Source organism: Dendrobates tinctorius, unplaced genomic scaffold, assembly GCF_039654945.1.
Source record: "Dendrobates tinctorius isolate UK_male_01 unplaced genomic scaffold, ASM3965494v1 ptg000103l, whole genome shotgun sequence".
In the NCBI taxonomy this organism is placed as follows: Eukaryota; Metazoa; Chordata; class Amphibia; order Anura; family Dendrobatidae; genus Dendrobates; species Dendrobates tinctorius.
Genome location: NW_027361771.1, coordinates 34628355 through 34700443, shown reverse-complemented (window position 1 = coordinate 34700443; position 72089 = coordinate 34628355). Strand labels below are relative to the sequence as shown.

General features: G+C 43.8%; 1 protein-coding gene across 1 annotated transcript; it reads left to right on the top strand.

Moving 5' to 3' along the window:
- Positions 1-28996: 28996 nt before the first annotated feature.
- On the top strand, positions 28997-50344 carry LOC141100174 (uncharacterized). Its single transcript, XM_073588463.1, has 6 exons — positions 28997-29292; positions 44838-44998; positions 46180-46371; positions 46457-46663; positions 46748-46859; positions 48683-50344. Exons 2-6 carry the CDS (start codon positions 44846-44848, stop codon positions 49984-49986), a joined length of 1968 nt encoding a protein of 655 aa, XP_073444564.1. The 5' UTR covers positions 28997-29292; positions 44838-44845; the 3' UTR covers positions 49987-50344.
- The last annotated feature ends 21745 nt before the right edge of the window (positions 50345-72089 follow it).

Here is a 72089-nt window from a genome sequence, read left to right as displayed (position 1 = left end):
CCGGCGGGAGATCAGCAGCTAGAGCCGCAGATCTCCCGACGGTAGCGGTGGCATGCGTCGTTTGAATTCCGCGCCAATTCGCGACCGGACTGCGCCCAATCAGTGACGCAGGGTTTCCGTTACAAACAGACAGACAGACAGAATTAGACAATTATATAGTAGATTGCAGTGCATGTGTCATGCATTCGTTGTTTGCATATATTTTGGCCCTTACATACAGAGTGCTGCTGTTCTCTTTGTACATTGTGCAGTCACTGCAGCTGAGTGTTTTAAAGCCGAGCAGCTGCTGCACTGAGGGACCCTTGTCATGAGGAAATGAACTTAATTCCTCCCAGCAGCCTCCGACCGTCAATCATAGTGGTGGGGCAGGCTTCAGAACATAGTGAGTGGCTGGACCCCAAAACTGACTGACAGCCGGCTCAACGTAATACATTTATCCCTATAAGACCTGAAAGTTTGAATCACCCCCCTTTTGCCTCATTCAAAATAAAACAATAATGCAAAAAATAATACAAATATTTAGTGATAACTCAGAATAGCCCAATCTATCAAAATGTAAAAAGAATTAATCCGATCGATAAACAGCGTAATGAGAAAAAAAATCATAACGACAGAATTACTTTTTTTGGTAGCCGCAACATTAAAATAAAATGCAATAACAGGCGATCAAAACATGGTATCTACCCCAAAATGGTATCAATAAAAAACAGCTAGGTGAGCAAAGCATAAGTCTCAGCCAGCCCCAGGTAACGAAAAATGTTAACATTTCGGGCCTTGGAAAATGGCAACTTTTTTTGTGACAAATTTTGAATTTTTTTCCCCACTACTTAGGCTAGGTTCACATTTGTGGTTGAGTCCGCAGCATAGCATCCGCATTCCCAAACGCATGCAAACGCATTTTTACACTGTATTTTTTATCCACATCATCTTATGCATAACGTAAAAAAAACGCAGCGTTTATATGCGTGTGTATGCAGTTTTGTATGCATTTGCGATTTTTATGCGCAAGCGTTAGAAATGTCCAATTTCTTCCAGTAGCTTTTCCTTGACATCAGACACCCAGTAGGCGTGTCTCATGGGATTTCTATATATATATATATATATATATATATATATATATATATATACACACACTGCACTGAGGAAATCCTCGTCTTTGGCTGCTGTATCTACCTGCATGATGGATCTTGACCTGAACAGCTTCCTAGAAGATCTGGATTTACAATTGAAGTTGGCTGCGGCCTTTGCTTGTCAAGAACACAGAAGAAGAGAAAGACTGAGAAGACGTCGTCGCTATTGGCAACACCCCATCCTTAAATTCCGAGAGAGTCGTGGAGCCTACCACTCCTTGTACACCAAGCTGCAGCAAAACCTGGAGAAGTTTTTTGACTACACGAGGATGTCGCAGCTGAGCTTCCATGAGTTGCTGCTACGTGTCCAAGGAACCATCGCCAGGCAGGACACACTGCTCCAGTGAGCAATTCCTGCTGAGACACATGAGCCAGACGACCCTGGGAAGATTCTTCTCCACTGGACTGCTCCTACTCTTCATCACTGCCAGGTACCTGTAAAGAAATTGAATGATTTAACACATGTGGAGTATTGCCAGTCAATACATACCAATCAGTAAAGTGAATGTGATTACATAATCTTTGTCCGGTCCACCCTGGGAAGAAGTCTGTTTTTCACTTGAGGACATGGTTGAAGAGGAGACAGCAGCCAAGTGAAACACTACAGAAAATTGAAAAAAAAGAAGAAAGATTAAGCTTGTAAAGATCAAAAAACAATGTAGACCCCAAAAAAAAGAAAAACAATACTTACATTACAGGCAGTAGTCCAACACCACAGCAGTCAGCACAGGCCAGGGACAGATGGCAGCAACAGGAGGCAACCACAGCACCAGGAGGTGACCACAGGAAAACCGCTACACCAGAAGACACCCGCTGCACCAGAGAGAACCGGCCAGTCTACAAGGAACAGAAAAGGCATTCAGAGAGACAGACATTTCCAAAGCTTCTATACCTACATAGACAGTCTTGTCCTCACCACGACAGAAAGCTGCACGAGTAGCCAACCACTGTACCAGGCCAAGCGACACCTCTAAAATTAAACAGAAAAATAAATTAATAGAAAGTAAAAAAAAGCAGTGAGAGAGACAGACATTTTCTAAGGTTGTATACTTACATAGCCAGTGTTGTGGTTTCATCCAGAGTCCAGAGAGTTATGGACTTGCTGTGTCCACACTTCCTTTTATTGAGCTTTCAACTATCAGGTAGATGAATCACTTCATGGACCAACTCATTAAAAAAACGCATGCGTATAGATCGCATGTGCGTACGCTTGTCCTTACGTACGCATGCTTTCACATAGACAGTAATGCGTTTATTTGACGCACTCATCCGCATGTGCATGACTGCGCATATTTGCCGGATTTTTTACGCTTTCAAAAATCCAACATGATGCATTTGCCGGACCACGCTGCACACCGATAAACAACGCATGCGTACGCTGACGCATGCGAACTGATGCAAACGCATGCACCAGCGTACACCATGTTAAAGATAAGGAAACATGACGCAGCTGTTTTGGCCGCTATAAGATGTGGTCACCGCCTTTCAGGGCTATTCTACAATGCTGTAGATAAGCCCTCGGTCTGGCCTGAAAGATAAGAAAAATAAGTTTTATTATACTCACCCCGGAGGGGTTCTGGTGCGGTCCGGTCCGATGGGTGCCGCAGGTCCGGGTGCGGCACCTCACATCTTTTTGCGATGCTGCCCTCGTGCTTGCTTCTTTGCTCCTGGCATCGCACTTCTGCGCAGGCGTACTTCTCTGTTGAGGGCAGAGCAAAGAACTGCAGTGCGCAGGCGCAAGGAAAAGTGAGAGAGGCCCAGCGGCTGTGCACTGCAGTACTTTGTTCTGCCCTCAACAGAGAAGTACGCCTGCGCAGAAGTGTGATGCAAGGAGCGATGAAGCAAACAGGAGGACGGCGTTGCAAGAAGATGGGAGTCGCCGAACCCGGACCTGCGACACCCATCGGACCAGACTGCCCCCAGGTGAGTATAATAAAACTTATTTTTCTTATCTTGCAGGTCAGACCGGGGGCTTCTCTACAGCATTATAGAATTGCTGTCTATAAGCCCTGAAAGGCAGTGGCCGCATCTTATAGCAGCCAAAACAGGTGACAGGTGCACTTTAACCCTTTAGTGACAGCCAATTTTGAGATTGTTTTTTCATGACATATTGTATTTCATGTTAGTAGTAAAATTTCTGCTATATAACTTGCGATTATTTATGAAAGATAAAAAGAAATTTGGCAATTTTGGAAAATTTTTGCAATTTTCAAATGTTTAATTTTTGTACCCTTAAATCATAGAGTGGTGTCACCCAAAATAGTTAACAAGTAACATTTCACACATGTCAACTTTACATCAGCACAATTTTGGAAACAATTTTTTTTCTTGGGATGTTATAAGGGTTTGACCAGCGATTTCTCAAAACCATTTTTTTAAGGGACCACCTCATATTTGAAGTGAGTTTGGGGGGTCAATATAACAGAAAATACCCAAAAGTGACACTATTCTAAAAACTGCACCCCTCAAGGTTAGCAAAACCACATTCAAGAAGTTTATTAACCCTTCAGGTGCTTCACGAGAACTAAAGCAATATGGAAGGAAAAAATGAACATTTTTCTTTTTTCACAAAAAATTACTTTGGAACCAATTTTTCTTTTTATTTTACCAAGGTATCAGGAGGAAAAGCCACTGTTTGCGTGCATGGCAGGGCTCAGAAGGGAGAAAGAATCATGTGACTTTTTGAAAGCAAAATTGGCTGGAATCAATGGCGGGCGGCATGTTGCGTTTGGAGACCCCCCCTGATGTACCTGAACAGTGGAACCCCCCAATTCTAACTCCAACCCTAACTCTAACACCCCCCTAACCCTAATCCCAACTCTAACCATAACCAAAACCCTAACACCAACACCACCCTAACTCCAACACCATATCCCTAAAAGCCACTGTTCGGGTGCATGTCAGGGCTCAGAAGGGAGAAAGAATCATGTGATTTTTTTTGAACGCAAAATTGGCTGGAATCAATGGCGGGCGCCATGTCACGTTTGTAGACCGCCCCTGATTTACCTAAGCAGATCTCGGCGAGCGCACCGAGCATGCGCCTACCATTTTCTTCCTGGAAGATGCCAACGGCCGGGGGACATCACCAGGGGATGCAGGAGGGTCCAGAGACACCGGAGGTACCCATGGGTCTCGGGAGACCCAATTTCTCTTTCCTGTGATGTGATCACTCATCAAATCAAATGGGAAGAGTGACTTTTGTTTTTTTTGCTGTCGCCGTTATTCTGTGAATAACGGTGATTGCAACACTGTGGGCGGTAAAAACCGACCCGAATCATGTTCTCCGTGGTCTCAGCTACCCCCGATAGCCAAGACCCCGGAGAATTTCCAATGCTGGGGGGCGCTATACACTTATTCCTCAGCGCCGTTTAAAAGCGGTGCTGAGGAATAAGTACTCTTAACTGCTGCCGTTAAAAAGTGTATCGGCAGTCGTTAAGAGGTTAAATAAAACACAACCTATACATGTTTGGTATCTCTGCACTTGTAATGACCTGGAGAATCATATTGGCAGGTCAGTTTCAGCATTTGGTGAATATGGAACCGTTCCAACAGTGTCAGCACTGTCTCTCCAGGCGATTGCGTAACAGTGTGATATCATGCAAACCCTGTGGCCAATCACTGGACGCTTCAGTCTTCTCGACTTTGAATGTATTACATATTACATACCGTGGCTTGCATAAATATTCATCTCCTCTTGGTATTTTTCGTGTTTTGCTACTTCACAGTCTGGAATGTCACTTTTTTTAGGGTTTGCAACAGTTCATGTAAAGAACATGTCTAAAGCCTCCGTCTCACATAGCGAGATCGCTAGCGAGATTGCTAATGCGTCACCGATTTTGTGACGCAATAGCGATCTTGCCTGCGATCTCGCTACATGGATATCACTGATCGTGCAGGAATGTCCTGGGCCATTTTTTCGTCGTCGGCGTCCCGCTGGCCAGTGTGCATCGCTGTCTTTGATCGCTGGATCGCTGCTGCGTCGCTGAAGAGATCTGCCTGTTTGGCAGCTTACTAGCGATCATTTAGCGACGCACCAGCGATCCCTACCAGGTTGCATTGTTGTCGGGATCGCTGGCGCATCGCTAAGTGAAACGGGACCCTTAGGCTATGTGCACACGTAGTTGGAAGTGCTGCGGATTTTTCCAGGCGGATTTTGAAAAATCTGCAAGTAAATCCGCAGGTCAAAATACCTGTGGTTTACCTGCGGATTAGCCTGCGGTTTAGCCCTGCGGTTTCACACCTCAGAATGGTGAAGATGTGAAACCGCAGCGGAATCCGCACAAAGAATTGACATGCTGCGGATTGTAACCTGCAGCAAATCCGCGCGGAAAAATCCGCAGCATGTGCACAGCGTTTTTGGTTTTACCATTGCAAAGAATGGTACTGTACAATGCAGCAGAAACTGCTGCGGACCCGCAGGGCCAGAAACGCTGCGGATCCGCAACGTGTGCACATAGCCAAACATACTGTGAACCAGTGGGGGGCGGGGGGGGCGTTCCGCCCCAGGCGGCACATGTGTGGGGGCGGCGCGACGGCAGCAGCAGCAATTCCTCTCCTCTGTGGGAGAAGCGTGCCGCGGAGGCACAGTGCAGCAGCTGTAATGACATGACAGGTCAGGTACAACGCGAGCATAAGCGGCAGTTACTGCTGTGTCATCACCCGACAGCCCGGTCCTGTGAGCCAGAAACACGCTGCTGGGTGACTACTACCTCTCCATCCACGGGAAGGGAGAGGTTAATGCTGCTCACTCACACTGCGGTACAGATAACCTGGGTGTGTCCCGGGGGCGGCACCTACTGCTGGGGCGGGGCTTCTCATGGAGTGACGGGACACAGAGTCCAATCACGGACAGAGCAGCTGAGTGGGCGTGGCTGTAAATAAAAAATTTTGACTGCCCCGGGCGCCACAAACAGTTGCTACGCCAATGCTGTGAACATTTGAGAGGCAGAAAAAAGTTGTCGGATCACACAGTTGAATAATCAAAAACAATTCCTCTTTATCCTCTCTTAATCCTCTCCATGCAGATACTAGATCTGCATGGAGAGGATTAAGAGAGGTCACCAATTATAAAAGCCACCCCACTATAGTGAACCCCAGCAGAAGTCTGGCAGCAGAGTTAAATGAATTCTACTGCAGATTTGAGGCAAGCTCTACACACAGTGGCTATTTATCTCTAAGCTCCTCAGTCTGTTCATATAAAGATCATTCATTGTGCAACACCCAAGTAGTGATCTCCGAGGCAGAGGTGATACGCATCCTGAAGGGACTTAAGGTCAAAAAGGCACCTGGCCCTGATGGTGTATCTCCAATGTGTCTGAAAGTATGTGCTACCCAGCTTGCCCCTATACTGACAAATATATACAATGTGTCACTGAAAGAGTGCGTTGTACCTCAGTGTTGGAAAAGTTCCACAATTATCCCTGTCCCCAAGAAAGTGGGATCCTCTGAGTTGAACGACTATAGACCAGTAGCACTCACATCAGTAGCTATGAAAGTCTTCGAAAGAATTATGATGTCCCACCTGATAAAATTCACACAGAAGCTATGGGACCCGCTTCAGTTTGCCTATAAGGAGAATCGTTCGGCAAACGACACTGTCAATCTGGCACTGAAGTACATTTTGGATCATACAGATGAACTGCACTCATATGTCCGGATTCTTTTCATGGACTTTAGCTCAGCGTTCAATACCATTGATCCGAATTTACTTCATAAGAAAATGGTAGCTCTTGGAGTCCCTCTCAACTTATGCTTGTGGATTTATAACTTTCTGACAGCCAGGATACAGAGTGTAAAAGTTGGACCATTCACTTCGGACACCTTGGTCACAAACATCGGGGCACCTCAGGGGTGTGTTTTTTCCCCGTTACTGTTTTCTCTCTATACGAATGATTGCATCTCTTCAGCAGACTCAGTAAAAATCTTGAAATTTGCCGATGATATGACACTGATTGGTCTCATCAGGGGAAATGCTGAAGACTTGTATCGGAGTGAGGTGAAAAGAATATGTGACTGGTGTAAAGCCAATAATCTTGTACTCAACACTGAAAAAACTGCTGAGATGGTTGTGGATTTTAGGAAAGATCAACATGAGATACTTCCAATCTACATACATGACGAAGTGGTTCTTAGGGTCACAGAGACCAAATTCCTTGGTGTTTATCATCTCTCATGATCTTAAATGGGGGAAAAACGTGGATGCTGTTATAAGAAAAGCACAACAGAGGATGTTCTTCCTGCGTCAGCTGAAAAGATATGGTTTGTCTAAGAATCTGCTGATCTTATTCTTTAATGTTGTCATCAGATCTGTGATTTGTTCCTCTCTGATAGTCTGGTATGGGGGAGCCACTGCGCATGACAAACTCCGCTTACAAAGGACTTTCAGAACAGCAGAGAGAATTATAGGTTCCCCCCTGCCTAAAATCTAGGATCTTTATGATAAGAGTATTCGATCCCACGCATTGAAAATTTCATCCGATCCCTCTCACCCGGGACACTCCTCATTCCAACTACTCCCTTCAGGACGCCGCTTCAGAGTCCCCAAATGCAGCACCAACCGCCATATGAACAGCTTCTATCCACTCTCTGTTCAACAATTAAATCGTCATATGTAGACTATATACTGTATCTGTCTTGTTAGATGTTACTTGTTGTATCTGTTGTTATATATTATGTTGCCTCTTTGCCACAAAGAATTCCTTGTATAAATGTAATATGTACTTGGCGATAATAAATTTGATTGATTGATTGATTATTTCATACCATCATAAAAACTTGTAGATATATCCACAAATAGATAAAAACAGAGTCACATTCTTACGTGTTTCTGGCTATCAGCCCTTAGTCATAGAATCTGAACATTTGGTTGATCTTTTTATTGTGAAGCAAACTATAAATAGGACCAAATAGAATTGAAAACTTCAGTGTACATGACTAATGACCCCCATAAAGTCAGTACTTTGTAGAGCAGTGTTCTCCAACTCCAGTCCCCGAGAGCCACCAACAGGCTTGCAGTACCTGGATGAGGAGGATTTGCGGATAATCTGTGCTGCTGGTATCCCATATAATAAATCCAAGTCCAGATCAAAAGTACATATGGTCTTTCTTTATTTAGTCAACACATTTCAAAGTACTAAAGACTTCTTCATCTGGACAAAAAAAGCAGTATTTGCACAGGTAACAATTCCATCACCTGTGCAATACTAAGGAAATCCTGAAAACATTACCTGTCGGTGGCTCTTGAGGACTGGAGTTAGGGAACACTGCTGTAGAGCCTCCTTTTGACTCAATTACAGCTGCAAGTCGCTTTGGATAAGTTTGTATGAACTTTCCACATTTTGTCACTTGGATTTTTGTCCTATCCCTCAAGGCAAAACTGTTCCATCTCCTTCAAGTTAGATGGTTTCCTCTGGTGGACAGGAATCTCACGTCTGACCACAGATTCTAAATTGGATTAAGGTCAGGGTTTTGACTAGGCCACTCCAAAACATTTACACATTTCCCCATAAACCACTCAAGTGTTGCTTTAGCAGTATGCTTAGGGTCATTGTCTTGTTGGAAGGTGACCTTCCATCCCAGTCTCAAAGCACTGACAGACTGAATCATGTTTTGCTCAAGAATATCCCTGTATTTTGCACCATCCATCTTCCACTCAAATCAGACCATTTTCCCTGTCCCTGCTGCCGAAAAATATCCCCACAGCATAATGTTGCCACCACCATGTTTTAATGTGGGGATGGTGTTGTTTGGGTGAAGAGATTTGTTGGTGTCAGGACTCTAATGTCAGGACCCTGTCGGCGTCGGCAAACTGCCACGCCGAGCAGGGTTACTTACCCACACTATGGGAGAGCGCGGGGTCCAATACAGTAGTGAAGGTTCAAGCAGACAGGACCTGCGGCACTGAAAATAGTAAGGAGTCCCAGGACCTAGATCATGTGACTGCAGGGGGTGGGGCTTAGCATCCTACTGCTGCAGATGATATAATGCACCTACTGCAGGGAAACTGTAGAATAGGAGAGGAAAACGCAGGTCAGACAAGCGAGGGTTCGTACATGGAGAGGGCTGTGCGGTACCAGAGGGACGAGCAAAGAATAGTCAAGTCAAAGGGAGAGGGTCATCCACAGAGAGGTAGCACAGTACAAGAGGGACAGGCAGAACTCATAACAGGGACAGAACCGGGTCAAAACCAAACAAGCAAGCAAGATATCAGGCACAAAGCACACGTACGCATGAGGTCAACTAACTCAGCCGAGGGCAGGAGTATAACTAACACCGGACCTAGGTCAAGTGAGCATTAAATAGCTACCCTCTGCCAGAGAGAGGCAGAAACAACTAACCCCTGTCTGACCAGCCAGGACGGGCCAAAGACAAAGCCCATCCTGGATCATGACAGTTGGTTTGGCACCAGACATAACGTTTACTTTTGTGGCCAAAGAGTTGAATTCTGGTCTCACCTGACCAAAGCACTGCTGCGGTAGCCCCTTCCAAGGAGAGCTAATTTGGGTTCAGATGCAAATGATCTCTTCAATATCTCTGCCATTGATCCAAATTAAAATGACACAAAATAAATACATTGCATTGAAGGCAGCCAGTTCCTGTCAGTGTACAATTCTTGTCTGCCTTCAGCATTCAAGCAACAAGCATTTTATTATACCCCCAGAAGAAAAGGTAATGGTTATGTACAGTCGTGTCCAAAAGTATTGACACCCCTGCAATTCTGTCAGATAATACTCGGTTTCTTCCTGAAAATGATTGCAAACACAAATTCTTTGGTATTATTATCTTCATTTAATTTGTCTTAAATGAAAAAACACAAAAAGAATTGTCCTAAAGCCAAATTGGATATAATTCCACACCAAACATAAAAAAGAGGGTGGACAAAAGTATTGGCACTGTTCGAAAAATCATGTGATGCTTCTCTAATTTGTGTAATTAACAGCACCTGTAACTTACCTGTGGCACCTAACAGGTGTTGGCAATAACTAAATCACACTTGCAGCCAGTTGACATGGATTAAAGTTGACTCAACCTCTGTCCTGTGTCCTTGTGTGTACCACATTGAGCATGGAGAAAAGAAAGAAGACCAAAGAACTGTCTGAGGACTTGAGAAACCAAATTGTGAGGAAGCATGAGTAATCTCAAGGCTACAAGTCCATCTCCAAAGACCTGAATGTTCCTGTGTCTACCGTGCACAGTGTCATCAAGAAGTTTAAAGCCCATGGCACTGTGGCTAACGATCCCCACTCTCTGACTTTCATCCCCAGAAGAGTGTGGTCTCAATGAAAAAAAAAGCTTACAGCCCTCATTGAACACTTTGAATTCCCTTTTATCTACAGAAAAGGAATCTGGTAACTCAACCGGAGACTCAGGGGAAATTAATGTAACATTCCGAGCCCCTGATGATAAAACCCCCTGCACAGTGTCAGCGATCAACTGCTGAGACTGAGCCAGGGTGAGTTGTTCCCCCAGGAGTCTCTGAGACATCTGAGTCAGGTGCTTTACCTGCTCAGAAAGAGCGTGCATAAGATCCATCACACACACAGGAGAAAGGGAGCAGAGAAAAAAAATGGTAACGGTCAGTTATAATGTCAGGACTCTAATGTCAGGACCCTGTCGGCGTCGGCAAACTGCCACGCCGAGCAGGGTTACTTACCCACACTATGGGAGAGCGCAGGGTCCAATACAGTAGTGACGATTCAAGCAGACAGGACCTGCGGCACTGAAAATAGTAAGGAGTCCCAGGACCTAGATCATGTGACTGCAGGGGGCGGGGCTTAGCGTCCTACTGCTGCAGATGATATAATGCACCTACTGCAGGGAAACTGTAGAAGAGGAGAGGAAAACACAGGTCAGACAAGCGAGGGTTCGAACACGGAGAGGGCTGTGCGGTACCAGAGGGATGAGCAAAGAATAGTCAAGTCACAGGCAGAGGGTCATACACAGAGAGGTAGCGCAGTACAAGAGGGACAGGCAGAACTCGTAACAGGGACAGAACCGGGTCAAAACCAAACAAGCAAGCAAGATATCAGGCACAAGGCACACGTACGCACGAGGTCAACTAACTCAGCCGATGGCAGGAGTATAACTGACACCGGACCTAGGTCAAGTGAACATTAAATAGCTACCCTCTGCCAGAGAGAGGCAGAAACAATTAACCCCTGTCTGACCAGGACGGGCCAAAGACAAAGCCCATCCTGGATCATGACAGTTGGTTTGGCACCAGACATAACGTTTACTTTGGTGGCCAAAGAGTTGAATTCTGGTCTCACCTGACCAAAGCACTGCTGCGGTAGCCCCTTCCAAGGAGAGCTAATTTGGGTTCAGATGCAAACGATCTCTTCAATATCTCTGCCATTGATCCAAATTAAAATGACACAAAATAAATACATTGCATCGAAGGCAGCCAGTTCCTGTCAGTGTACAATTCTTGTCTGCCTTCAGCATTCAAGCAACAAGCATTTTATTACACCCCCAGAAGAAAAGGTAATGGTTATGTACTGTACATTACCTAGGAAAGAAAGTATTTTAATTTGGTATAACAAGGTCTTAAATTATGGATTCTGCAGAAGTCCTTAAATTTCTGTCCAGTTTTCGTCTGTAACAAAACTTAACACAAAAATATTAAATGATCAAAGATATATAAATTGACTGATAATTGAAGCAAAGTATAAATATTAACCGTAACAGCACCTTCCTCAATACATTTGGGGAGTCTCTGTGCTGCGTCTCTGATTAATGCCCTCCTTCCCCGGGCTGAGAGTTTTGGTGGGCGGCTCTCTCTTTGCAGGTTTGTTGTGGTACCATGTTCTTTCCATTTGATGATAATGGATTTGATGATTCTTCGGGGGATCATCAGAGATTGGGATATTGTTTTATAACCCAACCCCGACTTGTACTTCTCAACAACTTTGTGCCTGACTCGTTTGGAGATCTCCTTGATCTTTATGCTGTTTTGTCAGTGATGCTTCTTGCTTAATGATGTTGCAGCCTCTGTGGCCTTTCAGAAAAGGTGTGTATATACTGACAGACCATGTGACACTTAGAATGCACACAAGTGGATTTTCTGTCACTAAGCATGGGACTTATGTAGGTAATCTTTGCACCAGAAATTTTTAGGGGCGAATTCATATGCACATGCCAATTTTTAGCTATTTGATCCCATAAATTTAATTTATGACTATATTTTTCTCACTTCACCAACTTTCACTATTTAATGCTGATGCATCGCACACAAATGGGATTACAAAGATATTTAAACACAGGTTATAATGTAACAAAATAGGTCAAAAGCCAACGGGGTGAATACTTTCAGATGGCCCTGTCAGGAAAATATCAGTTATTTCCTAATATCCCAGGTACACATCCAGGGCTGAATTACTGCCCTCCCCCCATTGATTTGTAAAGAGCAAGCTTCACCAGCGATTCCCCCTCACAGCTGCAGCCCCTCTCTCTGCCTATGTGAAACACTATACACTCCCCCCTCCCTTCAGCTGCTGGTCACTTTTATTGCATCTGGCCAGTTAAATGCGTTTTTTTCCCGCCAGAATCTCCTTTGTCCATTCCAGGTTGAATTTTGCAGCCGGTACGCCCATCAGAAACAGGGGAAAACAGTTTCTGCACCCCAGTAACTCTCAGACAAGTCATATTTGGTCTCAAAAGAATGGTCACGTCGCAGGGGAAAATGTAGTGCCCCTGCCATCACCCTGTGAGGTCCCCAGCCAAAGATATGGATAGATAGGAGTTTTAATAACTTTTCAAAAGGGCCGTAGGTCCTCTAAGAACTGTTTCACACATCAGTTTTTAGTGTCAGTTAAAATCCGCTAAAATGGCAGAAAGCGGATCCGTTCCAGTACTGACCTCAACGTTTGCCACCGGACCGTTGTTTTAACGGATCCGGCGAAGGAAGAATCTTAAAGGAACCGCAGCCCGGGGAGGGAGGGAGAGAGAGAGAATTTTCAGCCGCCAGAACAGAGTTTAGGGTTAAATTTGCAGCCGAAGCAAGTCCTCCGGGCATGCGCAATGTAAAATGCGGATCCGGCCGCCTGAAAAAACGTTGCGTTGTCCGTCCAGGCATGTTGGCAGACACCAAAATTTTGGCGGATCCGCAAAAAAACGGATCCAACGGATGGCCATCCGTCAAGATCCGCCGGTAATGCAACTCAATGGGAAAAAAAACGGATCCACCAAGCAAAATGGCGGATCCTTTTTTTTGCAAATCGGCGGATCTTGACTGATGGTGACAAACGGATGTGTGAAACAGGCCTAACACAGCTCACCAAGTGAGGTCAGCAAGGGATGAGTTTTGTGCAAAAGCATAAAGTTGAGACGCTCAACTGGGGAGGTGTCAGATGCCTGGAGAGCCAGCTAAGATGCTGTGCTGATGAACCATTTTCCTTGGGAAGGTTCTCCTCCCCTTTATCGACACGTCATACCTGTGACTGAGAGAGTACGTTTTTTATTTTAATCCCTTTTATTTGTAACTGTCTGTTCATACTGTGTCTTGTCTCCTTTTTGTAATATCTTTTGTATTTTTGTAAACACTGCCTATATTTTCTGGAGTAAACTTATACATTTTCTAGTTTTGTTCTGTTTTTTCTATGATTGAACCGACACGTACTCCGCACCAAATCACACTACCTGTGGGTGGGTTCCTGACTCGAAATAGGCTTTAGGCCGGGGTCACACTGGCGATTAAATCGGACGAATGCAATGCGATAAAAAAATTCGCATTGCATTCGTCCCAATGTTACTCTATGGGGCAGCTCCCATCATGCGATTTTTGATCGGATCCGATCCTCGGACCGAGACAATCGCAGCATGCTGCGATTGTCACCGATTTTCGGATCGGATTCGACAATACAAGTCTATGGGGCGAGAAAAAATGGGACTAAAAACGGACTAGATGTGTGACCTGCGATAAAATCGCACCCGGTGTCCTTTAGCAAAAGCCAGCAATTCTCCCTATACAGTAAAATCACAGAGACCGGTTAAATAAAGAATGAATAGATCTAGACACAATATATATATATATATATATATATATATATATTATACATGTCATAGAGACACATTTATACATATATTTCGAATTCATACAGTTCATCATAGCTGAATAGCCGCAGAAACATTTGCCGGCTTTTGTATAATTATTCTCCTGCCCACAGGGCCGGTTTAAGGCAAAGTGGGGCCCTAGGCAAAGTTTAAAATGGGGCTCCAAATGCTACTGTAACATATTGCACATCACACAGAAGCATTTCGGTTGTAGTTACATGCGCTGAGTTCAGGCCGCTAAATGAGTGAGATCGACAATATTGAAGTCATTCAACGCTTGTTTCCCGGCCTCTTTCCCCCATCTGAGAGAGAATTATGGGGACAGAATCATCACTAATGGATCACCACACAGTATCATGTTATCAGCAGCACATCTACAGTTTACACCCCATAGTCCTCCATACAGTATAATACACTCCTCAGTCCTCCATATAGTATAATACACTACCCATAGTCCTCCATATATTAAAATACACTGCTCAGTCCTCCATATAGTATAATACACTCCTCATAGTCCTCCATATAGTTTAATGCACCGCCATAGTCATCCATGTAGTACAATTCACTTCCCATAGTATAATGCACCCCATAGTTATTCATATAATGTATTCACCATAGTACTCGATACAGTATAACGCAGCCCACATATAGTATAATGCAGCCACCCCATAGAGCATAATGCAGCCCCGCCATACAATATAATGTAATCCCCCCATAGAATATAATGCAGCCCCCCCAAAATAGTATAATGCAGCCCCTCCATAGAATATATGCAACCCCCTCAGAGTATAATGCAGCCCCTTATATAGTATAATGTAGCCCCTCCATAAAATACAATGTAGCCCTCCTCATATACAGTATAATGCAGCCCCTACAGAATATAATGTAGCCCCCTCATATTATAATGAAGCCCCCATACAATATAATGCAGCCCCCCATAGAATACAATGTAGCCTCCTCATATAGTATAATGTAGCCCCCTCAGAGTATGATGCAATCACCCCAATAGAATAAATATAATACAGCCCCCCATAGAATATAATGTAGCCCCCCATATTATATAACAGCCTCCCCCATAGAATATAATGAAAAATGTACCCCCCATGGTATATAACACAGCCGCATATTATATAGCCCAGCACCACATGGTATACAGCCCAGCATGGTATACAGCATGATATACAGCCCAGCATGGTATATAACATGATATACAGCCCAGCATGGTATATAGCCCAGCATGGTACACAGCCCAGCATGGTACACAGCCCAGCATGGTACACAGCGTGGTATATAGCCCAGCATGGTACACAGCGTGGTATATAGCCCAGCATGGTACACAGCGTGGTATAGAGCCCAGCATGGTACACAGCGTGGTATAGAGCCCAGCATGGTACACAGCGTGGTATAGAGCCCAGCATGGTATATAGCGTGGTATAGAGCCCAGCATGGTATATAGCGTGGTATACAGCCCAGCATGGTATATAGTGTGGTATAGAGCCCAGCATGGTATATAGCGTGGTATACAGCCCAGCATGGTATATAGCGTGGTATAGAGCCAAGCATGGTATATAGCGTGGTATACAGCGTGGTATACAGCCCAGCATGGTATATAGCGTGGTATACAGCATAGTATACAGCCCAGCATGGTATATAGCGTGGTATAGAAACCGGCATGGTATATAGCGTGGTATAGAGCCCAGCGTGGTATACAGCCCAGCTTGGTATATAGCCCCCCCCCCCCCCCGAGAGTGGCCCCACAGTCCAGTACTCACAGTGATTAAAAAAAACAAAACAAAACAAAACAAAAAAAAACAAACACACACACTCTTCACCTCTTCTCCTCGCTCCCGCGCTGGTCCCAGCTCCTGGCTCAGCCTGCACTGCCTGGCACACAGTGAGCGCGTGATGACATGACGTCATCGCGCACCCGCTGTCTTTAAGAGGCAGAGCGGGGAATGATGGGAGAGGGAGCGTCAGCTGATGCCCTCTCCTCCATCATTGCGGTGAACTATACCGGCGTCTATGATGCCGGTATAGTTCAATGCGGCGGCGGGAGTCGGCGCTGGGGGCAGGCGGGGCCCCCTGCCTCACAGGGGCCCCATAGCGGCTCCATGATGTTCCGCTAGCTGGGGGCCCCTGGGGGAGCGGGGGCCCTAGGCACCTGCCTGGTCTGCCTGCCCCTAGCGCCGGCCCTGCCTGCCCGACATGAAATGACACATGGTTTACATATAGTTAACCATTTCATTTCATGTTTTTTTTGTTATGTCTATCACTATTAATTAGATGAGTGTTTGTGGGTAAAATTTTGGACTTGTAGGGGTTAATTTAAGGGGTTAATTCGTTGTATGAAATTGCAGGGACTCCCTGCAGCCTCAGTGACGTCAGCAGGAGTCCCTGCAATTTCATACAACGAATTAACCCCTTAAATTAACCCCTACAAGTCCAAAATTTTACCCACAAACCCTCATCTAATTAATAGTGATAGACATAACAACCATTTCATTTCATGTTTTTTTTTAACTATATGTAAACCATGTGTCATTTCATGTCGGGCAGGAGAATAATTATACAAAAGCCGGCAAATGTTTCTGCGGCTATTCAGCTATGATGAACTGTATGAATTCGAAATATATGTATAAATGTGTCTCTATGACATGTATAAAATATATATATATATATATATATATATACAGTGCCTACAAGAAGTATTCAACCCCCTGCAGATTTAGCAGGTTTACACATTCGGAATTAACTTGGCATTGTGACATTTGGACTGTAGATCAGCCTGGAAGTGTGTAATGCACTGCAGCAAAAAAGAATGTTATTTCTTTGTTTAATTTTTTTTTAAATTGTGAAAATATTATTCAGAGGGTCATTTATTATTCAACCCCTCAAACCACCAGAATTGTTTGGTTCCCCTAAAGTATTAAGAAGTATTTCAGGCACAAAGAACAATGAGCTTCACATGTTTGGATTAATCTCTTTTTCCAGCCTTTTCTGACTATTTAAGACCCTCCCCAAACTTGTGAACAGCACTCATACATGGTCAACATGGGAAAGACAAAGGAGCATTCCAAGGCCATCAGAGACAAGATCGTGGAGGGTCACAAGGCTGGCAAGGGGTACAAAACCCTTTCCAAGGAGTTGGGCCTACCTGTCTCCACTGTTGGGAGCATCATCCGGAAGTGGAAGGCTTATGGAACTACTGTTAGCCTTCCACGGCCTGGACAGCCTTTGAAAGTTTCCTCCCGTGCCGAGGCCAGGCTTGTCCGAAGAGTCAAGGCTAACCCAAGGACAACAAGGAAGGAGCTCCGGGAAGATCTCATGGCAGTGGGGACATTGGTTTCAGTCAATACCATAAGTAACGTACTCCACCGCAATGGTCTCCATTCCAGACGAGCCCGTAAGGTACCTTTACTTTCAAAGCGTCATGTCAAGGCTTGTCTACAGTTTGCTCATGATCACTTGGAAGACTCTGAGACAGACTGGTTCAAGGTTCTCTGGTGTGATGAGACCAAGATCGAGATCTTTGGTGCCAACCACACACGTGACGTTTGGAGACTGGATGGCACTGCATACGACCCCACGAATACCATCCCTACAGTCAAGCATGGTGGTGGCAGCATCATGCTGTGGGGCTGTTTCTCAGCCAAGGGGCCTGGCCATCTGGTCCGCATCCATGGGAAGATGGATAGCACGGCCTACCTGGAGATTTTGGCCAAGAACCTCCGCTCTTCCATCAAGGATCTTAAGATGGGTCGTCATTTCATCTTCCAACAAGACAATGACCCAAAGCACACAGCCAACAAAACCAAGGCCTGGTTCAAGAGGCAAAAAATCAAGGTGTTGGAGTGGCCTAGTTCAGTCTCCTGACCTTATCCCAATTGAAAACTTGTGTAAGGAGCTCAAGATTAAAGTCCACATGAGACACCCAAAGAACCTAGATAACTTGGAGAAGATCTGCATGGAGGAGTGGGCCAAGATAACTCCAGAGACCTGTGCCGGCCTGATCAGGTCTTATAAAGACGATTATTAGCTGTAATTGCAAACAAGGGTTATTCCACAAAATATTAAACCTAGGGGTTGAATAATAATTGACCCACACTTGTATGTTTAAATTTTATTAAAATTTAACTGAGCAACATAACTTTTTGGTTTGTAAGATTTATGCATCTGTTAATAAATCCTGCTCTTGTGTGAAGTTTGAAGGCTCTAACTTATTTGCATCTTATCAAACCTGCTAAACCTGCAGGGGGTTGAATACTACTTGTAGGCACTGTATATATATACAGTTGTGGCCAAAAGTATTGACACCTCTGCAATTCTGTCAGATAATACTCAGTTTCTTTTTGAAAATGATTGCAAACACAAATTCTTTGGTATTATTATCTTCATTTAATTTGTCTTAAATGAAAAAACACAAAAGAGAATGAAGCAGAAATCAAAACATTGATCATTTCACACAAAACTCCAAAAATGGGCCAGACAAAAGTATTGGCACCCTCAGCCTAATACTTGGTTGCACAACCTTTAGCCAAAATAACTGCGACCAACCGCTTCCGGTAACCATCAATGAGTTTCTTACAATGCTCTGCTGGAATTTTAGACCATTCTTCTTTGGCAAACTGCTCCAGGTCCCTGATATTAGAAGGGTGCCTTCTCCAAACTGCCATTTTTAGATCTCTCCACAGGTGTTCTATGGGATTCAGGTCTGGACTCATTGCTGGCCACCTTAAAAGTCTCCAGTGCTTTCTCTCAAACCATTTTCTAGTGCTTTTTGAAGTGTGTTTTGGGTCATTGTCCTGCTGGAAGACCCATGACCTCTGAGGGAGACCCAGCTTTCTCACACTGGGCCCTACATTATGCTGCAAAATTTGTTGGTAGTTTTCTGACTTCATAATGCCATGCACACGGTCAAGCAGTCCAGTGCCAGAGGCAGCAAAGCAACCCCAAAACATCAGGGAACCTCCGCCACGTTTGACTGTAGGGACCGTGTTCTTTTCTTTGAATGCCTCTTTTTTTCTCCTGTAAACTCTATGTTGATGCCTTTGCCCAAAAAGCTCTACTTTTGTCTCATCTGACCAGAGAACATTCTTCCAAAACATTTTAGGCTTTTTCAGGTAAGTTTTGGCAAACTCCAGCCTGGCTTTTTTATGTCTCGGGGTAAGAAGTGGGGTCTTCCTGGGTCTCCTACCATACAGTCCCTTTTCATTCAGACGCCGACGGATAGTACGGGTTGACACTGTTGTACCCTCGAACTGCAGGGCAGCTTGAACTTGTTTGGATGTTAGTCGAGGTTCTTTATCCAACATCCGCAGAATCTTGCATTGAAATCTCTTGTCAATTTTTCTTTTCCGTCCACATCTAGGGAGGTTAGCCACAGTGCCATGGGCTTTAAACTTCTTGATGACACTGCGCATGGTAGACACAGGAACATTCTGGTCTTTGGAGATGGACTTGTAGTCTTGAGATTGCTCATGCTTCCTCACAATTCGGTTTCTCAAGTCCTCAGACAGTTCATTGGTCTTCTTTCTTTTCTCCATGCTCAATGTGGTACACACAAGGACACAGGACAGAGGTTGAGTCAACTTTAATCCATGTCAACTGGCTGCAAGTGTGATTTAGTTATTGCCAACACCGGTTAGGTGCCACAGGTAAGTTACAGGTGCTGTTAATTGCACAAATTAGAGAAGCATCACATGATTGTTCGAACAGTGCCAATACTTTTGTCCACCCTCTTTTTTATGTTTGGTGTGGAATTATATCCAATTTGGCTTTAGGACAATTCTTTTTGTGTTTTTTCATTTAAGACAAATTAAATGAAGATAATAATACCAAAGAATTTGTGTTTGCAATCATTTTCAGGAAGAAACTGAGTATTATCTGACAGAATTGCAGGGGTGTCAATACTTTTGGCCACGACTGTATATATATATATATATATATATATATATATATATATGTGTGTCTAGATCTATTCATTCTTTGTGTGGGGAAACCTGTCATTGGGCTCCATTATATGTCCATTTAGCTATCCTGCGAGAAAATCTCGCCAGACGGATGTCAAACGAATACTTACATGCGATTAAAATCGCATCAATTAAGAAAAATCGCATCAAAAACGGATCAGTGGTTAAGATACCTTTGTGCGATTTCGGACCGTTAAAATGGGACCGTTTTTTTTTAATGGTTGTGTGTGACTCCAGCCTTAGTATCAAATGAGGAACTGGTGGCAGCATAGCATCCTGGTGTTATTGGGGAACCCTGGCAGTGACGGATCGGAGGTTTATGTGTGTATTCCTTGCCTGTGACTGGTGATATACACACCGCCCTCACTGCAGAGTGCCAGATAGCCAGTACGTGAGAAGTCAGCCTTTCCGGCAACTACTAATCCTAGGTACAGTTCCCTGACTGACCTGAGGATAAGGAGGGCTCCAGAGAGTTGCAAATTCCTAACCGGAACTGAAAGTGGAACCAAAAGTTGTGGGGTGATATATCATGACAAATTGATTATATTCCCAGGAAGTAAATTCCTGACAGCCCCTATATAGAGGAAGAGAGAGCAGCAGCACTCACGTCCTCTGGATGTAAGTAAATTGTCCGAAGAAGGGGAGAGTGTAATGGTCGCTGATTGGTGGCAGGGTTCACATGATGTCACACTATTAAGAGATCGCTGGGAGAGACAGTGCTGACACTGCAGGAATGGCTCCAGTACTAAATGTGAGTATAAGTGTTGTTCTTTAAAAGGGGGGGGGGTTGTCCAAGTAGTGTGCAACCCCTTTAACAATGATTGTGGTTCTCCTATTGAAGAAGTCTGTCCGACTTTAAAACGCATAATGAAATAAACTGCATTTTTCTTCACCATCACTTGTCCTTGGAATTATTACAAGCATTTGAGAAGCAATTTCCTCTTTTTAAAAGTTTAGCAAAGCGCTTAGTACAGTATGCCACCCTACAGTGTAATCCCACACACGCAAATAATCATAGAGGGTCCACATTATGAAGTCGTGATACAGATATTGAAATGTTGCCAGTATTGTCTCTTTAAAGCATTTTCATTCTGACGTGCATTCTGACTATATGGCTTGGTGTAACCCTATTTACACTGTGCGGTACGTCAGGAGAGTATCATACACAGGTCCAGTTAGTTAGAATTGGACCAATGCACAATATGCTTCTGGTGTGGAATGGTTTCACAGTTTAGAGTTTGGAAGAAGACATAATTCCATCGAGTTCAACCTATAACCTCACATGTTGACCCAGAGAAAGGAAAACACTCCATGAGGCAGATGCTAATAGCTCCATATTAGAGGAATAACTGTTTCCTGACTCCATATAGCTATCTGAGGCCGGTTTCACATTAGCGCTTTTTAAGCGCACGCACGGCCGGGGGTAGCTCCGCCCCCGAGCCGGCTCTCTGCCCGGCGTGCCCGCCCCTTGCTTGTAGCGCCGCCTCCTAGCGGACAGCGGCGCCTGCGATCGGCGCACCCTATCTTTAGCATAGGGTGTGCAGATCGTGCGCAGGCCGTGCGCTAGTTGCGCTTTGACCGGCGCTGCGCACTTTTGACGGTGCGCCGTGCGCGCCAAAATCGAACTTTTCGGATTTTGGCGCGCACGGCGCACCGTCAGAAGTGCGCAGCGCAGGTCAAAGCGCAACTAGCGCACGGCCTGCGCACGATCTGCGCACCCTATGCTAAAGATAGGGTGCGCCGATCGCAGGCGCCGCTGTCCGCTAAGAGGCGGCGCTACAAGCAAGGGGTGGGCACGCCGGGCAGAGAGCCGGCTCGGGGGCGGAGCTACCCCCGGCCGTGCGTGCGCTTAAAAAGCGCTAATGTGAAACCGGCCTAAGGCTAGTTTTACACTAGCATATGGCAGAGCTGCGGAGGGATGCAGACTTCCTCCGTGAAGCTCCGCCCACTGCCACGCCTCCTCCGTTCAGCTCCTCCTACATCGGCCTGCGTACCCTATCTTTAGCATTGGGTACGCAGGCCATGCCGATGTATGCGGATGCCTCTGCATGTGTCGTTTTGACGGTGCGGCGACCTGTGCCAAAGGCAACGTGTTGGATTTTGTTGCAGTCCGATTTGGTGGGCGGGGCCCCTCAAGAGTCCGATTTGGTGGGCGGGGCCCCTCAGAGTCTGATTTGGTGGGTGGGGCCCCACAGAGTCCGATTTGGTGGGCGGGGCCACTCTAGGTCAGATTTGGTGGGCAGGGCCCCTCAGGGTCCGATTTGGTGGGCGGGGCCCCTCAGGGTCTGATTTGGTGGGCGGTGCCCCTCAGAGTCCGATTTGGTGGGTGGGGCCACTCTGGGTCTGATTTGGTGGGCGGGGCCCCTTAGGGTCCGATTTGGTGGGCGACTCTGGGTCCGATTTGGTGGACGGGGCCACTCTGGGTCTGATTTGGTGGGCGGGACCCCTCAGGGTCCGACTTGGTGGGCGGGGCTTCTAAATCCACTTTGGCGCACATTCTCTCTCAGGGTCATGCGTCATGTGATGAAGCTAGATTTGCATTTGTGCTGTGGGTTTCGCTTTAAGAGCTGATATTATCTGGCAGAAACTGTGTCCTGGTGGGGTCATGTAAAGTTCGTAGGCATTGGCATAGTAACTGGGTGTGCCTGCGCATATCAATGAGTTTAACTTCAATTTGAATCGCCTCAGGGCATGTTTTCCCTGTGGCAAAATTTTCCTATTGAAATGCATTGAGGAAAATGTTTTTTTCAAACGCAAATTGCGCAAAAACTACAAATCCGATCGACACTAAAAATACTTAGCACACCACTCGTGGACGCTGGCTTTGAAACGACACCTCAACCGAGGTTGTGCGTGTAGCGGTTCGGGCCGCATTAATTGCGGAAATCAACTGAATGGGCGGCACGGTGGCTCAGTGGTCCTGGGTTCGAATCCCACCAAGGACAACATCTGCAAGGAGTTTGTATGTTCTCCCCGTGTTTGCGTGGGTTTCCTCCCACATTCTAAAGACATACTAATAGGGAATTTAGATTGTGAGCCCCATCAGGGAGTCATGATAATGTGTGCAAACTGTAAAGCGCTGCGGAATATGTTAGCGCTATATAAAAATAAAGATTATTATTAACTGAATAAATAGATGTGTACTTCCTGTAGGAAGTACAGATAGCGCTTTGAAATGGTGCCCAGGCGGCCCCTTTAAGAGAGACTTGCCTGCTGCCCCTGCAAGACTTTCAACTCAGGATCCGTTTTAACTGTGGGTGCCTCTCAGGGGCCACTTTGGCCTCAGGGTCTGATTTGGTGGGCGGGGCCCCTCAGGATCCAATTCGGTGGCCTGGGCTTCTCAGGGCTTGAATTGGTGTCCGGGATCCCTCAGGGTCCGATTTAGTGGGTGTGGCCCCTCAGGGTCCGATTTTGTGGGTGGGGCCCCTCAGGGTCCGATTTTGTGGCCGGGGCCCATCAGGGTCCGATATTGTGGGTGGGGCCCATCAGGATTCGATTTTGTGGCCGGGGCCCCTCAGGGTCTGATTTTGTGGCCGGGGCCCCTCAGGGTCCGATTTTTTGGGTGGGGCCCCTTAGGGCCCGATTTTGTGGGTGGGGCCCCTCAGGGCTCAATTTTGGGGCCGGGGCCCCTCAGGGTCCGATTTTGTGGCCGGGGCCCCTCAGGTCCGATTTTGTGAGTGGGGCCCCTTTGGGTCTGATTTTGTGGGTGGAGCCCCTCTGGGTCCAATTTGGTGGGTGGGGCCACTCTGGGTCCGATTTGGTGGGCGGGGCCCCTCAGGGTCCGATTTGGTGGGAGGGGCCTCTCTGGGTCCGATTTGGACGCCAGGGTGGCTCAGCCTCCGATTTGTAGGCCAGGGTCGATCAGCCTCCGATTTGGAGGCCGGGGTGGCTCAGCCTCCGATTTGGAGACTGGGGTTACTCGGCTTTCGATTTGGCGTATCAGGCCTTTAAGATTCATTTCAGTGCGCTGGCCCTTTAAGAATCACTTTGGCGCGTCGGCCCTTTAAGAGCCAGTTTGGCTCACTGGGCTTCTAAATCCACTTTGGCGCACATTCTCTCTCAGGGGCATGCGTCATGTGATGAAGCTAGATTTGCATTTGTGCTGTGGGTTTCGCTTTAAGAGCTGATATTATCTGCCAGAAACTCTGTCCTGGAGAGGTCATGTATAGTTTGTAGGCGTTGGCATAGTAACTGGGTGTGCCTGTGCATATCAATGAGCTTAACTGCCATTTCAATCGCCTCAGGGCATGTTTTCCCTGTGGCAACGTTTTCCCATTGAAAAGCATTGAGACAATACATTCCAATGACGGGAAAATGTTTTCTCAAACGCAAATTGCGCAAAAACTACAAATCCGATCTGTGCGTGTAGCGGTTCGGGCCGCATTAATTGTGGAAAATCAACTGAATAATAATAAGAAGAAGCAGAAAAAGAATAAGTTAGCAGTGTTCGGATTACAAGATAGTGCTTTTTTCAAAGCACTATAAAAATGTGGAAAGAAACATTATTAAAGGGACATGTTGTAAGAGTGGGAGGTGGGGGAATCTAGTTCTATGCTATGGATGCAATTTATTAAGAGGATTCAGGTCACATAGGAGGCAAAGTGTGGTGTGGTAAAAAGAGTATGGTTGCTGTATTTGGCCCTGGGTGACCAGTTTTTCTCAAAGTTATGCACCTTATCTGTTAATATAGCTGATAGTTTTTCATTGATTATATACGAGCAAAATCAACTTTTAACTTCTGAGGAGTCTAGCAATGTTTTTTTTTTACAGACTGAGATGATAGTTTGTTTGGTCACTAGGAATATAAAAGAAAAAAGGGTATGCGAACAGTTGGGGAGATTATGGTTACACTTATTTAGTAAAGCCTCCCAGGGGTTATTCTTTAGGCTATGACCTGATACTAAATGAATATGGAAATAGGAGGTGGAAGAAGAAGAGAAAGTGGAAGAGGAAGTGGAAAAGGAGGAAGAGGAAGAAGAGCAAGTGGAAGTCGAAGAGGTAGTTGAAGAAGAGGATGTGGAAGAGGAGGAAGAGGTGGCAAAGTAAGGAAGTTGAAAAGAGGAAGTGGAAGTCGAAGAGAAAGTGGAAGAGTAAGATAAAGTCGAAGAGGAAATTGAAGAGGAAGTGAAGGATAAAATATAATAATAACAGACAGGAGTATATAATATAGTGTAAAAATAATAACAGAAATGTCACCGGCTCACCACTATAAAAAGCTATCATGATGGAATAGAGGTTGATCCTTTTCAGCGATAAGTTCTGCTTTTGTTTTTGATGCAATCAAGGGCGTAGTGTCCATAGCGGCAGCCCACGCAGCCGCTATGGGGCCTGAGACAGGGGGACCCAGTGTTAAACAGCATTGAACCGCTCCATCCCCCCCATCACAATTTCAACAGTATAAGAGTAGAAAACCACCAGGCTCGGTCAGAACCTCCAGATGATTCGATGGGCCAGGAGTCGGGACAAGGATCCTGTGCAGAGGATGTCTTGGTGTCTGCTCTGTAGAGAGCAGATGAGAAGAGGCTCTACCCACCAGCTACAGTCTTCAGTGGGGGCAGAATGGCTGTTTTATAACATGGCCACTGCTCTCCCTGCCCTGTATATTAGTGCTCAACTCTCCCCCTCCTGCCTTCTGCCCTGTAATTAAAGAGAGTTCTGCAGTCGGGCCCAGGGGGATGGGAGGTTGCACCAGAGAAACATGCATCATGTGCAATCATTTGATGAGAGGGTGAGTCCATGTGTAATGTGTGTCTAAGGCCCCTTTCACACATCAGTTTTGCAGTGATGCTGCTGGATCCGTTTTTTTCTCATAGACTTGTATTAGCATCGGATCGCGACGGATAGCTGCACGTTTCATCCGTTGTTCGACGGATCCGTTGGAAATTCTTTGTCGGCTGGATACAACGGACAGAGCAACTTTTTTTGTGTCCGCCGAAAAGTCGGACAGCGACGGATCAGTCGCCGTCCGTCGTCTGCTAGAATGGACGCCTATGGGCGACGGATCCGTCGTAGTCTGTCAAATGACAGAATCTGGCGACGGATTCCATTTTTTTAACTGAGCATGCTCAGTTCCTCTGGTCACTGGTGTCAGCTGATGGGACAACTGACCCCTTCATCCGACACCTACTACCACTAATTGCAGAGAGAGCAGGAGCGGCGGATGGGAGTATTCATCTGCCGCTCCTGCGCTGAATATAAATAATAAAAATTTAAAAAAATGGCGTGGGTCTACCCCTATTTTTGATAACCAGCCAGACAAAACTCACAGCTGGGAGATGCAACCCTCAGCTGTCAGCAAGGCTAGTTATCAAGAACAGAGGGGTTCCCACGCTTTTGTTTAAATTAAATAATTAAAAAAACGGTGTGGGGGTCCCCCACTTTTTTGACAACCAGCCTTGCTAAAGCAGACAGCTGGGAGCTGGCATTCTCAGGCTGGCAAGGGGCCATTGATCTTGCCCCCCCAGCCTAAAATAGCAGCCCGTAGCTGCCCACAAAAGGCACATTAGATGCGCCAATTCTGACACTTTGCCCGGCTCTTCCCACTTTCCCTGCAGCGGTGGTAAGGCCTGTTTCACAATTCAGATTTTTTTCTGTCAGTCAAAATCCGTCAAAATAGCGGAAAACGGATCCGCAGGCGGACTGACATAAACGGGGGTGAGCGGATTGGCGGATGTACGGATCCGCCGAAGGTAAAAATTTAAAGGAACCGCGCCCGGGGAAGGAGAGAGAGAGAGAGAGAAAAAATTTTTTCTGTCCGCCAGAAATGATTTCAGGGTTAAATTTCCGGGCTGACTTCATTCCTCCAGGCATACGCACTATAAAATGCGGATCCTGCAGCAAAAAAAGCGTTGCATGGTCCGTCCGGGCATGTCGGCGGACGCAAAAAATTTGACAGATCCGCAAAAAAACGGATCCAACGGATGGCCATCCGTCAAGATCCGCCGGTAATGTAAATCAATGGGGAAAAAACGGATCCGAAAAAAAAATGGCGGATCCGTTTATTTTGCAAAACGGCGGATTTTGACTGATGGTCAAAAACGGAAGTGTGAAACAGGCCTAAGTGGGGTAATAAGGGGTTAATGTCACCTTGCTATTGTAAGGTGACATTAAGCCCAGGTTAGTAATGGAAAGGTGTCAATAAGGTTAAATAAACACACACAATAAGAATAAAGTCTTTTAATTAAATAAATAAAAACACAGGTTTTCCATCTTTATTGTTCTCCTAATCCAATCAAAGCCCTTGAGCTCCTGAAAGAAATAAAAAACCAACAATATACCCATACCTGTCGGGCGAACAGTCAAGTCCCATGGCGTAATCCATATCTGGGGGGTAAATACTTTACAACCGGGAGCGGTGCTAATGCGACCACCCTGGCTGTAAAGCACTGAGGAATGAGATGATGGGAGCGGAGGTTCAGTGACTAGCGCTGACATCACTGAAGCTCCGCATCCTCACAGCCTGACCTGGAGTGAACTCTTAAGCGTGGGAAAATCCAAGGGAAGAGGTTACCACAGGTAATGTATCTATTCTTTCTATCTATTCTTTCTCTCTATCTATTCTTTCTTTCTGTCTATTCTCTCTATGTATTCATTCTTTCTATCGATCCTATCTATCCTTTCTATCTATTCTTTTATTTGTATTTTTTCTTTCTATCTAGTCTTTTTTACCTATCTATCCTTTCTATCTATTCTTTCTATCTATTCATTCTTTCCATTCTTTCTTTCTATCTATCCTTTCTATCTATCCTTTCTATCTATTCTTTCTATCTATTCATTCTTTCCATTCTTTCTTTCTATCTATCCTTTCTATCTATTCTCTTTCTATCTAGTCTTTCTTCCTATCTATTCTTTCTATCATTTCTGTCTATCTATCTATCCTTTCTTTCTACCTATCTATTCTTTGTATCTATCCTTTCTATTATTTCTTTCTATCTAATCTTTCTATCTATTTTCTTTCTATCTGCCCTTTCTATCTATCTATTCTTTCTTTCCTTTCTTTGTATTTTTTCTATCTAGTCTTTTTACCTATCTATCCTTTCTATCTATCTATCTATCTATTCATTCTTTCTATCTATTCTTTATCTATTCTTTCTATCTAGTCTTTCTTCCTATCTATTCTTTCTATCATTTCTGTCTATCTATCCTTTCTACCTATTCTTTATTTCTATCTATTCTTTCTATCTATATATCCTTTCTTTCTATCTATTCTTTCTATCTATTCTTTCTATCCTTTATATCTATTCTTTCTATCTGCCCTTTCTATTATTTCTTTCTATCTAGTCTTTCTACCTATCTATTCTTTCTATCATTTCTATCTATTCTTTCTAGCCATCTATTCTATCTATCCTATCTATTCTTTCGACGGATTTGACGGATCCGTGAAAAAACAGAAGAAACGAATGAAAAAACAGATGAGACTGATCCGTTTTTTCGACTGATCCGGCAGTCGGATCCATCAAAAAAAACGGATCCGTCGCATCAGTTTTTTTAGAATCTGCGCCGGATCCGTCGCACCGACAGATTGCGACTGACGCCAAAAAACTGATGCGTGAGCCATGCAGGAAATACAGCACCATGTGCAGCCACAGACCCTTAGTGTCTCCAGAAATAGTGGTATCTGCCTCTCACACGTTGGCGGATTTCTCTTTTAGCATGGATTATTTCTAGTCAGCCCATGGGCTTGAGGTGGCATATAAGTGGTTACTAGGCAGCACCTCATCACATTGTGGTAGAACACAGAATGCAAGGCTTGTGCGTCACTAATGTCTCACCCATGCTTATTCCTTGCCCTGATGCTCAATCCCAACAGGGAAGCTCAGCTTGTTCCTTGTGGACTACAACAAAATGGCCGCCGCCCTCCATCCGTACCACAACATGTCGCTCGTTTTGGAAGTGACACCCCGTCATTCACCTTTTCAATGCGGTGGATGAGTGCGGCTCTGTTGGCAGCGGTCCTGCCCGCTCTGCAGCCAGAAGCGCACTAGCGGTTCATATGAGGTAAAAGCCAAACGTTAGCTGGAACGCACACACCGGAAGTTGCTGTGACAGCTTCCGGGTGAGGAGGCGGAAAGACGAACAGGACATTATTGTGACTGGCAGAAGTTACTGGCAATTCTGTGAAGCTGTCACCCTGTCACATTATGGTATGCCGTGTCTGGCTCGTATTGTCTTATTGTCTTTACGTAGGTGACCAGGAAATGTAGAACTGTCGTCTATAGGTGCAATGCGCACATCATGTAGGACAATGCTGGGAGATGGTTGGTCCTCACACCACTGTGGCATTGTCCTCTTCATGAGTGGAATCTTGTGGGGGCTGGTAACTATCGGGGTAGAATCCATCACTGTAGGGGATTGTTCACACGTTGCGTTTTACAATACCAGCAAAGTGAGTGAGATTTCTGAAGCCTCATGCACATTATGCCTTTTTTCCCTTGCAGATTTAAGCCATCAGTGGGTTTTTTTCCCCAATTTGCAGCAGGTCAATTCTTTCAGGGTTTTTGCAGCATTTTCACCCATTCAAATGAATGGGATAAACAAGTAAAAATGTGTGCGCTTTATGCAGCGGTTTTCCCACCAACACTCAGTTTTGCTGCAAATTGTCAGCACGTGCGGCCTCATTCAGACGTCTGTTTCATAAGTACATGGGTTTCACAGAGAGAATCCAGACCTCAACTATATGGAGCGGATCACTTGTCTGGGTTTTTCTTCTCTATCTGTGTGTTAGCAAAAATGACGGCGACGTGTCCTTTCTAATTTCAAATCACGGATCAAAATTACCCATACAATTTTATGGGTCCATGAAAATCACTGACAGCACACGGATGGCATCAGTGTACAATTAGCGTGCTGTGTGTAATTAGAGTATGTTCACATGCAGCAGGGTTTTTTAATGCAAATAAGTAGCTGTTTTTTACAGTACCAGCAAATCTTTGTGTTTTTCAAAAATCTCTTGCACGCACTTATTTTATTTTTTCATTTTTATACGCAAAAATAAAATTGTCAGATTTCCATCAATGTGATGGATCCAGGGTGTCAGTTTTCTTGTATTAAAATAAAATATATATATATATTGTATATATTCACACTATATATATATATATACAGTATATACACAGTTGTGGCCAAAAATATTGACACCCCTGCAATTTTGTCAGATAATACTCAGTTTCTTCCTGAAAATGATTGCAATCACAAATTCTTTGGTATTATTATCTTCATTTAATTTGTCTTAAATGAAAAAACACAAAAATAATTGTCCTAAAGCCAAATTGGATATAATTCCACACCAAACATAAAAAAGAGGGTGGACAAAAGCAGGGCTGTGGAGTCGGAGTTAGTTTTGGTTGGAGTCGGAGTCAGAGTCGGTAGAAATGTACCAACTCCAACTCCAGCTTTAAAAAAAATGTATTAATATTTCATAATTGAACTTTCATATGAATTTTATAAATGTTACTCAAATATATATGTTCTATCAAACTATGAACAACAGTGATAAGCAGTTCTGCTGGAGATAGAGACATTTCTTAATTCTTGTGTGTCACTGTTCTCCACTGCCCTTATCTAATCTTATACTTGGTTAACCTCATGCTGCCCCAACCCCCCTACTTACAATGTATGAAACTGAAAGTGAAAATGTGTTGCAAATTCTTAGTAGTAAAGCTCCTCCTCTAGACTAGATCATACTAGGTGTGCGTCTTCCAAGCATCTCACAGCTGCCTGCTACTCAGAAGAGGAAGACTGTAAGAAGTATTATCCTTTCAACAAACTTTGCATCAGTTAACTGTGAGTACATGAGGAATAATAACAGTATTACTGACCACTATATCAGTTGTACGACCTGGCAATAATTTTGTACAATTGTTTTTAGGAAAAACAATAGTCATTTGGATTGTGAATGCAGAATTAAAAACCTGAGAATGTTAAAGAAGCATCACATTAAATCAGCTGTATTTGAACATTTCACCATCACTCAAGATAGAAAACATTATGTCTGTCAGTGTATGACAAATGATCCAGACGAAAACAAATGCTGTGAAGCCAAGATGAGTGCATATTCATTCAAAGATAAAAATGCTCCTACCAGAGCTTCTAATCTAAAGAGACATTTACAGCGCTTTCATCCAGAAGTACTGAAAGCAGTGGATGAGAAAGACTGCATCCAAACCAATGAACCAGTGCCCAGCTCTTCCAGCCAAACAAAGGAGCAGAGAACTTTGCAGCCATCAGTTGCAAGATATTTTGTCAGTGACAAAGTTACTGTGACAATGACAGTAGATACATTTAAAAAACAGATCATAGAGCTTGTTGTAAAGGATAGTGTGCCTATTTCATTATTTTCACGACCAGCTTTTATGTGTCTGAATGGGGAAATGGCCCGCAAGCTTGGTGTTTCTCTGGAGAGAGAGAGTATTAGAAAATTAGTAATCGAAGAAGCTTTTAAACAAAAGGAAGAACTTAAAAAAACTCTCAAGGGACGCTTTCTGTTTCTTAAAATGGATGCCTGCACACGTCACAGAGTGAACTATTTTGCCATCAATGTCCGATTTGTTTGTGACAAAAATGAAATAGTTACCAAGACATTGGCAGTAAAAGACACCAAAGCTCATCACACCAGTGAGTTTCTCCAGGTCTTGGTGGAAAAGGTTCTGCAAGACCATGAACTTAAAAAAGAGCAAGTTCTTTCTGTCGTAACTGACAATGCTTCAAATATGATAAGTACTATTAAGCTAATGAATGAGAGTAATGATTGTGACCAGCAGCTAGAAGAACATTCTGGGTCCACAGACACAGAAATGTTTGAAATAGAGGAACACAGTATTGTAACTGAGGAGCAAACTGAAGTTGCTTCAGATGAACAGCAACATGATAGTTTAGATGATCTTGTTGAAACTGTGTCAATATGTTCTTTCATTCATCACATGTGCTGTGTTGTGCATACGCTACAGCTGGCTATAAGAGACAGTCTGCAAGAAGGACATGCTGCTGCACTGATTGGCAAGGTGAGAAAATTGGCTACTGTTGCCAGAACCCCTAAAGTTGACTCAATTTTGAAGAGACGTGCTGGAAAAGGGGCAATTATTGATCAAGCCACACGATGGGGCAGTACTTACTTAATGATTCAGCGCTTGGTTGAACTGAAAACCTTTCTTGTAGACATGGCTAACCCTCAACTGACGCTAAATGAAAGTCAGTGGAATCAGGTGACTGAGCTGGAAAAATTGCTAGAGCACCCATTTACAGTGACTAAAAAATTACAAGCAGAGGACTTAACTCCAGGTATTTTCTTAAAGTAGTGGAAGAACCTGATGTTTCGCCTGTCCCAAAGAGGAGGGTTAATTGCAAGTGGCATTGCTACATCAATGAAACAGAGAGAGGAGCTACTATTACAAAGTAACATTCTTTTGGCAGCTGTTTATGTAGACCCAATGCATCGGATTCTTCTAGATGATCAACAGCTAAGTAAAGGAAAAGAAGCTCTGTTTGAAATAGCAGTAAGGATGAAAGGGTTGTAGAACAGTTAGGAGGAACAAGAAGAATTTGGTCGTCCTGCCACATCTTCACCCTCATCATCAACTGATGAAGAATTTAATTTCGAAAAATATTTGGATCACAAGGACCGTGCAAAGCGTTCCCGCATAGAAGAAGAGTCATCGCCATCAAGGAACACAGCCAGTACATTTCAGCAGAATTTTTCATGTGCACTAAAAGAAATTGAGAAATTTGACCGTTCATCAAAAATAACAGTGCAACAAGCGATTCCTCTGTATCCTGACATTGTCAGAGATGTTGCCCGAGTGGTTACTGCTTTGCCACCAACACAAGTTAGTGTAGAGAGGTTGTTCTCTGCTCTCAAAATAATTAGATCAGATTTGAGGGCATCCATGAAGGAGGATCTGACAGAGGCAATACTTTTTCTGAGGACAAATTTATAGATTTCTTCTTATTAACTGCATAAAAGTGTTTATTGCATATTTACTTACAGTTTAGAAAAGTTTATAAAAGTTATTTGCTATATTCTAATTGTATTCTAATAAATGTAGTTTTTGCTCTAAGTGGTCTGATTACTTATATGATGGTGAGAAACTGAATAAGCACGATGTTTAATATTTTACAACAGTAAATTTGTTTTTATGAATTGGCCATTTATGAAGGAGTCGGAGCCGGAGTCGGAGCCTGATAAAATCCAGGAGTCGGAGTCGCAACTGTGGCTTACCGACTCCACAGCCCTGGACAAAAGTATTGGCACTGTTCGAAAAATCATGTGATGCTTCTCTAATTTGTGTAATTAACAGCACCTGTAACTTACCTGTGGCACCTAACAGGTGTTGGCAATAACTAAATCACACTTGCAGCCAGTTGACATGGATTAAAGTTGACTAACCTCTGTCCTGTGTCCTTGTGTGTACCACATTGAGCATGGAGAAAAGAAAGAAGACCAAAGAACTGTCTGAGGACTTGAGAAACCAAATTGTGAGGAAGCATGAGCAATCTCAAGGCTACAAGTCCATCTCCAAAGACCTGAATGTTCCTGTGTCTACCGTGCGCAGTGTCATCTAGAAGTTTAAAGCCCATGGCACTGTGGCTAACCTCCCTAGATGTGGACGGAAAAGAAAAATTGACAAGAGATTTCAACGCAAGATTGTGCGGATGTTGGATAAAGAACCTCGACTAACATCCAAACAAGTTCAAGCTGCCCTGCAGTCCGAGGGTACAACAGTGTCAACCCGTACTATCCGTCGGCGTCTGAATGAAAAGACTGTATGGTAGGAGACCCAGGAAGACCCCACTTCTTACCCTGAGACATAAAAAAAGCCAGGCTGAAGTTTGCCAAAACTTACCTGAAAAAGCCTAAAACGTTTTGGAAGAATGTTCTCTGGTCAGATGAGACAAAAGTGGAGCTTTTTGGGCAAAGGCATCAACATAGAGTTTACAGGAGAAAAAAAGAGGCATTCAAAGAAAAGAACACGGTCCCTACAGTCAAACATGGCAGAGGTTTCCTGATGTTTTGGGGTTGCTTTGCTGCCTCTGGCACTCGACTGCTTGACCGTGTGCATGGCATTATGAAGTGTGAAGACTACCAACAAATTTTGCAGCGTAATGTAGGGCCCAGTGTGAGAAAGCTGGGTCTCCCTCAGAGGTCATGGGTCTTCCAGCAGGACAATGACCCAAAACACACTTCAAAAAGCACTAGAAAATGGTTTGAGAGAAAGCACTTGAGACTTCTAAGGTGGCCAGCAATGAGTCCACACCTGAATCCCATAGAACACCTGTGGAGAGATCTAAAAATGGCAGTTTGGAGAAGGCACCCTTCAAATATCAGGGACCTGGAGCAGTTTGCCAAAGAAGAATGGTCTAAAATTCCAGCAGAGCATTGTAAGAAACTCATTGATGGTTACCGGAAGCGGTTGGTCGTAGTTATTTTGGCTAAAGGTTGTGCAACCAAGTATTAGGCTGAGGGTGCCAGTACTTTTGTCTGGCCCATTTTTGGAGTTTTGTGTGAAATGATCAATGTTTTGCTTTTTGCTTCATTCTCTTTTGTGTTTTTTCATTTAAGACAAATTAAATGAAGATAATAATACCAAAGAATTTGTGTTTGCAATCATTTTCAGTAAGAAACTGAGTATTATCTGACAGAATTGCTGGGGTGTCAATACTTTTGGCCACAACTGTATGTATGTGTATATATATATATATATATATATATATATATATATATATATACACACACACACACACACACACACACACACACACACACACACTGTATATATATACACATATACAGTGTATATATATATATATACACATATACAGTGTATATATACTGTATATATATATATATATATACACACACACACACACACACTGTATATGTGTATATATACACTATAGATAACGTTGTATGTGAACATAGTCCAATAGATAGGAGGACCTTTGTGATTTTTATTTATTTTAATACAAGAAAACTGACACCCTGGATCCATCACATTGATGGAAATCTGACAATTTATTTTTGCATACGAGAAAAATCTCTGACATCTAAACGAGGCCTTTGGAAGAAATCTCTTTTCAGAAAGATTATAAAGAATGTTTATTTGGTTCAGGGAGGCTCTCCTGTATTATATTCAGTTTCTCAAGGTAGACTACTTGCATTGTTTTGGAGTTTTGTCTTGTTGACATGTTAGTTATATAGAACCCGGAAAGGGAAAGGATCAGGAGATATAGCCAAAATAATAAATTAATTACAGTACTTTATTAGACATGATGGTATCAAAATTGATAATATAGATAAAAATATAATAATGTTAAGCAGATGATAAAGAGGGGAAAATACAGTAACAATGATGAATTGAAAAATAAAGAGACACACAGGGAGGGGAGTATACTGAAATAATGGGCATAGTAATCCAAAGACCAGTGGAAAATGCTAATGTATGTATAGTAAGGGTATAACTTACAAATTGAGTCACAGGATTTAATAATTCCAGATAAATATTAATTCATATATTATGACAGTAATGAATATCAATTCATAAGGTATGACAATAAATTGTGAGTCATTTAATTTGCAAGTAATATAGTATTCATATAATATAACTATCAATTAATAAATAACAATAATGAGTCATTTCATGTGTAAATAAGTTTTCATATAATATGACAATGAATATAAATTCATAAATTATAACAATAATAAATAATGGGTCGTTTAATGTGTAAATAATATAGTTTGAATGATATAATAAATATCAGCATCAATTCTACTGAGAAAGAGACTCATATGCAGAATAGCAACTGTAAGTATTATTCAAGGTATAGCACCTGCTGTCATGGCAGTGTAATGAATCAATGCCAGCGTCTCCCCCCACCTTGGATAGAACCTCAGGTATTTTTATTCGTGAGAGAAAAGTGAGGCTGGTGGCACGGGCTACTGGTTGACAGGAGTAGGTGTCATGGGTGCCTTCAGCAGATTCCCATTTACCATCGCGACCCATCAGAACTTTGCAGTCATGATGTGGAGATTGGGGGAAGGTTACCAATGGTCGCCTGAAAAAGTGTGCACCCAGGACCGCATAAATGCAGCTATAAGTCTATGTGCACACAGTGCGGAATCTGCTTTGGAATTTTCCACACAGATTTGACTAAATCCGCATGTCACCTGACCTGCATATTTCCTGCGGATTCAATGCACTTTTCGTGCGGTTTTACTGCATGTTTTGTGCGGTTTTCCCCTGCGGTTTTCCACCCACGGATTTCTAGAATGGAGCAGGTGGAAAACTGCAGCAAAACCGCACAAAAGAAGTGACATGCTGCATTTTTCAATCCGCAGCAAATCTGTGCGGAAAAAAACGCAGCATGTATACTGCGGATTTTGTTTTACATAGGCTATAATGCTACTGTACATCACATGCAGTTCTGTTGCGAATCCGCAGGGCAAAATCCTCTGCAGATCCACAGCAGAATCCGCACCGTGTGCACTAGGGTGACCGCAAAAAATCGATGTCGGAATTTTGTCCGTCTGGACCCCACAAAACGATTCCCCTTTCCAGATATTGAGATAGCCAAAATTTGAGCTCGATCAAACGACGTTAACCCGTGCCGCTCGTCGCTCAAAGTTTGAAAAAATCCAAATTGAGGTATTTTAAGATTTAGGTATTTTGCATAGTCTGTTAGACTATAAAGAATGTGACAACAACATTGCAGAAATAGCCCTGACCAAATTTTCGAACCATTTGTGGTATTTGAATGCAGAGTTGGTGGGATTATCGTTTTTTGATCCCACCATTACAGACAATGAAAAGTTGTTAATGGCTAATAAATTGCTCAGTAGCACAGATGAACCATCAGAGCACGCTAGGGTTGTAAATCCAAAAGTTAGGAAAGAAAAATTAAAAGAGGTAGGAAGTAACCGACTTTAACGACCTTCTGACAAAAGATGAAGAACAAAAGCAATATGTCCTGCAAGTTGTAAGCAAATGCCGAGCATTATATTCTGACGTTTCAAAAACTACTTTAACAAAAGCTCTAGAATAGATTAGATAACTATGTAAAATTATCAACTCATGTAGGTTAGCGTGCTCTGATGGTTCATCTGTGCTACTGAGCAATTTATTAGCCATTAACAACTTTTCATTGTATGTAATGGTGGGATCAAAAAACGATAATCCCACCAACTCTGCATTCAAATACCACAAATGGTTCGAAAATTTGGTCAGGGCTATTTCTGCAATGTTGTTGTCACATTCTTTATAGTCTAACAGACTATGCAAAATACCTAAATCTTAAAATACCTCAATTTGGATTTTTTCAAACTTTGAGCGACGAGCGGCACGGGTTAACGTCGTTTGATCGAGCTCAAATTTTGGCTATCTCAATATCTGGAAAGGGGAATCGTTTTGTGGGGTCCAGACGAACAAGATTCTGACATTTTTTCCCCCCCATATGTGCACATAACCTTAGAGATTGACAGCAGCAAATGAGGGGTTAACAGCGGCATTCTCAGCTTAGTTCTGAGCATTGCACATGCCAGCTGAATAACGGATCTATTGCGGACTCAGTTCCTGAAAGAAGAATTGTACTTACAGAGAAAAAAACCCCACACCTCCGTTACATGCTTCCTAACTTACATGTAGGTTACATGTTGGGAAGGGGTTAATGAACATGCTTTTTTGTGCAAATTCAAGCTACAAACTACATGCAAACATTGTATTTATAATTTTTTTTCTAGAATTCTAGACCCTTTCTTACTTTCGACTCTGCAAAAACTCTTACTGTTTCTCTTATTCATTCTCATCTGGACTATTGTAACTCTCTACTAATCGGTCTCCCTCTTACCAAACTCTCCCCTCTCCAATCTGTCTTGAATGCTGCAGCCAGGATCATATTTCTCACCAACCGTTACCCAGATGCCTCTCCCTTGTGCCAGTCATTACACTGGTTACACGTCCATTCCAGACTCCAGTACAAACTTATCACCCTCACCCACAAAGCTCTCGATGGCTCAGTGTAAGGGAGGGACAGGACTGTAGTTGTGACCTGTATTACTGTAGCAGCTTGTCCAGTCCTTCCCCTACATGAAACAATACTCTTCTCCTTGGCATACCTGCATCTCCAGATTGAGCTTCACCCGGGCACTTCCCAGGCCATAAGAGTCCCTCTTCTAGGCGACCCCCATCAATGGAGACACAGTCCAAGTCAACTTTAACACTTTCTTTACTTAGGATTTCGCACCTTACATCCACAGTTGGTACATTATAAAATTTGCTTGCTTCCTCATCTTTCCCTTACTTGCTGTCACTTCTGTGCAGTACATGCCTGGACCGGACCGTCTTAGACTGCTTCCCAGTTCCTTCCTGGCCTGACCTTGCTATAATGACATTTCCTTCAGCCTGTTTCGCCCCAGACACAAATTCATCAGTTACTATGTTTGGTGGCCCCTGGTAAAGCATCCGGCTCATCAGTATTGTTCTCGTCGAAGCTCCAACTCTCTCCAACTCCCTTCATCTCCTTAGTCCAGCCATCTTCTGCCCTAAAAGCATTGGCCCAGGCGCTAAGACCCCACATCTTTCCTTTCCTGTTCTGGCCCACTGCTAAGACAAGCAGTGTCCGTGGGTAACGTGGGCTATAACGACTTAACGTTATGTGGCTGCCGAGCTGTCCGGGCCTATAGCCCATGTGGACACTTGGGCGTCCTGGCCCCGTCTGACTAAACTACTCTTCAGCCCTAACCTTAACTCCCAGCAGCCCCTCCTACAATTAACCCTCTATGAACATCCTATCAGGTCCCACTAGTATACCTCCATCTAGTGGCCCACAACATAATTACATCTACCCGGTCTATGGAGAAACTATGTACTAAGAGTGCCCTCCTATAATGTACCAAGAAAGGATGCACTAACTTTCCCTAACTGTATATATAACAAAGGACACATCATATATGCGATATAATACAGGAATACAAAGCAATATAACAGTTTTCTATAAAATGGAACCACTTACTTGTGGCAATACCATAATCGATGAGCGGTAATACAGTTATAAATGTAGCAGTACCGCAGGCAATTATCATAAAACACATTTGTAAACTTCAAGAACTGGAAGACAATCAGAGGGAAGCATGAAAGACATTATATCTCACCCCCTTACATCAGCACCACCCTACATCTCCTCCCTCGTCTTAGTCTACCACCCTACCCGTGTCCTCAGTTCTGCTGATGACCTGAGGTTAACATCCTCAATCAGAACCTCCCACTGTCGTCTCCAAGACTTTTCACGTGCTGCACCAATTCTTTGGAATGCACTACCCAGGTTAATACGATTAATCCCCAATCCCTACAGTTTTAAGCGTGCCCTAAAAACCAGGGCTGTGGAGTCGGTAAGCCAAACCTGCGACTCCGACTCCTCAATTTCCCTTCCACCGACTCCACAACTCCGACATATATTGCTTATATTTAAGTGAAAAATTTATTGTAGTACAATGTGATCAGACATTTAATTATTTTTATGATACAATAATCAAGACATTTAGATAGAACATAATATATATTTATTGGAATACAACTTTAGAACACAAAAAACTAATTGTAAATATGTAATACACTATGTAATATAGATTTTATATATATATATATATATATATATATATATAAAAAAAAACACTATGTAATAAACTATGTAAGTGGCAAAAAACAGTTTTCAACAAAAACATACTAAATAACATTTGTGCAGTCTATGAATTTGTTCTAAGAAATAGAGTTGCCTCCATCAGATCCTCCTTCATAGATGACCTAAAATCTGACCTAATAATTTTAAGGCCAGAGAACAAACTCTCTACACTAACTTGGGTTGGAGGCAAAGCCGTAACCACATGGGCAACATCTCTAACAATTTCCAAATATAAAGGAATTGCCTCATGCACAGTCAGTTTTGATGAACGGTTGAATTTTTCTTTTTCTTTGAGAGCAAGTAAAACATTTTGCTGAAATATGGTCAATCTGCTTGCTATAGGAGACGGAGTGAAATCTTTTTCCTTGCAGCAACGCTTTGCCTGCTCCATATCATCCAAATACTTGTCAAAGTCAAACTCCTCATCTGATGAGGATGAAGATATGACAGCAGTAGCACTGTCAGGACCCAAGTCCTCTTGAGCCTGGCAGTCCTCCTGTAGGCCACTCATCCTAACTGCTACCTCAGTCAGAGCTTCTTTTCCTTTAGTAAGCTGTTGATCATCAAGCAATATACGATGACTTGGGTCCACATAAACAGCTGCCAGAAAAATTTTATTTTCCAATAGCTGTGTCTCTCTCCGTGTCATTAAAGCAGAAATGCCATCGGCGATTAAATCTCTTTGGGACAGACAAAATAGCAAGTTCTTCCACTCCCTTATGAAAATGCCAAGAGTTAAATCCTCAGCTTGTAATTTTTTAGTCACGGTAAATGGGTGATTAAGCAATTCCTTCAATTCAGCCACCTGTGTCCATTGACCTTCATTTAGGGTTACCTGAGGGTTCGCCATATCTATAAGAAACGGTTTTAGCCAGGATCAAAACTAGGGGGGCGCAGAACCTCATACTGTTCCGCAGAATCTCATACTGCTAACCTCAGCTGCTGCAGAACCTTATACTGCACACCCCTACACTTGAAAATAAAACCTGCACCTTAAGGCTGTGTGCACACGCTGCGGATTTTGCTGCGGTTCCGCAGCGGTTTTGGCCGCTGCGGACCCGCAGCAGTTTTTGCTGCGGTGTACAGTACCATGATTCCCTATGGGAATCAAAAATCGCAGTGCAGACGGTGCGGAATTTTCCGCGCGGATTATCTGCGGTTTTCAATCCGCAGAAAGAATTGACATGTCAATTCTTTCTGCGGATTCTCCTGCGGTTTGCCATCTCCTCTATTGAGGAGATGAAAAACCGCAGGGCAAAACCGCAGAGCAATCCGCAGGTAAAACCGCAGGTCTTTTGACCTGCGGTTTCACCTGCGGATTTTACAAAATCCGCGCGGATGAATCCGCACCTAATCCGCAGCGTGTGCACACAGCCTAAGATGTGGTGAATGCAGTCTATTTATTCCAACTATCAATTGATGTTGATGTGTTACTGAAGACGAGCAATGCCTGTCCTGGGTGTCCTTTTGGGCAGCTATGAGGAGTACCTGACTGGTGCTTAAAAAAAAAAAAAAAAAAAAAAGAAGAAGGAGTGTTAGTCTGTGTGCTACCCGGCTTTCATTCTTTTTGGTACAGATAAGATATGGATAGACAGATATGGATAAATGGATAGATAGAGCAGATTTCTAATCTGCTTTTGCTATTGAAAACATTATCTATGAGCTCAAAAACCTTTCAGGTGATGCGGTTTTTTAAAAAGCTGATCGGCTTTTGCAGCTGAAAAACGTATCCTCAAAAAACTCAGCAAAAACGCTGTGTGTGAATGTAGCCTTAGATCAGGAATAGAACAGTCATTTATAGGACATTTCATAACTTTCCCAAATTCCTATGAAAAAATATTCAGCACATTCTGCATTGAACTACTGTACCCAATTTATTATATATTTTAGGAGTCAAACCATTTTATACCGACTCCGACTCCACCAAAATGAGGACCGACTCCACGACTCCGACTCCACAGCCCTGCTAAAAACGCATTTGTTCAGACTAGCCTACCATCTCAACACATTAACCTAAATATAAGGATATTGAGGACACTGAGCATGGAGAAAAGAAAGAAGACCAAAGAACTGTCTGAGGACTTGAGAAACCAAATTGTGAAGAAGCATGAGCAATCTCAAGGCTACAAGTCCATCTCCAAAGACCTGAATGTTCCTGTGTCTACCGTGCGCAGTGTCATCAAGAAGTTTAAAGCCCATGGCACTGTGGCTAATCTCCCTTGATGTGGACGGAAAAGAAAAATTGACAAGGGATTTCAACACAAGAATGTGCGGATGTTGGATAAAGAACCTCGACTAACATCCAAACAAGTTCAAGCTGCCCTGCAGTCCGAGGGTACAACAGTGTCAACCCGTACTATCTGTCGGCGTCTGAATGAAAAGGGACTGTATGGTAGGAGACCCAGGAAGACCCCACTTCTTACCCTGAGACATAAAAAAGCCAGGCTGGAGTTTGCCAAAACTTACAGTGGTGTTCAAAAGTCCTGCATAGACATAGGATAAATTGATTTTTCAAGTTTTAATATCTTCGATGCAAATATGACATATTATATATGGTTTTGTTCAGAATACAATTTTGCATTCTCTCCCTGTAATATTTTTAGCTTTTGAAGCAGTTTTGCCTGAAATTATTGCAACAATATGGGAATTGAAATCTGGTCGGCCCAGAAAGTCAACTAAAAGGGAGGATAGAGTACTGATAAGAACATCCCTTGCCAATCGAAAGCTCACCTCTCCTCAGCTTCTGCGAGAATGGCAAGAAAAGTGCAGTATTGAGGTAGCAACATCAACTGTTAGGAAGAGATGTTTGGAAGCAGGATTGAGAGGGTGCAAGGCCCGAAAGAAGCCATTGATGACAGCCATACAAAGACAAAGGCGAAAACTGTGGGCATTGAAATATTTAAAATGGAGGAAGGAGGAGTGGGAAAAAGTGCTATTTAGTGATGAAAGCACTTTTTGCATTTTAGGAAATGATGGCAAGTCTTATGTGAGAAGGTTCCCACATGAAGAGTACAAGCCAGAGTGTTTGAGCTTCTCTGTGAAACATCCGATGAAAGTAATGGTCTGGGGCTGTATGGCAGCCAATGGTGTTGGAAGGCTTCATTGTGGAGGGTATGGTTAATGCAAAAAAATACATAGACATCCTTAATAAGAAAATGCTGCCTTCTGCTCAACACCTGTTTTCAGGGGATTATATCTTCCAGGATGATAATGCTCCTTGTCACAGAGCTAAGACAGTAACGGAATGGAAAAAAAAGAACAAGGTGGCTACTATTGACTGGCCAGCTCAGTCCCCGGACCTCAATCCAATTGAAAATTTGTGGCACCAGGTATCATTAGAGCTATCTAGAAAACAGCCAAGGACCAAGAGTGACTTGATTGAGGCTCTGATACAGGCCTGGAACCACATCATCACTCGTGAACATCTGCAGAAGCTTGTTCACTCAGTGCCACAGAGATGCAAGCTGGTGCTCAAGAGCAAAGGCTGGCCAATAAAGTATTAGAAGCTAAAGATGCACTCAAAAGGCCCTTTTCAGGACTCTGAATTAAATAAAAAATAATAAATCTTAAAAAGTAAAATTTAAGTCTGTGTGAACTTGCATTGGAAGTTAATGAACTTAGAAACCTGTTCACCATTCTACACACTGTACTGGTGTAGGTATGGTTATGCTGTAAAAAAATTATCAAAAATGCGCATACCATTACAATTTATACACTTGGGACATTCAAAAATGAGTATGGCATACAATGAGGGATTACAAAAACATATATGTTCCACCAGTTTCACTGTAGAGATGCAGAAGTATGAAACATATAGTTTTCTTAACACCTGTGCAGGACTTTTGAACAACACTGTACCTGAAAAAGCCTAAAAGGTTTTGGAAGAATGTGCTCTGGTCAGATAAGCAAAAGTAGAGCTTTTTGGGCAAAGGCATCAACATAGCGTTTACAGGAGAAAAAAAAGAGGCATTCAAAGAAAAGAACACGGTCCCTACAGTCAAACATGGCGGAGGTTCCCTGATGTTTTGGGTTTGCTTTGCTGCCTCTGGCACTGGACTGCTTGACCATGTGCATGGCTTTATGAAGTCTGAAGACTACCAACAAATTTTGCAGCATAATGTAGGGCCCAGTGTGAGAAAGCTGGGTCTCCCTCAGAGGTCATGGGTCTTCCAGCAGGACAATGACCCAAAACACACTTCAAAAAGCACTAGAAAATGGTTTGAGAGAAAGCACTGGAGACTTCTAAGGTGGCCAGCAATGAGTCCAGAACTGAATCCCATAGAACACCTGTGGAGAGATCTAAAAATGGCAGTTTGGAGAAGGCACCCTTCTAATATCAGGGACCTGGAGCAGTTTGCCAAAGAAGAATGGTCTAAAATTCCAGCAGAGCATTGTAAAAAACTCATTGATGGTTACCGGAAGCGGTTGGTCGCAGTTATTTTGGCTAAAGGTTGTGCAACAAAGTATTAGGCTGAGGGTGCCAATACTTTTGTCTGGCCCATTTTTGGAGTATTGTGTGAAATGATCAATGTTTTGCTTTTTGCTTCATTCTCTTTTGTGTTTTTTTCATTTAAGACAAATTAAATGAAGATAATAATACCAAAGAATTTGTGTTTGCAATCATTTTCAGGAAGAAACTGAGTATTATCTGACAGAATTGCAGGGGTGTCAATACTTTTGGCCACAACTGTATTGTAAGCTTGCGAGCAGGGCCCTCATTCCTCTTGGTATCTGTTATAATCTATGTGATTATTGGTATGCTGTAATGTCTATTGTCTGTAGAAGTCCCCTCTAAAATGTAAAGTGCTGCGCAATATGTCGGCGCTATAGAAATAAAATTATTATTTTTTTTACAATTCTATAAACCTCTTTCCTGATTAAAGCTTAGTAAATGCCACAAGTTGTTTTTGCCTCTCTCAGTTAGACAAACCTGGTGACTAGAGTTCGATTTACATTGTGGAGAACATCTTTAAGTAGATTTTTATCAGTAATGAATTTGATTTTTATATAATGTGTTTTCTAGGTAGCACTATGAAGTCACATGAAAACTTTATCCTGTTGTCAGAAAAAGGCTCTTATATGCATTACCCTACAGACACACTAAGGACGGGCAATGAAAATAATAGTTACACGACTGAAATATTGAACTTCACTCTGGAAATCATCTACTTGCTGACTGGAGAGGTCAGTGATTGTGGTTTACGTTACCTGACAATTTTTAAAGAGGACCTTTTACCTAATGTGTCAGTAAAACATTTTTTTTTTATTTCCATTTTCCCTCTACATTGCAGAGATAATAGTATTTGGCACCTAAACAGTTATTTTTCTTTATGTCCAAGTGGGCATAACCAGAGAGATTTCACTGAGGGCGTGTACCACTTCCTCTTTCTAATGCTGACCAGTCATAAGCAGCCAGTAACACACTGGGGAGTAAAGAACCTCCCCACAAGGGCAGAGAGATTTCAAGCAGTCTGCCTCCTCGCTGCAGAGTGCTGACATGCAGGAGCACAGCAGAACTGGGTGTGATTGACTGAAAGATATGAGAGCTGAGAGAGGTCATTGTTGGGGGAGGGACAGTCCTGCAGAGTTGATTCTCATTAAAAACACTTATTGTAAGCTATTCTCTCAAACTCAAAAGTGTTTTATTGGCAGAACAATACAGATTAGCAATTGCCAAAGCAAGTGTAGTTCTACTAACTCTGTTGTACTAAAATTCCCCCCCTGAATGCGGTATCATTATTTCACACCTAGCCTGTTCGCGGCTATAGTGGGGGCATGTTCTTTTTCACTTGTATGTGGATGCCTGCTTATGATTGGCAGAGCTAATAGGTCTACGAGACTAGAGCTACTACAAGTTTTTGTTATGAGACTGAACACTGCAGTACTGCCCCTCCCCCCAAACTGACCGCTTTCAGCTCCCATCTCTTTTAGTTAATCACACTCAGCTCTACCTTGCGCCCGCTCAACATCACTTTGGAGTCAGAAGACCAAGACTCCTATAGTGGGGGCGTGTTCTTCTTTAACTGTTGTGTTGCTGCCTGTTTATGATTGGTCAGTATTAGAGGAAGAAGTACACACCCACAGTGAAATCTCCCTGGTAATGCCCACTTGAATTTAAAAAAAAAAAAGTGAACTGTTTAGGGTGCCAAATAATTTGACTGCTATTATCTCAGCAATAGAGAGGTGAAACGGTTTTAAAAAAAAACAAATGTTTTATTCCACAGTGCCTGTGTGTCCAGTTAAACATGAAATAATCATTGACAGGCCTTTTCAACTTGTTACTAAAATTAAGACCGAACCGGTTAAGTGAAAGCTTGTGGGCTTGTATAAAATGACATTTATTCAGTGATCGTTCTTATGCACAGGATTGCACGGTAGTGAATAAAACCACTGGGGAGTGTGTGACCCCCAGCAACCAACACTATTGCACGGCAGGATGGGGTAGGACCCAGAACTCCATTATGATGCCGTCACCTTATTCACTGATACCTGAGAAATTCAATGATCAGAAGATCCTGGACCTCACCAAGAAAATCATTGAGCTGCTGACTGGAGAGGTGAGCGCTGGTGGGAATACCGGGGTATTATACAGTAACACAAGGGATGATGTGTCTGGGTGATGACTGTATCATTGTGTGTCAGGTTCCTATAAGGTGTCAGGATGTCACTGTCCATTTCTCCATGGAGGAGTGGGAGTATGTAGAAGAACATAAGGATTTGTACAAGGATGTTATGATAGAGGACCACCAGCCTCTTATATCACCGGGTAAGAAAAATCCACCAGAACAAGGTCTCTGTCCCCTGTATTCCCAGGATTGTTCGGAGGAAATTGTTCTACAGAATTATCAGGTATTTCCTTGAGTCAGTTAACATACTTCATCAGAAAAGGAGCTGTGTTTATTTTTCTCACTGACAGCCTTTCTTTTCTGATAGGCTGAATGTCTGATTGATAAGCAAGTTGAAGTAATAGATGAAGAAGAGGAAACTAATGTGGATGATGAGCAGCACGTTACAGAGGTCAAGATATTTACAGATATTAGCCCAGGTAAGTAACAACTCGAATCACCAAACCAATCTCATATCCTACATTCTCTGCCAGTAGAAATCATTGGAAGGAAAATTACTTGAAATTCTAACACTATGAAATGTTTTCCCTTTGTGTGCCAGTTCTTCGCCTGAGCTTTTCATTCTCATGTAGTTGGGTCCTGAAAGTAACAACTACTTAAGCATGGAATTATACTCCTGTCACAGCCAAATCATTATAAGGCTATGTGCCCACACGCACCGTGGGCACCCAGCCTTTAGGTTTCATCTTTCTGACCACCTTTGACCTGTCTTTAACAAGTACCTGACAGCTGATACATGTTGCTTGTTCCACAGGCGGCATGTATCAGAGACTGATGGATTTGAGCCAGGCATGTTTTTATTTTTTTTTTATAAAACGATCTTTATTGAACGAAAACATAGGGTACATAGATTGTTCAGAAGCATTACTTTGAACATTAGACAGTGTATTATAACTATAATCAACTCCCCCCCTCCTCCCTACCCCGGGCATAAAGCCTAACATAAGTTCTGCCGTCAATTTGCTCTCTCATGTACCAGTCTGTAAATTGGAAGCAACCATGAATCGCCTGGCGTATAGATAATGTCTGGGCATTAATAAAAGAAGTCCATGTAAGGAAAAACCGTTCAGTGTATTTTTCTTTATTCAATATGGACTCTATCCAGTCCATCATGAAGAGATAGGCTACCTTCGTAGTAATTAAGCTCAAAGAAGGAGTATTATCCTGTGCCCATAGATGAAGAATACTTATAATTCCCCACATGAGCTTTAGTGGAGATTAAGTTTAGAGGGTGCACTCTAACGTCGTCTGGTAAATCCCGTAGTATCGAGCCCACATAATGTCTAATTTGAGTAATAGTAAAGTTATCTCCCACCAGGATTGGATGTTTAAAGACCGTGTCTCCACAGTAAGAGGACATTGATTGTCCGCCAACATGTCACAAACCAGTCTACATCCACTATTCCCAAGCACACGATAGATGGGAGGTGGCCTGCCCTGTAAAAAGGAGGGATTGCCTCGGAAGGGAAGAATCACCGAGATATGGGGGTCGAATCCACTAATTTGTCTAGCATGGTGCCATCCCAAGATTACCGACCACAGTAGGGGGTTATCCCTAACCTCCACTGGGACCTCGGCTTGTTGTAGGTGAAGCAGAGCGAGCCAGTTAGGTTTTATTCTGAAACGTTGTGGTGTTTCAGAGAAAACCATAGTTTAATAGCCACCTGGGACCAAACTGCACAAGAGACTCGTCGGATTGGCGTGTCCCTGGCAGCTTCTTCTCGCTCTTCCAAGCCCCAGTGGTGGCGTCACATCAACAGCTCTGCATCAATCAGTGGGCTCTGTGTCTGCCATGTAGTCTAGTTGCTGAACCCAGTAATTGGCTGCAGCACTGTTGAGTTCAAGTTGCCAATGCAGCTGTTAAGTGGCCAGAAAACAGCTGCATTTGATTATCAGCACTTGGCTGCTACTTGCCCTTTTTACTCCCATAAAAGCAGTAGGGGTGCAATCTATTTTTCTTACTCTGCTTCTTCATTTTGGCCCAGTTTTTATTAAATAATGACCCAGTGTACTGTGGGTATTGTAATTCTGAGATTGTATTACCTTATTTTAAGACCAAATGTTTTGTTTTTTTCTTTATTATTCCCTGATACACAAAACCATAGGTTTCAAAGAGGGTATTCTCATGACAATATATATATATATATATACACTGTATATATATATATATATATATATATATATATATATATATATTATAATATATGAGCAACCTGCTATTTACATTCTTGATTACCTGCAGATGGAAGCAGAAGCTGGAACATCTCAGAGAGACCGTTCATGGGAGTTCAAGATTGTGAGATCCAAAACACCATAGTCACAGAAGATTTTTCGTGCGACCAATCTGCAGCTTTAGTTCTTCACAGTATAGATCTATCTTCTGATCCATCTAGTTGTGCCGGATCATCTGCTTCTTCTGCGATATCACCCACTGTTACTACTCGCAATGGAAGTAAAATACATTATTGTTCTGAATGTGGGAAGTATTTTACCCGGAGGTCAAATCTTTTGGCCCATCAGAGATATCATAATGGAGACAGGCCATACCCATGTTTGGACTGTGGGAAACGTTTTTCAAGAAAAGACAGACTTCTCGCACATCAGAGAATTCACACTGGAGAGAAGCCGTTTGTTTGTCTTGTATGTGGAAAATGTTACACCCGTAATGAGTCACTTATTGAACACCAGAAGAGTCACTCTAGCCAGAAGCCGTTTTCATGTTCCGAATGTGGCCGAAGTTTTAAGTATGAGACAACTCTTTTTGATCACCACAGAACACACATGGAGCAGTCATTTTCATGTCCAGAGTGTGAAAGCTGTTTTTTCCACCAATCTGAGCTTGACGAACACCTCATCAGCCACACAGTTGAAAAATTAATTGCCTGTTCTCAATGTGGATTTTTTTTTGCAAACCAGACCGATCTTGATGAACACGAGAAGAGTCACCGCTGTGAGTTATCTTGTTTTAAATGTGGAAAATCTTTCACTAGAGACATGACACTTCAGCAAGCTCACACAGGTGAAAAGCCATTTTTGTGTCCGGATTGCAATAAGCAGGTAGCACGGAAATCTGTAGTGGTTAAGTATAAGCGTACCCGCACTGGAGAGAAACCATATATGTGCTCTGAATGCGGAAAGTGCTTTGCACAAAAATCCGTTCTTGTCCAGCATCAGAGAACACACACTGGGGAGAAGCCATTTGCTTGTCCTGATTGTGGAAAATGTTTTGCCAAGAAATCAAACTTGATCCCACACATAAGAACTCATAATGGTGAGAGGCCATTCCCCTGTCTCCAGTGTGGGAAATCCTTTACTAGAAATGATCGGCTTTTAGCGCATATGAGAACCCACTCGGGGGAGAAGGCATTTCAGTGTTTGGAGTGTGGGAAGTCCTTTGCCTTTGAACCTGAACTTATCATGCACAAGAAATCTCATCTAGATGTGAAACCCTTTGTGTGTGCAGGATGCGGAGAGTGCTTTACAGAGATAGCAGATCTTCTAAAACACAAGGCAGCTCATGTACATGAGATGGCATTTGTTTTCTAAAAACTAAATGCTCATTTTTTACAGACAAGTTTCCTCAGCATGGCCAACAGATTTTTTGACTTTCAAGAACCTGAAATGTTGGATTATTTCTGATCGGCTTGCCCTGTTCCACATGTTACAAACTTTATTAAGCTTTTCTTGTTTAAAACAGTATTATATGAATGAAAGCGTGTTATTTAATGTTGACAGTTTGTATTTGATTGGGATTGGTTAAGCATCAATAACCATGGTGGCTACATTGTGTCTTGAGTGACATGTTCAACTTATTGCCCTGCTTCATGTGACAAGTGTCCAGTATTCATGGAAATTTCTGGTACTATTTCTAAATGGCACAAAGAAAATAAAAAAAAAAAATCAAGCATGATTCATATTGTTATAAGAAGTTTTCCAGATTGGATATTAGGAAGAAAAAGCTACATTCATGTGCAGATTTGCTGTGGAAAATAGCTGTAAGGTGCCATCCGTGTGTAGATAACATATGGCCTAATTGGGAGGATGGTCTGTCTGGAGCAATAAGCACATCGAGTGTCACTGGAACCACCAATCTGGGCATTTACAAAACACAGTACATAAATTTCAAGACAGGATGATTTTTAACATATTCATGACCAAGCTATTTCAAGTATTTTCGTTTTCATTTTTTCCACCTCTTCTTCCAAGATCTATCTACTTGGGGGCAGGTCACCCATCAGAAGCCATACTGATTAGTACCTAATCAGCACCACATGAAGACACCCTCAGGTCGCTTCAGGGCACGAGCATACCATTAACGCACAACAACCATTTTAGTCAGTATAAGGCCCTGTGCACATGGTGCAGATTCTGTGCAGTTCTGCAGCAGATTTGGCCCTGCAGAACTGCACGTGATGTACAGTACCATTTAAGGCTATGTAAAGCAAAAAACGCTGTGCACATGCTGCAGATTTTTCCGTGCAGATTTGGTGCGGAATAAAAGAAGCAGCATGTCGCTTCTTTTGTGCGGTTTTGCTGCAGTTTTCCACCTGCTCCATTATAGAAATCTGCAGGTGAAAACTGCAGGGGAAATCCGCACAAAAACTGCACTAAATCTGCACTAAGGCTGTGTGCACACGCTGCGGATTTTGCTGCGGTTCCGCAGCGGTTTTGGCCGCTGCGGTGTACAGTACAATGATTCCCTATGGGAATCAAAAACCGCAGTGCAGACGGTACGGAATTTTCCGCGCGGATTAGCTGCGGTTTTCAATCCGCAGAAAGAATTGACATGTCAATTCTTTCTGCGGATTCTCCTGCGGTTTGCCATCTCCTCCATTGAGGAGATGAAAAACCGCAGGGCAAAACCGCAGAGCAATCCGCAGGTCTTTTGACCTGCGGTTTCACCTGCGGATTGTACAAAATCCGCGCGGATGAATCCGCACCTTTTCCGCAGTGTGTGCACACAGCCTTAGGCTATGTGCACACGTAGGAAAAGTGGTGCAGAATTTTCTGTACAAAATCCGCATCTCCTGGCAGAATCCGCAGCTGCGGATTTGCCGCTGTTTTTATGCGGATTTGCTGCGGAATTGATGTGGATTTTGTGAGGATTTACTGCAGTTTTTGCCACTGCGGATTTCTGTCATGGAGGGGTCCAGAAACGCTGCAGATCCGCACAAAAGTGACATGCACTTCTTTTAAATCCGCAGCAATTCCACACAGCTTTTTTTTTCTCCATTGATTTACATTGTACTGTAAATCACAGTGCGGATCTGCAGCGTTTCTGCGCGGAGAAATCCGCTGCGGATCCGCAGCAAATCTGCATCGTGTGCACATAGCCTAAAACTGCAGGTAAAACGCAGGTCATTTTACCTGCAGATTTAGCAAAATCTGCGCGGAAAATTCCACAGCAGAATCCGCACCGTGTGCACACAGACTAACAGCACCAACCTGACACTAAGTTACTGAGCACAATCCTGATGAAGGTTCGCTTTAAGCGGTGAAAAAACAACAGAAAATTTGTAAAAATAAATCAATTTACGTTTGTCCCCATTTTCCGAGACCCATACCGTTTAAAATTGTCAGGGTATGGGGCTGTATGAGGGCTTATTTTTTACACCCTGAGCTAACGTTTTTACAGATATCGTTTTGAGGTAGATACAATGCACTGTTTACCGATTTGCATTTTGATAGAGGCAGATGATGGCTGAATAAATCAGACATCATTTGTTGGAAAATATGCCAGCTAGCCTTGCAAGCTCGCATCAAAGGCAGGAACATGACATTTGACGTAACTGTACATCCTATGTCATGAAGGGGTTAAAGATGTGACTGGGTTGATGAGTACTGTGATTGGGTCCAGGGTGGCATCTCCAGATAAAAGTTTGCTGAAGCACATGCTTCTATGCTTGTATTACTGAGGTCTTTAAATGGCAACTAATCATTATTTTGACTTCCAAAAGGCAGCTAGCCTCCCCAAATTTATAACTGGTCTTCTAAATAAACAATTTGTACATGTGTATTTATTTAAAAAAATAATGATGGGGGTTGTCGAATATAAAAGTGTTATCTGGGTATTAGGTGATTTTTTTCCCTAGTGAGCTAACAACTTATAGAACGTAGTTGCCAAATACCTGCTTGATCACGAACCGCCCCATTGCCCGACAGGACCAGAAGAGAAAGAATTGCTCTCGGACGTATGGTCGAAAGAAGCAGGAGAGTCATCCCCTGAGCCGGAAAAGATGTGACAGGACAGGTAGATAGTTAGCAACTACCTGCCTTTAGCTCTCAGCCCAATAGGAAATCAGTCCCGGATAACCCTTTTAACCAGCTTAATATTTGACATTGGCAGAAGAAAGGCAAAATTCACACGGCCATACTAAAACTCAGTAAAGTCGGGAAACTGGAAAATGCGGACGTGTCAAGCTTTGTGTGCTTGTCCTTGTAAAAAACATGTACAAGAGCTGTCTGCTCTTAACATGCACTAGTTTGGTTCATAAAATGGACTGGATTAATGCATGCTTTTGTATTTTTTTTCACACGAACCATTGGTACAAATTATGCACTGATGAGCACATGGACAGCGTACTGTACTATGAAAAAACCTTAATCTCTATTTTTTTATTTAATAAACATTAAGGTGCCAACACTAGAAGGACTGGACAGCACATCAGTGAAGATGAGTGGAATGGTCTAAACCAGAGGTCTCAAACACGCGGCCCCTCAGGCAGGCATCTGCGGCCCGTGGTGCACCACGTGTCTCACTCCCTGAGGCAGGTGGAAAGGCGATGGCTGTTCTGTGTGCACACACTGCACAGGACCTGGGATGAGGTCACAGGAGGGGGAAGAGTCAGATGTCACATGATCAGGGGCCTCTGTGTGCAGGACGCTGCTGTCTGTGCTGGTTGTCATGGTGCTGGATGAAGGTAAGGTTATGTGTGGGGTCAGGAGGGGTTTACATGGTGGATATAGCAGAGCCGCGCATGTACGGAGCGGAGCCGTGTGTGTACGAGGTGTACAGAGAGGAGCCGTGTGTGTACGAGGTGTACGGAGCGGAGCCGTGTGTGTACGAGGTGTACGGAGCGGAGCCGTGTGTGTACGAGGTGTGTGGAGCAATGCGTGTACGAGGTGTACGGAGCGGAGCCGTGTGTGTACGAGGTGTACGGAGCGGAGCCGTGTGTGTACGAGGTGTGTGGAGCAATGCGTGTACAGTGTGTAGAGCGGAGCCGTGTGTGTACGAGGTGTACGGAGAGGAGCCATTGTTGTACAATATGTACGGAGCGGAGCTGTGTGTGTATGAGGTGTACGGAGAGGAGCCATGTGTGTACAATGTGTATGAAGCGGAGCCGTGTGTGTACGAGGTGTACGGAGAGGAGCCATGTGTGCACAATGTGTATGGAGCGGAGCCGTGTGTGTACGAGGTGTACGGAGCGGAGCCGTGTGTGTATGAGGTGTACAGAGAGGAGCCATGTGTGTACAATATGTACGGAGCGGAGCTGTGTGTGTATGAGGTGTACGGAGAGGAGCCATGTGTGTACAAGGTGTACAGAGAGGAGCCATGTGTGCACAATTGGTATGGAGCGGAGCCGTGTGTGTACGAGGTATACGGAGAGGAGCCGTGTGTGTACGAGGTGTGTGGAGCGGAGCCGCGTGTGTACAATGTGTACGGAGAGGACCCATGTGTCTACAATGTGTACGGAGCGGAGCCGTGTGTGTGTACGGAGAGGAGCCATGTATGTACAATGTGTACGGAGCGGAGCCGTGTGTGTACGAGGTGTATGGAGCAGAGCCGTGTGTGTACACGAGGTGTACGGAGAGGAGCCATGTATGTACGAGGTGTACGGAGAAGAGCCATGTGTGTACGAGGTGTATGGAGTGGAGCCACGTGTGTACGAGGTGTACAGAGCGGAGCCGCGTGTGTACAAGGTGTATGGAGCGGAGCCGCGTGTGTACGAGGTGTATTAAGGTTGAAAGGAATGCGGCCCGCCAGCTCAATTTTTTTTTTATGTGCGGCCCATTTACTCTGCCCAGTTTGAGACCTCTGATCTAAACAATGTACACCTGAGAAGACATGAAAAGATTCTATAGTATTCAAAACAATACTGTATTTTTCGGACTATAAGACGTACCTAAGTTTTAGATATGAAAATTAGAGAAAAAAAAATGGAAGCAAAAAATGTCGTCAGTTCTGTATTTAACCCCTCTACCCCCAAGGGTGGTTTGCATGTTAAAGACCGGGCCAATTTTTACAATTCTGACCACTGTCCCTTTATGAGGTAATAACTCTGGAACGCTTCCATGGATCCTGGTGATTCTGACATTGTTTTTCTTGTGACATATTGTACTTGATGTTAGTGGTAAAATTTATTTGATATAACTTGTATTTATTTGTGAAAAAAACAGAAATTTGGCGAAAATGTAGCAATTTTCCAATTTTGAACTTTCATTTCCTTAAATCACAGAGATACGGCACACAAAATACTTAATAAGTAACATTTCCCACATGTTTACTTTACATCAGCACAATTTTGGAACCAAAATTTTTGTTAGGAAGTTTTAAGGGTTAAAAGTTGACCAGTGATTTCTCATTTTTACAACACCATTTTTTTTTTTTAGGGACCACACCACATTTGAAGTCACTTTGAGGCTATGTACCCACGTAGTTTTTAGGTTGTGCGGATTTTGTTGAAAAATCTGCGGATTAGCCTGCGGTTTTTCCCTGCGGTTTCACACCTCATAATGATAAGGTGTGAAACTGCAGCGGAAATCCCACAAAGAATTGACATGCTGCGGATTGTAACCCGCGGAAAAATCTGCAGCATATGCACTGCGTTTTTTTTCCATAGGAAATAAAGGTACTGTTCAACGCAGCAGAATCTGCTGCGGACCCGCAGTGCCGGATCCGCCGCAGAATCCGCAGCGTGTGCACATACCCTTTGGGTCTGTATGATAGAAAATACCCAAAAGTGATACCATTCTAAAAACTGCACCCCTCAAGGTGCTCAAAACCACATTCAAGAAGTTTATTAACCCTTCAGGTGCTTCACAGGAATTTTTTGAATGTTTTAAAAAAAAAAATAAAAATGAACATTTAACTTTTTTCACAAAAAAATTACTTCAGATCCAATTTTTTTTTAATTTACCAAGGGTAAAAGGAGAAATTGGACCACAAAAGTTATGTGGGGGGAAACCACTGTTTCGGCGCATGGCAGAGCACGGAACGGAAGGTGCGCCGTTTGATTTTTTCAACGCAAAATTGGCTGGAATTGAGATTGGACGCTATATCGCGTATGGAGAGCCCCTGATGTGCCTAAACAGTGGAAACCCCCCACAAGTGACCCCATTTTGGAAACTAGACCCCCCCCCCCAAGGAACTTATCTAGATGTGTGGTGAAAACTTTGAACCCCCAAGGGCTTCACAGAAGTTTATAACATACAGCGGTACAATTAAAAAGTCATTTTTTCCACAAAAATGATCTTTTCATCCCCAATTTTTAGTTTCCCAAGGGTAACAGGACCCTAAAAGTTATTGTGCAATTTGTCCTTAGTACGCTGATACTGCATATGTGGGGGTAAATCACTGTTTGGGCGCATGGCAGAGCTCAGAAGGGAATGAGCGCCGTTTGACTTTTTCAACACAGAATTGGCTGGACGCCATGTTGTGTTGGGAGAGCCCCTGATGTGCCTAAACAGTGGAAACCCCCCACAAATGACACCATTTTGGAAACTAGACCCCCCCAAAGAAACTTATCTAGATGTGTGGTGAGCACTTTGAACCTCCAAGTGCTTCACAGAAGTTTATAACGTAGAGCAATAAAAAAAATCATTGTCTACAAAAATGACATTTTTGCCCCCAATTTTTTATTTTTCCAATGGTAACAGGAGAAATTGTACCCCAAAAGTTGTGCAATTTGTCCCGAGTAGGCCAATACCCCATATGTGGGGGTAAATCACTGTTTGGGCGCATGGCAGAGCTTGGAATGGAAGGAGCACAGTTTGACTTTTTCAATGCAGAATTGGCTGGAATTGAGATCAGATGCCATGTTGCGTTTGGAGAGCCCCTGATATGCCTGAACAGTGGAAACCCCCCAATTCTAACTCCAACCCTAACCCCAACACACCCCTAACACAAACCCTAGCCCTAACCCTAATGGTAAAATGGAAATACATTTTTTTTTATTTTATTATTTTTCCCTAACTAAGCGGGTGATAAAGGGGGGTTTGATTTACTATTTATGGCGGTTTTTATGTTTGGCAGCTGTCACACACTAAAAGACGCTTTTTATTCCAAAAAATAGTTTTTGCATCACCACATTTTGAGAGCTATACTTTTTCCATATTTTGACCCACCGAGTCATGTGAGGTCTTATTTTTTGCGGGACGAGTTGACGCTTTTATTGGTACTATTTTCAGGCACATGACATTTTTTGATCGCTTTTTATTCCGATTTTTGGGATGCAGAATGAACAAAAACCAGCAAATCATGAATTTCTTTTGGGGGGGCGTTTACACCGTTCCGCGTGTGGTAAAATTGATAAAGCGGTTTTATTCTTCGGGTTAGTACGATTACAGCGATACCTCATTTATATTTTTTTTATGTTTTGGCGCTTTTATACAATAAAACAATTTTATAGAAAAAAATATTTTTGCATTTCTTTATTCTGCGAGCTATAACTTTATTATTTCGCTGATGACGCAGTGTGGCGGCTCGTTTTTTGTGGGACAAGATGACGTTTTCAGCGGTACCTTGTTTATTTATATCCATCTTTTTGATTGCGTGTTATTGCACTTTTTGTTCGGCAGTCTGATTAGGGAATATTCTTTTTATTTATTTAGGAATTTTTAAAAAATTATTTTATCACAGATTTTTTTTTTATTTTTGTTTACTTTATTATATTGTCCCGGGGGGAACATTACTACATAGTGTCAGATCGCTGATCTGACACTTTGCAGTGCCTCCTCCCTGCAGGACCCCGAAGGCCCCCACGACCATATTGGATCCGGGGACTACAGGAAGGAGGCCCTCAGAACAATGAAAGCACATCGCGTTGTTCCGAGGGGCTCAGGGAAGCACGCAGGGAGCCCCCCCCTCCCTGCGCGATTCTTCCCTTTGCCCCCAGTACACTGCAGTCATGTTTGATCGCAGTGTGCCGGGGGTTAATGTTCCGGGAGCGGTCCGTGACTGCTCCTGGCACATAGTGCTGGGTGTCAGCTGTGATAATCAGCTGACAACCAGCCGCTATCAGCTGCGCTCCCCCCGTGAGCGCAGCAGCTGATCGCGTATGACATACTGTTCCGTCCATGGGACTTAAGTCCCAGGTCACATGGACGTAATAGTACGTCAAATGTAACAAAGTATGCATGGCCCCTTCATCTCCATCCTGGTTTGCATGGCCCCATCCTTATCCTGGTATGATTGGCCCCCATCCCTATACTGGTATGCATGGCCTACATCAGAAAAAAACATTAAAAAACCAAAACCATTCTATTTACCTTCCTGCGCTCCCTCGCAGCATCTTATTGCAATGCCAGCAGCTGCTTTATGCTGTAAGCAGCGCATAACAGTGACATGCGCTGCTTACAAGAGGGAGGACAGTTACGGGAATACTCACTGCTCCCCACGCCAGGATTATGTGCGTGGAGAGCAGTGAGTATTCATTGCTCTTTAATAGCGAGCACAGTGTTATCCGCAGCCGCCAACTTCCTGCAGCTTTGGGGCTTTCACGTGTCTCTGCTGCTAAAGGGAATGAATATTCACTGGATTCCACGCCTATGAGAGTGGAAAGAATTGAATATTTATTGCCTTAAGTAGGTGGAACACGCAAAAGGCTGGCAGCCGCAGGAAGCCGGCGGCTGCGTCTGACAGCTTGTCCGCTATTAACCCCTTAACGTCCATTGACTGACAGTCCGTCATGGCCTGGTGTACAGTGCTGTGCAAATTAATTGGGACAAAGCATTTTTTTAAGTTAAATCGTAAGTTGGTTACCAGTCAGTGATTCAAACCGGTTTTAACTGCTTTGAACAGGCACTCACACCTGTTCAAAGCAGTTCAAACTGGTTTGAATCACTGACTGGTAACCAACTTATGATATAACTTAAAAAAATGCTTTGTCCCAATTAATTTGCACAGCACTGTAAGTTCCCACACCATACGGACTGTGTTCGTCATGGATTTAAACTATCACTGCGTATAAAGATGCAGTGGTAGTTCAGTGCTGACAGCTGTCTGTGACAGCTGAGAGGCACGGCAACGGGTGCAGGGATGCATGCCGTCGGTCCCTGCACCCAGAACGCTGTGATCGGTCAATCTGACTGACCGATCACAGCATGACTGCGCAGGACATGCTGAAATATCAGTACCACCCACCCAGTCAGTGCAGGAGCTCAGCTCTACCGGTGACTGAACTTCTGCACTAACAGCCAGGAGTGGCGTCCGTGCTGCCCCTGGCTGTTAACCCCTAATTGCTGCGATCGAGAACGATCGGAGTTTTTAGGAGGAAGGCAGAGGGACGCCAAGCTTTCACCAATGGTATAATGCACTTCAATGCTGGAGCATTGCAATGGATTATACCTGCAATCAAAGTAAAAAAAAAGTGAAAGTCCCATGAGGGGACTAGGTAAAAAAAAAAGAGAACTTTTTTAAAAAATATGTAAACACATAATAAATATATAAATATATTATATATATATATATATATATATATATATATATATATATAGTGAGAATCATGTGGGAATAGTGGATGAGGGCAGGTATATCTCGCCCAGATTCCTTTCCTATGTGGCCTAGTCTGGTCAGTATCGCACCTGCTTACTAATGAATAATGGGAGGTGGATATAAAAGGATGCCAGGTGGTTGTGTGAGGGTCTCAGCCTGGGAACACAGAGAGCCTGTCTGTGTGAGAGACACACGTGAGTGGAAGCAGTGCCCACTGCAACTGTGGTTTGGCTGGACGGGAGAAGCCCGCCAGTTGGTAGTTAGGTTGTCCATTGTTTAGTTAGTGCCGGACAGGCAAGGATTTGTTTTATGTTTTATTTCCTTTTGCATTGCTTTCACCGTTAATAAACCTGACCCAGGGTCAGTTATACACGAATCCCAGCTCTGCGCTTGAGTTTAATGCTGAACGCATGTGACCTTTGACCCCAGCAAAGGCGATCCCGGAGTGTTTTATCACATTGTGGTGGAGAACGCGGGCATCACGTTGCAAGCATGAGCATGGAGGACGTGGTGAAAGCGCTGGTACAGTCCACCGCCGTCCAGCAAGACGCTAATCGGGTGATGATGGCCCATCTGAAGGAGTTGGTGGACATGACAGTTACCGATCGTTCGCTTCTCCAGCAGGTGGCGCAGCGCTTGGCAAGCTTACCTGAGCTTAACCTGGAAGCCGAGTCGAGAGTGATTCACGTGAGTCGGTACTGTCAGAAAATGACGACCGAAGAGGACGTCGAGGCATACCTGACCACGTTTGAACGGACGGCGGTGCGAGAAAAATGGCCGAAGGCACGATGGGCCGGCCTGATTGCCCCGTTTCTTTCCGGTGAGGCCCAAAAGGCTTATTATGACTTAGAGCCTGAAGCCGTGCAGGACTTTGACAAATTGAAAGCCGAGATCTTGGCCCGGCTGGGAGTGACGACCGCTGTCCGTGCACAGAGAGTGCATCAATGGACTTATCAGCAGGATAAACCACCGCGGTCCCAGATGTTCGACCTGATCCACGTGACGAAGTGGCTACAACCCGAGGTGTTGACAGCACCAGAGATAATCCAGAGAGTCGTCATGGACAAGTACCTGAGAGCTCTACCGCCAGCACTGAGGAAGTGGGTAAGCCATGGAAATCCTACGACAGCAGATCAACTGGTGGATCTGGTTGAACGTTACTCCGTGGCGGAAGGACTCCGAGACGACGCTACCCCACCTCGTTCTTCATCATCTCCACGTGGAACCGGTAAGACTGTTCCAGGGAGTAGGGGAGATGGAAAAATCCCTAAGACAGTGGGGGAGGAAAACGGGACTGCCCGCACTGCGAGGCCGAGAGTAACGAACTATGGTCTAAGCAAGGGGCCCGTTAGGTGTTTCCGCTGCCAAGAGATAGGACATATTGCTGCAAACTGTCCGATCACTACTGAACCCATGCAGTGCGACGTCACAGACTCTAAAAAACGCATGTCTATGGTTGCACGGGTGGTGATTGTGAATGCCGATCAAAAGGATGTGGAAAAACACTTGTGTGATTTAACTGTTGATGGCAAAAATGTGGTGGCATTGTTAGACTCGGGAAGTGTGGTGACTCTGGTGAAGGCCAGTCTGGTGTCAGCCCCGACTGGACCATCAGACAAATTTTCTGTAACATGTGTGCATGGAGACACCTGTTCGTACCTCACCACGGTCATATGCATTACTACTTCCTATGGGTCGTTGCAACATAAAGTGGGACTCGTCCCGGCGTTATTGCATGACGTTATCCTGGGCCGGGATTTTCCCCACTTCTGGCAATTGTGGGAGAATCAGTTGATACCCCAGGGTAATAGTGTACATGATTCTTCTCCCAGGGCGCGTGTGGGTCCCGAACCCCTGGAAGAGGTCTCCCCGGAAGACTCTGGGGAAGAGTCTGCGGGAAATGACCTGCCGTTCCCGTTTTCAGTCATGGCGGGTGATACGGAGGAGACCGGGGAAGAGGAGGAGGCCGACAGCCGTCCACCTCCGCGTTTGCCGGATTTAGAAGTTCAGAAAGATGACTTCCAAAGCGAGCAAATAAAGGATCCTACCCTCTCTCAGGCTAGGACAAATGTAAAAGTGATAAATGGGGTACCCGTAGAACCTGGCTCTAGGCTGGCATATCCTTACATGGTTCTGGAGAATGATTTACTCTATCAGATAGAGAAAAAGGGGGAAGATACGGTGCAACTATTAGTCGTGCCAAAACCCTACCGGCGGCAGGTGCTGGACCTGGCCCACGGACATGTGATGGGAGGTCACCTGGGAGTCCAGAAAACCACCGAAAGGATATTACACTGTTTTGTTTGGCCAGGCATGCATCACGATATTCGTGTATATTGTGAGTCTTGTCCTGACTGCCAAGCCTCTGCACCTAAGCCCCGGTTCTGTAGCCCTTTGGTACCCCTACCTATTATTGAAGTCCCGTTTGAGAGGATTGGGATGGATTTAGTTGGGCCCCTTCCACGGTCTGCACGTGGACACCAACATATCCTGGTCATCTTGGATTATGCCACTCGTTACCCGGAGGCCATCCCTTTGCGTAACACGGCCACCAAGACGATTGCCAAGGAACTGGTGCATGTGTTTAGTCTGGTCGGTATACCAAAACAGATACTCACCGACCAGGGGACCCCCTTTATGTCCAGGATAATGAAGGAGCTCTGCCGATTGTTACAAATCGAACCGTTACGCACATCCGTGTATCACCCTCAAACAGACGGGTTGGTTGAACGGTTCAATAAAACTCTGAAGCAGATGCTGAGAAAGGTGATAGACAAGGATGGGAAGAACTGGGACTATTTACTTCCGTATTTGCTTTTTTTCCCATCAGGGAAGTACCCCAGTCTTCCATGGGATTCTCGCCTTTCGAGTTATTGTACGCCCGACGTCCTCGCGGACTGTTAGACGTTGCAAAAGAAACCTGGGAGGGTCAGGTCACTCCATTTAAAACAGTGATAGATCACGTCACACAAATGCAGGACCGTATTGCGGCTGTTATGCCTATCGTCAAAGAACACATGATACAGGCTCAAGGAGCCCAAAAAAGAATCTATGATAGGGGCGCCAAGATCCGTACGTTTGCACCCGGAGATCGGGTGTTGATCCTGGTCCCCACGGTGGACAGTAAGTTCCTGGCAAAGTGGCAGGGCCCCTTTGAGATCAAGGAAAGAGTTGGTGAAGTAAACTACAAAGTATACCAGGCAGGTAAACGGAAACCTGAACAGATTTATCATGTAAATCTGATAAAGCCCTGGAAGGATCGGTCTGCCTTGTCAGCGGAGCTGGCCCGTCCTGTCTGCCCGCATACCGTGCCGGAGGTACGGGTTGCAGAGACTCTCTCGGAGCGGCAAAAGACTGAGGTCAGGCAGTTTCTACTTCACAACCAAAAGTTTTTCTCAGAAAAACCCGGGCAGACTATGCTAATGAAACATGACATCGTAACGGAACCTGGTGTCACAGTTCACGTAAAGCCCTACCGAATCCCGGAAGCGCGCCGTGAAGCAGTTTCCCGAGAAGTGAAGGCAATGTTAGAGTTAGGAGTCATTGAGGAATCGCACAGTGCGTGGTCCAGCCCGATTGTGCTAATTCCTAAACCGGACGGCACCATCCGGTTCTGCAATGACTTCAGGAAACTGAATGCGGTCTCAAAATTTGATGCCTATCTTATGCCCCGGGTCGACGAGTTAATAGATCGGTTAGGAAAAGCCCGGTATATTACGACCCTAGATCTAACAAAGGGGTATTGGCAGATCCCTCTGGCTGAGGCTGCCAGAGAAAAGACGGCATTTGCCACGCCGGAAGGTTTATTTCAGTATGTGTATATGCAGTTTGGACTGCACGGGGCACCGGCGACCTTCCAGAGACTGATGGATCGAGTCTTGAGGCCACATAGGCGGTACGCTTCGGCCTATTTGGATGACATTGTCATTTACAGCTTGGACTGGGAGACTCATCTCCAGAAAGTACAAGCTGTGATTGACGACCTGTGGGAGGCAGGTCTAACCGTGAACCCCAAGAAATGTCACATCGGGCTAGAAGAAGCCCGGTATTTGGGGTATGTAATTGGGAGGGGTGTTGTTAAACCCCAGGTTGATAAGATTCAGGCGGTTCAGGACTGGCCACAACCTGTCAACAAGAAGCAGGTGCAAGCCTTCCTGGGGATCGCCGGCTATTATCGCCGGTTCATACCCAATTTTGCAGCCATCGTTACCCCCCCTGACGGATCTTACAAAAGGGAAAGACTCCGTCATGATTAAATGGAGTTTAGCGGCTGAAGAAGCCTTCCATAGCCTAAAACGGGCACTTTGCTCTCAGCCCGTACTGGTGACTCCGGACTTCCGCAGCGAGTTTGTGGTACAAACGGATGCCTCTGATACCGGTATCGGGGCCGTACTCTCACAAGTGAGGGACGGAGTGGAACACCCAGTCCTCTATCTCAGCAGGAAGCTGAATAAACACGAGCAAAGGTATGCAGTCGTAGAAAAAGAGTGCCTCGCCATTAAGTGGGCTCTAGAGGCCCTCAAATATTACTTGGTGGGCCGAAGGTTCAGGCTGATCACTGACCATGCCCCTCTCAAGTGGATGCACTTGAACAAGGAACGGAATAGCCGGGTGACCCGGTGGTTCCTTGCCCTGCAGGCCTACACTTTTACGGTGGAGCACCGCCCAGGGGTACAGTGGGGAATGCAGATGCCCTGTCCCGAGTGCACTGTTTGGCGGGTGTCATTGCTCGACCAGAGTGGTCTGAGCAGAGGGGGGGGATATGTGAGAATCATGTGGGAATAGTGGATGAGGGCAGGTATATCTCGCCAGATTCCTTTCCTATGTGGCCTAGTCTGGTCAGTATCGCACCTGCTTACTAATGAATAATGGGAGGTGGATATAAAAGGATTCCAGGTGGTTGTGTGAGGGTCTCAGCCTGGGAACACAGAGAGTCTGTCTGTGTGAGAGACACACGTGAGTGGAAGCAGTACCCACTGCAACTGTGGTTTGGCTGGACGGGAGAAGCCCGCCAGTTGGTAGTTAGGTTGTCCATTGTTTAGTTAGTGCCGGACAGGCAAGGATTTGTTTTATGTTTTATTTCCTTTTGCATTGCTTTCACCGTTAATAAACCTGACCCAGGGTCAGTTATACACGAATCCCAGCTCTGCGCCTGAGTTTAATGCTGAACGCATGTGACCTTTGACCCCAGCAAAGGCGATTCCGGAGTGTTTTATATTATATATATTTTTTTTTTTTAAACTTAGTTACTTACCGATGACTTTCTTAGAGCCCATGACACCACGGAGAGAGGGGATCCGCCCTTCAGGGACAGGAAACCTACAGATAAAAGAGCGGTACCTCTCCCTCGCATCAGTTGGTTTACAGAGCATCGGAGGACCTCCAGGTTTGCGACAACAAAAATATATATACATTATAGTATTGCTTATCAGAAGAAACACCATGCCTATACAAAAACACTCTACGAACAATAAAATGTGCTCACCACACGCGTGATGGGAGGGAATAAGCGGGTGCTGTCATGGGCTCTGAGAAACACCGTTATCGGTAAGTAACTACGTTTCTTCTCAATCCCCCATGACAGCACCACGGAGAGAAATACAGACATTGGAAGCTTAGGGGGGGGACCACAGCCTGAAGGACCCTTCTTCTGAAGGTCAGGTCAGACGCAGAGGTTCGATCTAATTGATAGTGTTTAAAAAGGTTGAAGGTGATGACCAAGTGGCCGCCTTACAGATTTGTTCTATTGCTATCTCGGACCTCTGACCTCTCTGCCCATGAGGTCGCAATGGCCCTTGTGAAAAGAGCTTTTAACCCATCTGGAATGGCCTTCCCGGTGGATGAATAGGCCAAGGCTATCGCATCTTATCCACTTTGCCAGGGTTCTCTTAGATGCTTTGAGTCCTTTTCTAGGCCCCTGGAAACACAAAAAGAGATCCTTCCTTCCTACATCTCTGGGTGGACTCTAGGTACTGAACCAGACATCTTTTAACATCTAGGGTGTGGAATTTCTCTTTCCTATTTCCAGGATTTGGGCAAAAGGAAGGAAGGACTACCTCTTGGAACCTATGGAATCAAGATGCTACCTTAGGTAAATAGGCCGGGTCATGCTTTAGGATAACTATTAACTAAAATCTTTGTAAAAGGGGGGCCCGCAGATAGGGCCTGAATGTCGCTTACTCTGCGGGCTGATGTTAGAGCTATCAGGAGAACTGTCTTTAAGGATAAGATCTTGAGGGGGGCTGTATCTATATAGGTTCGAATGGGGGACCTGTTAGAGTAGATAGGACCAGATTCAGATCCCAAGATGGTAGCTTTTGACTAACTAATGGTCTAGATCTTGCTGCGGCTTTAATAAACCACGCTACCCATGGGTTACCTGCAATGTCCTGATTATAGAATGCACCTAAAGCTTCCACCTGTACCTTTTAACGTACTGACTGCCAGGCCTCGTTCTAGACCCTTTTGTAGAAATTCAAGTATTTCACTAATTGAGGCCCCATACTGGACTTTTACTCTGGAGGTAGACAGGAACTTTGTCTAGGTACCGTATTTTTCGGACCACAAGACGCACTTTTTCCCCCCAAAATTTTGGGGGAAAGTGGTGGATGCGTCTTATGGTCGCAATATACTAACCTCCGAGGCTGGTGCGGGTGCCGCGGGGCTCTGTAGTGCGGTGGTGGCAGCGGGCTGTGCTCCAGTGCATTTCCTCCAAGCCCGCGCACATCCCTTGCTGGCCGCCGCCATGTCGCGGTGGCCTCCAGGAACATGGACGCCGGGAAGATGGCCGCTGGTCCTGGGACAGCGCATGCGCAGGTTCAGATCTCGTCCCGAGCTTATATATGGAAGCTATCTGAGATGGGACGAGTTATTTATTACATATGTGTTTAACATCGCCAAGAGTATATACACTTGAGAGAAAAAACATGTATTGATGTCGTTTTGATGTTGGGTGTACAGTATGGGCACAGTATATCCGTTTTTTTTCTATGCCCGTTTTCCCTCATACCCGTTTTCCTCTTTTATCCCCCGGAGTAATGAAATATTATGGTTTATGTTCTATCTACATGCCTTTATGTCCAGAGCATTTGGCCCTATTTTAATTGTATGTGTTGCTGAACGTTTATCCTTGGTCTGCCCCTTTGTAATCTGGCCGCCGGTGTCTCATATGTGCCGTGCACCTGCTGTTCCCCCTGTGTGACGTGCCCTGCCAGTGTTGGGTGCCGGATTACGTCGGCCCGCGTATTTCCGGTTGAGTCATTGGTGGGACGGGCGGGCGGCACATCCGGTAGGCGCACATAAATATGTGCATGATGTGCCGGTTACCCACGCCCCGAGGAAGGAGCCCAGCGCTCCGAAACACGCGTCGAGGATACGAGCGGACCGCCCGGTCATCCTAAAGGCTGTTGTGAGGTAATGAGATCTCTGGGTATTAACCCCATCTGGGTGGGCTACATATATGCTCCTCAGTGTTAGGAATAAACAACTGCTCCGTTTTACATGTGCTCTGATGGTATAGCTGGTCGTGCCTTTTTGGCAGCAGCGGTAGATTTTTACTGGTATTCAGTTGCATGATATACAGAGCACATGTGGACAATATTTAATGGGCACAAGTCCTCAGTGTGGTATTTGGACAGGCGCAGCTATTTTAGTAATGCAAGGTAACTTATCCTGTATACTGTCGAACTATTGGTTGATTTTGAGCCCCTTTGGGTACAATATATACCTCCTTATATAGATTTGAATATCTTGAATAACATTTTATTAACACAGCATAGGTTGACTGTGGCTGGTCCTGCGCGTTTTTGCACTATTGCACTTTGTTTGCTGTTTGCACAGGTCCCCCATTTGTCCTTTTTTATCCATTGTCTAATAAAGATGATTTAAATATTTAATGATATGGATCTATGGTCGCAATTCTTTGTGGTTTCAACACTTGTTTTATGTAGTGACAATGGTCAGATATTAAAACTTTGGCCTGGTCATTTGATTTTTCTGTAACTACAGTATATTAGCCAAGTTGCAGACAAGTCGACTTGCATTGGAGTCTATGACAAATGTGGTGAGTGTAATTTGACACCAATACATAAGGAAATATTTGCGACTGTGCTGCAGTCTGTCGCAAGTCGCAACGCAAGACCGTAACATTCAGTTTCGATTTCGGTGTCACATGTCGCCAGGTAGCTCCAGCCTAATGCAGGACAGCTGTGGTGAGTCAGAAACCATAATGAAAATACCGCTTGTGAAAATCTTCCACTCGTGCACTGTCTGCATCGAGATTTAGTAATAAAATATTCACAATTAGGCACAAGAACTTTATTACAAATTTGCTAAAGCTACATAAAATTATTTTAGTTAAACCAATACAACAAATATAAAAGTAATAAAAATTAAAAAAAAAAAAAAAAATTAAAAATTCTCAAGGGAAGGTTAGTGTTATCTGCGCTCTAGCACCATAGATCTCTGGTGTGACCTCCAGTTAGCTTATGACTTTGAGAGGGAAGATAGTGATTTTTTTTTTTTTTTAATGTAAACCATAAAAACAGAAACCATACACAATGCAGTCATACAATACAAACAATGTTTAATTCAATCCCAAACACCATTTTTCAGAGGACTAGAATACTCTAGAATTAGTCTTGATCACTTTAGCTATTTCTCCAAAAGGATAATGGTGGCAAACACTTACTGTACATGACTAAAATCACCTGAGTTGCGCCATGAAACTTTTCACAAGAATAAATTTGAATGAGGTTTTAACTTTATGAACCTAATATTGTGATACTTGGTATATCAGGGGGAAAAAACTTTATCCGGAAAATTTACCCTAGTTTTCAATATGATATTCCCTTAGGGCTGCCCCATTGCAAACAAACGTACACATCAACTAAAGGACATGTGTCACTCTAGAGATCAGGGTCAACTAGGTGAGAAACAAAAAAATCTTAGATCTAAAAGGTGGATAAAACATATGTGGGATTGTTAACCCAGACCCATAAACATGGTGATCATAAATCTCAAATAGATGAAACACAAAAGGGCCCATTGCATTATTATACTTACATTTTCATTTGTCTGTCTAGTATTTGGCATTTTTCAATTACACCATATTCTTCATCTAACACCTTACCGACATTGGACCTACCGGTACGTCATCTGCCAGCTCTCTGACTTTCCTGCGGGCTCTGTAGATTCAGCCATCGTCTGCCTTTAACAGCCACAAGCGGAGCTCGTGGCTTTTAACCTGTTAAATGCCGCTGCCAAACTCAGCATTTACAGTGAGCGTTTTGGGAGGTGGTCGGGTGGAATGCAGGGCGCTGATGAGCTGCGTCCCTGACATTGCCATTCTGTAAAAACCAGCATGTGGTTGGGGTTCATAGGAGACAATGATTTTGCTATATAATGCAATACAGCGGTACTGCTGTACATAGCCCAAGCAGTCAGACGATTACAGGTTCAAATCCCCTAATGGGACAAATAAAAGTTTAAAAAAAAGTGTATTAAAAACTATGAAAAAAATAGTTCAAATTACCTCCCATAATGAACAAAAACATGGGTATTACATACCTGGGAATGTGTTTTTTCTTGAGCCATGATGGCACCACGAGAGAGGGGATCCACCCTTCAAGGACAGGAAACTTTCAAGATAAAAAGGACGGCTCCTCTCTCCACATCAGTTGTTTTACAGAGCATGAGGGGAACTCTGCAGATTAGTGTACATATAAATACATCCTTTATACTCCTAATAACCAAAACACAGGGGAGTGTCTAATCCTAATAATGCACAAAACTAGTATCATGATCAATAGGGAGGGAATATAAGGGTGCCGTCATGGCTCATGAAAAACACATTACTAGGTATGCAATACCCGTGTTTTTCCATCATACATGACGGCACCACGAGAGTTACAGAGTTTTGTAGTTTCTTAGGGAGGGATCACCATTTATAATACCCTTCTCCCGAATGTGAGATCAGAGGTAGCAGATAGGTCTAACCTATAATGCCTGAAGAAGGTAGAAGGAGAGGACCAAGTGGCCGCCTTACAGATATGGTCGATGGAAGCATCTGCTCTCTCCGCCCAAGATGTCGCCATGGCTCTCCTGGAGTGGGCTTTTAGACCCTCTGGAACAGCTCTGCCTGCACTACTATACGTTAGCATAATGGCCTCTCTCACCCATCTAGCTATAGTCTGTTAGAGGCTTTAAGGCCCTTTCTTGACCCCTGAAACAAGACAAATAAGGCCCTCTGCTTTCTCCAAGGTCTTGTTACCTGTAAATACTGCAGGAGACATCTAACATATAGGCAATGGAGCCTCTCCTCCTTCTGGTTACTAGGGTTAGGGCAAAAAGATGGTAAGATTATCTCCTGAGCCCTATGGAATCTTGACACCACCTTTGGGAGATATGCCGTTTCTAATTTTAATACAACTCTATCGTCCATGACCTGAGAGTAGGGAGGGTCTGCGGATAATGCGTGCAAATCCCCTATCCTACGGGCCGATGTGAGCGCCACTAATAAGGTTGTTTTTAATGTTATTATTCTATCTAATGTTGTGTTTATTGGTTCAAACGAACTCTCTGTAAAAGCCGATAAAACTAAATTTAGATCCCAAGGAGGAGGAGTAGGAGGGACAGAGTCAGCTCTACTACAGGCTCGGATAAACCTGGCCACCCACCTATTTCCCAGATCACAGTTAAATAATGCTGCCAAGGCTGAAACGTGAACTTTGAAGGTACTGATGGCTAATCCCAACTCTAAACCCTTCTGCATAAATCACAGTATTGCCACTATCGGTACTTCCCCTTCCCGTATTGGCCCTGAGACGGATAAGAATTTCCTCAATATCCTCCCATATATTTTGGTAGTTACTGGTTTTCTGCTACTGAGTAAAGTGGATATTAATCCTACTGAGAATCCCTTTTTCTCTAGTAGGGACCTCTCAAATTCCAGGCTGTCAAATGCAGCCTGGACTTCTGAGGATGACTGAAGGGACCCTGCGTTAGAAGGTCCTGGTCCTCTGGGAGCACCCACGGATCCGCCAGTGACATTACTCTCAACCAGTAGAACCATGGTCTTTTCGGCCAAAAGGGGGCTATCATAATCACCCTGGCTTTGTCCTCTCTGATCTTTCTCAGCACTGCTGGTATGAGGCATATTGGAGGGAAGGGGTACAGGAGTCCTAGTACAGAGAGAGGAGCCGCCCTTTTTATCTTGATGGTTTCCTATCCTTGAAGGGCGGATCCCCTCTCTCGTGGTGCTGTCATGGATGATGGAAAAATCAGTAATTCAATTATCGTTTTTACTTTTTTTGCACCATCCACCATGCGGTAAAAGTGATGAGACCAATTTGTTAGTCGGATCGGTATGATTACAGCGATACCAGATTTATATTTTTTTTAATGCTTTGCTGCTTTTACAGACTAAAACAATATTTTGCCAAGCTTTTTTTTTTTTTGCATCACCATATTCTGAGAGGTGCAACTTATTTTTTTGCCGAATGAGCCATATTAGGGTCTGTTTTTTTGTGGGACAGTGTTGCATTTTCATTTGTACCATTTTTTATTTCTACTCATGACTTTTTGATCGCGTTTTATTTAATTTTTTGTGAGTCAGTATGATGAAAAGCGACATTTGTTTGTTTTCTATTATGGGGATAACCGTATAGAATTTATAACATGCCAGCTTTACAGATTGGGTCATTCTGGACATGGCGATAGCTATGATGTGTACTTTTAATTTTGTTTCATCACAAAGGCTGTGTTTTCAGTGGAGAAATGGCCGTTCATGATTTTTTTTTTTTTGGTTTTACTTTATTACATATTTTCTGTAACTTTTTTTTTACTTTTTCTACTTAGTCCCAATGTGGGACATATATATTTTTTTTACTTTGTTCACTGGTCCCATACATTGCAGTGCTTGTGTTCTGCAGTGCCAGAGACCTCTCAGTCAATGACTGAGCCTGTTAGACTCTGCTTATACCTGGATCTTAACCTTGACTCAGACATCAAGGTTAGATTTCAGAAAGGCAGATTTTAAGGGATTCAGAAAGAGAATTGGAGGGATCCAATGACTGGATATCCTTAAAGACAAAAATGTCCAGGAAGGATGGGAAATCTTGAAAAATGAAATTCTCAAAGCACAGTTGTTAACAATTCCGAAAAGAGGGAAGAATAGGAAGCAGTTAAGGAAACCAGGATGGATGAACACAGAACTTAAGCACATGCTAAAAAGGAAGAAAAAAATGTTTATAAAATGGAAAGAGGGAGGCATATCTAAAGAAGAATATAATGCTGTCTGCAGAACCTGCAGGGCACAAATCAGATTATCTAAAGCTGAAAATGAATTGAGGCTTGCAAGAGATGTCAAAAGCAATAATAAAGGATTTTGGGGATATGTCAAAAGTAAAAGAAAAGTCAAAGATGCTATAGGATTTTTACAGGATGAAAATGATGAAATGGTAAGACAGGATGTTGAGAAGGCTGAACTTTTAAATTCCTATTTTGCATCTGTTTTCTCTCAGAAAGGAAATGTAACATCAACTGTTATTCACTGTCCTATTAAGGGAATAGAAGAATCCAGGATATCTATAAACAGAAAGATAGTGAGGAAACACTTAGCTAGCCTAAATGAATTCAAGTCTCCAGGTCCAGATGAATTACACCCCAGAGTACTGAAGGAGATAGCAGAAGAAATTTTTGAACCCCTCTCTATAATCTTTGAAAATTCTTGGAGAACAGGAGAAGTGCCAGAAGACTGGAGAAGAGCAAATGTTGTTCCTATCTTCAAAAAGGGGAAGAAGGTGGACCCAGGTAACTATAGGCCGGTGAGTCTGACTTCTATACCAGGAAAGATCTTTGAACAAATTATTAAACAACATGTATGTCAATACCTGGATAAGAATGAAGTGATTAAACAGAGTCAGCATGGGTTTGTAAC

What these genes read in the sequence shown, in the direction of transcription:
- LOC141100174 (XM_073588463.1), top strand. Translation starts at nt 44,846, where the DNA reads ATGAAGTCACATGAAAACTTTATCCTGTTGTCAGAAAAAGGCTCTTAT. An exon ending in TCTACTTGCTGACTGGAGAG is followed by an intron (nt 44,999 to 46,179) that starts GTCAGTGATTGT and finishes TCTTATGCACAG; the next exon opens with GATTGCACGGTAGTGAATAA. An exon ending in ATTTACAGATATTAGCCCAG is followed by an intron (nt 46,860 to 48,682) that starts GTAAGTAACAAC and finishes GATTACCTGCAG; the next exon opens with ATGGAAGCAGAAGCTGGAAC.